Raw genomic sequence first — 71,500 nt, forward strand, 5'->3', positions numbered from 1 at the left:
GAGGAGGCGCATGCAGCAACCCCCGGCACCCACCATGGGGGAGGTGAGGGAGATTCCAGGACCTGAGAGGGGCCCTAGGAGCACATGCAGTGACAGTGGTGGGGGGTGAGTGTGCTGCTGGGGGGGCAGGAAAGGGGGGCTCCTCCCCCAGAGTTTGCTGCTGCTAGCAGGGAAAGGCCTGGGGGGAGTCCTCCTGTCTGGCCCCTGACCCAGAGCAGCCTGCCTGCACCCCAAACTCATCCCCAGCCCTGCCCCACCTCAGAGCCCACACCCCCAGTCAGAGCTTTCACCTCCCCACCACACCCTCAACCCTCTGCCCCAGCCCTGAGCCCCTCCAGCACCCCAAACACCTTATCCTCAGTCCTAGCCAGTGCCCTCACCCCCCACACTCCTACTTTCACCCTGAGGCTCTCCCACACCCCAAACCTCCCATTCCCAGACCCAGACAGAGCCCTCACCCCTACTCTCGCCCTGAGCCCCTCCAACACTCCAAACCCCTCAGCCTGCAGCCACAACCCACAGCCCTCACCCCTGCACCCCATCCCTCTGCACCCCTCCCATCCCCAAACTGCCTCCCAGAGCCTGCACCCCAATCTCCTGCCCCAGCCTAGGGCCTGCACCCCAGACCTCCTCCCTCATCCAAACTCCCTCCAAGAGCCTTGGGCAGGTGGGGGAGCAGAGTTTGGGTGGGGGCGGGTTCTGGGCACCACCAAAATTTCTACAAACCTGCCACCCCTGATCCTGCCCTGCAAACCTGAACTCCCAGCATTCTCAGGACACATGCTGATATCCAGCACCTCCTTCCTCTCTTAACCTGTGAGTCCCTCTCTGGATTGGAACTGGACTGGAACCAAAGACCATCTTGGAAGCAACATTACCAGCCCAAGCAGTCAAAAATCATGAGTTAGACCCCCCAAAATCACAGGCTGTACCGCCGCCACTTCATTCATTCTTCGGCAGCAATTCGGCGGCAGGCCCTTCCCTCCAAGAGGGACTGAGGGACCCGCGGCCAAATTGCCGCTGAAGAGCTGGCCCTGGGGGAGGGCGCAATTTTATATTCTTGCCTCGGGTGCAAAAATACCTAGTTATGGCTCTGCCCTGGCCCCTCAGCCTGGCCAAGCATCATGCAGCTCCCAGCTTCTCTATGTCTCTGTGGGGACTCGGGAGAGGTCCCTGTGATGCAGCAGGGAGTGGGAAGTATTGACCTAGGAAGGTTGCAGGGGAGTTTGGCTGGGAATGTCTGCATGGGGGACGGGAGACTTTCCTTGAGGGAAGATACCTGAGCATGTAACATGAGAGCCCAGGATGCGGGGGTTGGGGCCAGGTGACACCTTCTGCCTGGGAAACTGGACAAAGGCTGGAGGAGGAACCAGGGAGAGGGGGTGTGAGACAGCTGGAAGGGGTTTCAGTTTGGAGCTGGCTGGGGAAATGGAGGGAGTTCCAGGATTGATCCCAGCAAATACAGATCAGTAAGTCTAACGTCAGTACCGGGCAAGAATAAAATTGTCAGACACATAGAAGAACATAAATTGTTGGGAAAAGTCAACATGGTTTCTGTAAAGGGAAATTGTGTCTTACTAATCTATTACAGCTCTCTGAAGGGGTCAACAAACATGTGGACAAGGGGGATCCAGTGGACATAGTGTACTTAAGATTTCCAGAAAGCCTTTGACAAGGTCCCTCACCAAAGGCTCTTATGTAAATTAGGTTCTCATGGGATAAGAGGGAAGGTCCTTTCATGGATTGAGAACTGGTTATAAGACAGGGAACAAAGGGTAGGAATAAATGGTAAATTCTCAGAATGGTGAGGGGTAACTAGTGGTGTTCCCCAAGGGTCAGTCCTAGGACCAATCCTATTCAACTTATTCATAAATGATCTGGAAAAAGGGGTAAACAACAGTGAGGTGGCAAAGTTTGCAGATGATACTAAACTGCTCAAGATAGTTAAGACCAAAGCAGACTGTGAAAACTTCAAAAAAATCTCACAAAACTAAGTGATGGGGCAACAGAATGGCAAATGAAATTTAATGTGGATAAATGTAATGCTCATTGGAAAAAATAATCCCAACTATACATACAATATGATGGGGGCTAATTTAGGTACAACAAGTCAGGAAAAAGATCTTGGAGTCATCGTGGATAGTTCTCTGAAGATGTGCACGCAGTGTGTAGCGGCGGTCAAAAAGGTAAACAGGATGTTAGGAATCATTAAAAAGTGGATAGAGAATAAGATGGAGAGTATCTTATTTCCCTTATATAGATCCATGGTACGCCCACATCTTGAATACTGCATACAGATGTGGTCTTCTCATCTCAAAAAAGATATACTGGTATTAGAAAAGATTCAGAAAAGGGCAACTAAAATGATTAGGGGTTTGGAACGGGTCCTATATGAGGAGAGATTAAAGAGGCTAGGACTCTTCAGCTTCGAAAAGAGGAGACTAAGGGGGGATATGATAGAGGTATATAAAATCATGTGTGGTGTGGAGAAAGTAAATAAGGAAAAGTTATTTACTTATTCCCATAATACAAGAACTAGGGGCCACCAAATGAAATTAATGGGCAGCAGGTTTAAAACAAATAAAAGGAAGTTCTTCTTCACACAGCCCACAGTCAACCTGTGGAACTCCTTGCCTGAGGAGGTTGTGAAGGCTAGGACCATAACAGCGTTTAAAAGAGAACTGGATAAATTCATGGTGGTTAAGTCCATTAATGGCTATTAGCCAGGATAGGTAAGGAATGGTGTGTCGGAGAAAAACACAGTTTACATTCCATATTGTCTGCACATTATCTAGGCATTATCTACACAAGGTCCCAACAACTTCTCACACAGTCATGCATTACAATCCCCTTCCTGTCAGTTCTTTCTCTGCTTCCACACCTCCCCCGTTTTGTACTACTAGTACAAAAATCATTCTCAAATCTCTATTTGCATTAAGTCTTGGAATTCAGATTCTACATCAGATGCTTCAACCTTAGGGGTACTGATTGGATGTAATGACAATGCATGATGAGCATGGACATGAAAGGTATGACTATTAGTACGTCCTTTACAACAACAATAACATACTCCTAAGATAACTAATAGCAATACAAGCTAAGGGCTACTTGCAAGATTCTATCTGCAGGCCAGGAAATAATATAATTGCCTGCAGTAGTAGTGAGATTAAAATGTATGTCTTGCAATGTGGTGGCTTTAACATACACACAGCTATCATTAGCTTGAGAAAGTAAGTGTCCTGTCAGGGTAGTTCCGTGTCCCCTACCCTCCCAGCAAACGTAGTCATGAACAGTGACAACTTCTCCTGGCTTCGGTTTACATGTACACTGAAGCTGTGGGGGTTCTAACGGTCAAAATGTCCATTGACTCCCTACCCCATCCAAATGTCAGGTGTTATCCCAGGAGTACTGACAAAAATCGATTGGGCATACCAGGTAGTCTAATCTCCCAGATGTCTCGGTGAATCACCCAATCACACATGCATCCTTCCCATGGACCCGGCAGGATTTGGTATGTGGGAGCCCACACCCCCCTAACTGGTGATATGCTTGGGAGGAGCACTGAGAACATCCGCACTTCCACCCAGAAAGTCTTCAAGTATGTCTCCATGGCCACAGATCAGATGGTACTCCTGATGTGTCTGTAAGGGCAGTGGGCCAAGCCTGATGCTCTAGATCATTCCGAACGGCCATTAGCTGGTCATTCAGGAAATCCTGAATTTCTGAACATGCTAGATCCCACTGCAATGCCTTCCCAGCCTCAGACATATTCAATACCATCTCTGTCAGCAACTTCTGGGTCATAGAACTAAGGGTGGAAATAACATGTAACTCACCAACTCCAGCCTGTACCTGGGTTAGCTGTGCCCCAGAAGTAAGGCTAGTGGCCTTCTCTAGTTGCCCCAATTTCTCATTATGTTCTTGTTTCTTAAAAATATTCTAAACTGCTGCTGCACTATTGGCCCCATCCAATAGGCATCCGGTCAAGTCTCTCTTCTTTCTAGAAGAAATAACCCAAGCCCTCTATTATGCTAATCTAATGGCAGCCCCCTTTGAACGATTTGGGTATGTAGAGGTGATCTGGAAACTGGATAAGGGCAATGAAAATGTAACAGTCCCTAGTGTAGTGTTAATCACAGTCCATCGATATCCTAATACATCTCACTTTGGTGTAGTACTGTACCACATCTGTTGGTTGAACATCTTTATGTACTTCCGGGAGGCTTGCAATAAGGTACAGGTAACATTATTAGTCACTGGAATAATTTCTATGCAGGTAAAATTTCCAGTGGGAGAACAAACTCTTTGGGTATTCGTTTCATTATTCACTAATTGGGTGACCAAATAACAATAAGGGCCTCTCGCGTTTAACACAGTGCAAATTCCAGGAACAGCCATCGTATCTACTTTGCTATAGAACCCATCAATTGCAATTACAGATTCTTGGGGTCCACTAGTAGTGATATCATATATCTCTATTTCCACTGATCCATTTATTTTCCATTCAATTGTTCACTTCTATGGGATATCCTGAATCTTAAAATAATTTTTTCAAACAATATTTAAATAAATCATTGAAGTGTGAAGGCCTTGGCCATAGGTTTCATTGGAATATACAGTATTGTTTGTATCTGGGTAAGTTACAGGGGTAACAGTGTAATGGAGGAGATGGCAGGGGCCGTGGCAACAAGGTGCCTTTGGTACTTGTCATTTAAAATCCAATTAGGGAGGGCAATACATGCTGAAGGACTTATCCAAAACACAGGGCAGCCTGTAGAATAAACCCCAAAATCCAATCAATACCACATTCCTAAGCATGGGTCCCACAAGTTTCTTCTTGCCAGTGTATAATCCTTTGTTTCTTCACCAGGGTCAGTTCTTAATGTCTTTTGTAGTCAGGAATCCCTGAACTTTGTGGTTTCAATGGAGCGCGTGTTCCTTCTTCTCTTTTCCTGAAACAGTCATGGTTCCCCATCATACAGGGGAGAGGTTACCAGCACATCACCCTTCCAGTAAAATAACTTATTATTTAAAATAGCTATTTTTTTCCAGTGAATTCGTTCTGTTCTTTTTCCTTCTCCCCTTCTTGGTTTCTTTTAACCTACAAAGGAAACTTCCACTCTTCACTCATACACCTTTTCCCAACAATGAACACATACACATTGCCATAAACAGTACATTAGTCTTAGTATTCAATGTATGCCACATACACCCTTCCAGTAAAATAACTTTATTACAGAGCTTTGGAGCAACAAACCAGGACAAGCACACCCACTTTTGAGGAGTCCACTCGGTACAACCTCTGGTGGCCAATAGCTTTCCTCCCTCCCCAGCCCTCTGACTAGAAATCTGAGGTAGCCAGAAGGATCCCATGTACAATATGGGGAGTGGGTTAACCATCCATGTCCTTGCTTCCAAAGACTGTTGGTGTGCAAATTTTAACAACAATTTTTTTCAATTAAAAGATCTGGCCAATGAAGTTTCTTTTTCTCACTCAAGCAAATGTGTTAAACTTTAGTATATCACATTTTCCTGATTTATCCAAACACTTTGTATTCCAAGTTGAATAAAACACGTATTTGCTTTTTGATTTAACCTTCTATTTAATTTTGAACTAGACTGTCTTATGAAAACATTAAACACAACAATTCTGGCCACAAGACAAACACCACAAGACAGGACATAGAACACAAAAATAATTCCTATTGTGCCAGTAAATGCATGGTATGTTGAATGCTATTCAGCTGGTATCCGTTTTCTCTGATGATCTGAAAGACAAAAGAACAGAGGTCTACCCCTTCTGGGCAGTCAGTCGTTGCTTAAAATATTTCCTTTATATACAAATACTCTTGTTGATTTCAGGCAAAACAAAGGAATTACCCATATTTCCTTGTATTTGGTTCATAGGCAGCGCAGGTTTCAGTGGCTTCTACCTTATCAGTTAGATAATTTGCATTAGTACAGAGGCTTTCTGGCTTGCTTCCGGGTCCAAAGCTATTCACAGCTTAAAGATTCTTACTTTAAAAAAGGACACAATTAACTTTGCCAGACCTTTGATTGCCTTTTACTTCTAACTCCTGCTTTCAAACACACAGCAATCTGAAAAAGACAACACAACCTATATTGGTAGGTTTGCATTTCTTTTACCTCTGCTACAATATACACTGCACATGTTCTGGGGAAAATGCACATTTTCTCCACAATTCAATTTCCACTACACTAGCCACATCAATTTCTGCACAAGGTGTAACTGTTTCTTTTGTGCTTACAAAATCTCCATGCACCCACAGCAAAGTGACAGCTCGACCACACAGAGCCAGGGGCACTGTCCTTCTCTCTCTTTACCAAATCTTTTATCTGCTATTTTGTTACCCAAAACCAAATGCAAATCTTTTATTCTCCGGGCTTTGACTACCCTGCTGCAGCCACAACCTTTGGTCTTTATTCAAAACATTTTAAAGCTTGTAAAGCATTAAGTCACCTTAAGGATTAAATGCCTAAATACCATATTAAACAACACTAGTTTCCTGTGTCTGGCAAAAGTATTCTTAGGCTTGGTCTACACTACCCCCCCTAATTCGAACTAAGGTACGCAACTTCAGCTACGTGAATAACGTAGCTGAAGTTCGAAGTACCTTATTTCGAATTAGTTGAAACTTACCTTGGTCCACACTCGGCAGGCAGGCTCCCCCGTCGACTCCGCGGTACTCCTCTCGGCGAGCTGGAGTACCGCAGTCGACGGCGAGCACTTCCGGGTTCGACTTATCGCGTCCAGACTAGACGCGATAAGTCGAACCCAGAAGTTCGATTTCCAGCCGTCGAACTTGCCGGTAAGTGTAGCCAAGGCCTTAGTTTTGCAACTTTAAAAATACCACTTCATCTCAAACGTATAAAACACAGATTGTACACAACAGGAGAGTTCTTCAGCAAATTCGACTAACTTATCCCTAGTCGAATAATTCCACTTAAATAACCTCTTGCCTGGATTACTTGCAAACATTCCTACCAAGTTTCACTGCTTGATTCCCTCTAGCAACTACAGAGTTAACTTCTCACTCTCTTTTCTTAAATCACTTGCTTGTCTCCCAAAACGACACCCAATCAACTCAGATTTTACCATTCCAATTATTGTCCTGGGGATTTGAAGTCCCCATGCTTGTACTTACTTACTTCTTTCCTTCGACTATGCCCTCAAAGTTTCCAACTTGTTTTCCAAATACTCTATCTGTTGCCTGCCCGCTTGGGCCCGATCCTGCTTTTCTCACTGAACCGTCCCTTCCATGGGCACCGGCTTGTTCCACTACCAATTTAGCTAGGAGGGTGGGCTTCTCAACTAGCCCCCACCCTTCCTGGTCTCTTCTCTTAAACATTCTTACTCACAAGGCTACCCGAGTTCTCCCTCGTGAGGCTCGCAACCTGGGCAAAACGCATGGCCCATTGGCGTTTAACTATTCAATTTTCTCTTGTGGCAAACACACTACTGTTACGGTGTATGCTGAGCACAAATGGTTACATTTTGACAAGTCCCTGAAGGACCGGTACTTCTTTAGCCAGTGCTTCCTTTTCTGCCTGGAAGTCCTGTCTCAAGGCTTGCAACTTGCCCTGGGCGTAGGTTTGAGTTGCTGCCTGGTTCATGATCTATGCTTTTAATTGCTCAATTCTAGTTATCAAGTACACAACTCTTCCCTTTTCTCCAACTTCTCTATTGCCCAGTCCTGCTACGACTGGGGGTAGATCCACCTGACACCCTTCCCGGTCAACCGGAGTGGAGAGAGGAATGCTAAACCCCTCTCCGGTTCTCAGACTTACTGCGGCTGAGAGTGGACACACTTTCATACTCACACACGTACGTCCAGACTGGCCACGTCTGTGTATAACGTCCAGAGAAGGCGCTGTGCAATCTCCAACTTGCTTCCTCTCTTGGGAGGGCAGTTCTTTTACACCCTGGGGTCTCCTGGGGCGTCTTTTCAGTGATTCCAGTCCAGGCCGGCTGCCTGTGGCTTCTTCAGCGTCCCCAAACCACGCCGGCTCCAGGGTCGCAAGGACAGACTGTTGGATCTCACTGGACAGTTAAGCTTTGCAAATGTAATCTCAGCACTGTAACTTGTATTGCCTTTGGTTTGCCTCTGTCTATATTTTTTCCACAACCAGCTGGAGCCAAAAGCAGTTTTTCTTTGTACTTGGCCTGGTCTGCATTGGTTCTTGACCTTGAACGCAGAGCAACTTTCTCTTTATCTCTGGGCCAAGCTGAATTTCAAATTAACCCGTTCCTTTCCACAATAGACAAATTGCTCCCACTGTGTGTCAGAGGCTTTTTGGTGATTAAAAGCTCCTCTGAGATGTATGATCTTATCTAGATTGAAGGTACCTTCTAGTGGGCATTGTTTAGATGGATTTTCAAGCGTGTAATGATTCCAATTCTCTAAATAACTGCAGGTTTTAGGACCGTAATGTACGTACATGAAGTAAGCTGGGGTACCCTTAGGGGGTGAGAGGGAATGCTTAGACTGTCCCCCACCCATTTTCCAATCACACACACAGGGAGGATGCCCTGTCCGCTTTAGCGGCACATAAACTAAGGATCTCTCCCTACAGGGTACTCACACAGGAGAGGCTAACGAAGATGGCCACGACCCTCCTACACCTCCCTTCAGCAGAGACGGCACCGCTCACTCTCGTTGCATCCAGTGAGATGATCAGACTGTCAGTGGTTCACACAGAGAGGAAAAGGGGAGGGAAGATGGGTTCACACACTCCTAGACCTAGGTAGCTTCCTCGCCGGACGATGCCAGGCCGAGTCAGCCTACCATGGGTCGGATCTTCCATAGATCCTCTAGTTACCGAGCTTGTGTTAGAGTAGTTCTGGTCAGAAGCCAAACGACTTTGCAGAATACTCTGGGCGTCTTCCAGTAACTTTCATGCACACTGGTACACACACACACACACACACACACCAAGGCCTCTATTTCTAAATACCACAATGCATCTGTACCTTATGTCCGGACTCAATACACTGTGAGGCGGTAAAAACCCCTCCGCACCGGTGAATACCTAATGCATTTCCCTTATGCATTAACCTTATTGGGGGTGGCCAAACTATAGACCCAGTACCACTTCAACTAACCTTATTGGGGGCGGCAAAACAGTTCCCCAGTACTGCTCTGCATCTGATCTTGCTGCACAGTCAATAAGTTCAGATGCCGTAAGCCCAACAGGGACAGACGGTCTCCACGGACAGTCCTCCTCCGACACCCCAATAGAGATTTCAAAAGGTCTCCTACCTCTCTTGTGGCGCCATGGGGTTCGAAGGGGAACGATCCGTAGCAGCTGCCATTGTCTCAGTAGGCGTTGCCATCCCGGACGAGCCCCCAAATTGTCGGAGAAAAACACAGTTCTCACCCTTTTGGTTGGGTACAGTAAAGTCAGATACTTTATTCTCTCAAGCAATTGCATAAAGGCAGAGAGCTGAACAGGTCTCTCAACAGGTAAACAATTACAGCCAGCATTTGTGGCTTTTGTTACAGACAATGAAAAGCAACCGCAGAATTTTTTTTATACATAGGTCATTCTGATATCTTGTTTTTCTCACTAATGTAGACTCTCAGTCTACATTCCATATTGTCTGCACATTACCTACACAAGGTCGCAACAACTTCTCACCCAGTTCTTTCCCACTCGCCTCACACAATCCTCGCTTCTGCAAATCTCGCGTTATGAGGGTTACAGTTAGCCTGACTCTTGCTAACAAACTGTCATGCATTGCAATCCCCTTCCTGTCAGTTCTTTCTCTGCTTCCACAGGTGTCCCTAGCTTCTGTTTGTCAGAGGGTGGAGAGGGATGGCAGGAGAGAGATCACTTGACCATTACCTGTTGGGTTCACTCCCTCTGGGGCCCCTGGCATTGGCCACTGTGGGTAGACAGGATACTGGGCTGGATGGACCTTTGATCTGACCCAGTACAGCCATTCTCATGTTGCTATGTTCTTATGACTGGGGTGTAAGCTCCCTGCCCCCCACCAGAAGGACTTGACTGGGGGGTCCAAGCTCTGCTTCGGACTGTGTTCCTGTCATCCAATAAACCTTCCATTTTAATGGCTGGCTGAGAGTCACGGTGAACCACAGGAAGTGGGGGGTGCAGGGCCCTGACTCCCCCACACTCTGTGACATTCACCCGCAGTGCACCTTGCAGCATTGGGGAAGGTGCATCGGGCTGGGAGCCAGGAGACCACAGGGTCTTGTCTTCCATCTTCCACTGACCACTACAGTAGAACCTCAGAGTTACGAACTGACCAATCAACCACATCCCTCATTTGGAACAGGAAGTGAGCGATCAGATGGCAGCAGAGATCATTTTAAAAAAAAGCAAATACAGAACAGTTCTATGTTAAACATAAACTGCTAAAAACATAAGGGGGAAGTTTAAAAAGAAAGATTTGACAAGGGAAGGAAACTGTTTCTGTGCTTGTTACATTTCAATTAAGATGGTTAAAAGCAGCATTTTTCTTCGGCATAGTAACGTTTCGAAGCTGTACTAAGTCCATGTTCAGTTGTAAACTTTTGAAAGACCAGCAATAACCTTTTGTTCAGCCTAGTGAATATTTCAGTTATGAACAACTTCCAATCCCGAGGTGTTTGTAACTCTCAGGTTCTCCTGTATTTCCACACAGATTCACAAACAGACCCTGTCCGACTCCACACACACACACACACACACACCCCAGCCTGCTTTGTTGTGTGACGAATTGGGGGATTTTCTTATCTTTTCGTGGTTTTCCAATGGGTTGCATGCAGAGGGCCTGGGACTCAGTGTCCCTGGGTGTTGCTGGTTTAACGAGCTGAGGGGAGAGGGAGTTTGTTGTTGCAGAGGACCGGAGAGGGAACTTGGGACCCCAGCTGATGGCTTGGAGAATGGACACCCCAGCGACTGGTGACCTGACGACCCGGAGGCCCAGCTCAGGAGTCACAGCCGGTTCTGGCCAGTGGGAGGACAATGGGCTGCAATGAGAGGACCCCATGACCTAACCAGCCGGTTGCAGCCAGAGGAGGGCAGAGAGGAGAGGAGGCCCAGACGACCCTGTTTACCTGGAGAGAAGACAATGGACAGAGGCAGGGCTTGGGGCCGGTGATCTCAGATGCTCAGCTGGGAAGCAGGGGGGCTTGGGGCTGGAAAGGGGGAGCAGGCAGAGCCCACCTGGATGCAGGGGAGACTGGGATGTGCTGGGCTGAGGGAGGCCTGAGGCCCTGAGAGTTTCCTGTGCTGTGTTCAATGCTCAATAAACCCTCCTGTTTTACGCTGACTGAGAGTTGCTCCAGGCTAGAGAACAGGGTGGCATCATCCCCTTCGGGGGGGGAGGCCCGGGGGGTCCAGAGCGAGTGGACTCCCCAAGGGGGCCCATGGCAGAGACAGACGTCCTAAGGCTCCAAGAGGTGCAGCTCCCGGCAGGGCCGGCTTTAAGCTGATTCGGCCGATTCCCCGGAATGGGGCCCCGTGCCTAAGAAGGCCCTGCAATGTCCAGGGCTGCCGGTGGAGCAGGAAAAAAAAAAAAGCCACGTCATTCTTCTCCCCCTCCCTCCAGCACTTGCGCAACCATACAGCTGATCAGTGCAAGCCTGGGAGGGAGGGGTGAGGAGGAGGAATGCGTTGTGCTTGTGGAAGATGCGGGGCCAGGGCGGGGATTTGGGGAGGGATCCAGTGGGGCAGGGAGGGGGCGGAGTCAGGGCGGGGTGGAGTTGGGGTGGGGGGGTGCGAGACAATTCGCGGCCAGGCTTGGGGCCCCGCACCTGCTAAAGCTGTCCCTGGCTCCAGGAAGTGGAGGGGCCAAACCCAGGAGAGAGTGGACCCCCGAGAAGGGCTGTCTCACTGAAAGGGGCACCCCCCACAGATCACAAAGGGCCACCAGTGGGTACAATCTGTGAGTCCATAACATGTTGCATTCTGAGTTTAAAGCTGGCTGGTGACTCATGTAGGTAAAATTAATACGTGATCATGCAATGAAAGGGGGCAGAGTTAAGGAGAACTTAACTGTGGCATTTCCTGGTGCTGGAGGGTTTGACTCTGCAGCCTTCCCTCTCAGCCTGCAAACCTGCCAACTTGGGACACGAGCCGTGGCACTGTGTGAGGAGCAGGCACAATGGGGACACCTGGGTTTGCTGCCCCCTGAGCGGTGATGACGGGTTTACACTGTAACACCTGGTTCTAAGGGGCTTTTCTCAGCCTGTGAAATAAATAAACTAGGTTCAAAAGAAAATTGAAGAAAGAGAAATTCCATCCTGGGCCCCCCAGCGGGTCACCAGCCAGGAGAGACCCAGGGACCTTCTAATTCCCCAGCAGAGATCCTGCCCCCGAGCTGGAGGAGATACTGTCAGTGATTATGTGGCCAGGCCCCTAGAGAGGGATGTGACACAGGCTTGTTAATATAGACATCCCATCTCCCCTCAAATCCCCGTCCTCTCTGCCCCTGTCCTGTCTCCCCTCCAACCCCCGCATCCTGCACCAACTCCAGCCCATCTCCCCCACGTCCCTGTCCCTGCTCCAACCCTCACTGCCCTCTCCCATCTCCCATCCAACACCTGCCCCGTTTCTGTCTCCCCTTGAATTCCTGTCCCCACTCCCTCCCTGATCTCAGCCCATCTCCCCTCTTATGCCTTCCCCCCTGACCCTCGGCCTGTCCCCCAAAACTCCCATTCCCTGCTGTTCTTTGAAGAGGGTCTCACAGGCCCAGAGGGCTCAGGGGGTTTGGAAACGCTCTCCCTCACCAACGTAACACAGGCCGGGGGGGCGGGGTTCATTTCAAACCGATCCCCTGGTTTTACTTGGCTCCTGGGCACACCCCCAGTAGCAGCTGTTCAAAGGCAAAGCTTTCAGGTTAACCCCACAGACAAGGAATCAAACCCAGTCTGTCTATTGAAATGGGGGCTGAGCGACCGCGGCCAACAGCCGGAGTCAGACCGGCTCCAAGTCTCGCTCCATCAGGAGTCACCAGAGCAGAGACACTTGTTTCCGGACCAGCCGGGCTTTGAGGGGGAGGAACTGGTTCATTTCACTCTCCGGACGGACAGGCAGGGCAGCCGCTGACCCCGCTCCTAGTGTAAGCGAGGGAATGGTCCCGCTATTGTGGGGAACTTTCCTGGTTTATACACGCCCCGGTGGGATTGGCTAGCGGAAGGATCTGAGTCCTTGCTCCCACTCCCTTTACCCAGAGGCCTGCCTGACCTCGAGGGTTCCCCTTCCTCCCTACCATGTGGCAGAGTCCTCATAACCCCAGCAAGGCTGGGCCCCAGATCCCTGGGAGCTTGACCCCCAGTCTTGTTGTGGTCACTTAGGACAGGGGCGAGGGTGTCCCGACTCTGGGGCACTCTCTTTGCACCGGATCCTTCCCTGACCCACTGATCAGTACATAGAATTCAGAGCACGTACAATTTATTAAACAGGAACTCATAAACAAATAAGGAAAAGATGGGGAAGGTTAAAGGAAACAAGTCACCCGCCCTGTGGGCACAGGGACACCACAAACAGCAACCTCTGCAAGGGAAAGGAAGTTCACAGTCTCTTCCTCACAGGTTCTGGCCTCGTGCCCAGGCCCTGGCTGCACCATGGTGATACCACAGGATGACTAATCTGTACCTTAAAGTAGCTCTCTGGAGCCCCTGTGTTCCTCACTATGATAGAATTATGATAGGTTGGGTACAAAGTTGACTTGTGAGACATCATTTTAAAAGTCTTGATCTGTTGAACATTCATGCCCTGTTGGCCTGTATGTGCTCTCCTTGTATGGGAAGCTATGAAGCATTGCTGTGTGTGCTACTGAAATATGTTGTGAGGTTGGGAGATGCCCACAGCAACCTTTAAACTGCAAGAGAGGACCAGCCAGACAGTGTTAATGGCTCATCAACACTCATCAAGGAAAGAATCCACTATCCCAGAGACTGTGTACTATGGAGATTGCTTGACCAATGGGCACTGGCTGATCCCCGGTCACAGCAAAGATCTGGAAAAAAATATAAAAGAGAGGAAGGGACATAATCCCTGGGCTTCTCTTCCCCACAACTCAACACCTGGAGGAACATCTGGAGGACAAAGACTTTGAACTGGGGAAGGGTGGTCCCAAGCTGGGATGGAGTCCAGTCTGTGCATTAAGGATCTGTGACCTGCTTGTCCCATCTATCAGGGGGAGACACTGCCTGATTCAAACCCTGTTTCATTTGTGGAACCCCTGGCCGGCCCCAGTCCTGGGTCAGACCCAGCCAGCCAATCAACCTGAGCCCAGCCATGCCGGCCGACTGACCCCAGCCCTGTGCCAGCCGAAACAGCCCCAGGCCCAGCCAGCTGGTCAACCCCAGCCCCCGGCCGACTGACCAGCTCAAGCAGCCGCAGTCCACCGTCCCTCGGCAGCGGCTCTAGCCAAGGAAGGCAGAGCCATCCCTGGCCTATTATACCCGCCACCCATGCTGTCCCTGCTCCCTGGCCAGGTGTCCCCTCTGATGGGGCCAGGGCTCAGGGCAGAGCCTGGCTCTGAGCGTCCCATCACCATGGAGCCCCCCACGAGTGTCCTGCTGGGGCTGGGAGTGGGGACGTCGAGCCGGGCCCCTCACCGGCTACCACCATCTCCACCAGGAGATGAAGGGCTCTGATCCGGGCCAGTGGACCACCAGACAACCCCCAGAGGGTAAACTGGGATCCACCCCATCACCTGGAAGAATGAGAAACACAAACTTTGGACAGTGTGGAGCCACCAGGAATGTGCCATCTGCTGATTGAGTCAGCAAAAGCAGGATGCAACAGCTCCCATAGACTAACATAGGAATTAATTCCTATAAGAATGGACTCTAAAGACTGAGGACTTTGAGTCTCCGGTTCTGCTGCCAACCTCCAGGAGCATCAGGTGCATCTGACACAGACTCGGCTCCATCCTCATGACCAAGATACCTGGCCAGTAACTTGGCATGAGCAACTGCTAGGCTGGTAACTATAACACCTATACAGAACTTGAATGAATGATTGTGTGAATGAATATATATATATATCTGTGTGTATAAGGAATAAGTAATGATAGGAATAAGTAGTCAAACGACACTGTTTACTTTTAACTTTGCTTTATTATTATATTTACAATAAATGTGGCATCTTTGCCTCATCCCTCATAACCAGATCCTGCTGGTTTTTATTCTATTGGTATAACATTTTGGTGGAGAATTGCAAAAGGGGGATTATTGGTAGGAAAGCCACAGGTATTGTGAAAGATTGGTGTGCACACCACCAGCTATACTGAGCTTGGCATTTCTATTTTGTTAGCTAAACCTGCTGGCCTCCAGGGAGGAAGTAAGGAAAATAGCTAGAACCTGCTGGCCTCCAAGAAGGAAGCAAGGTAAAGATTTGAAATATATCCTGCTAGCCTCCAGGGATGTAGTAGGGTGATAGATTTAGAATATATCCTGCTAACCTCCAGGGAGGTAGTAAGGAGAGAAATTTAAATAAATCTGTTGGCCTCCAGGGAGGACTGTATTATACTACCCCAGACATGTTTAGAAAAAGACAGGATAGATCAGTGACAGAAGGAGGAATGGAACCAGAAGGAGCGCCTACCTCACCTTTATTAAAGAAATAACACCTTATAAACAAATCCTTCAAAAGTATGGACACAGTCCTTGGACTGAACAAGCCCTTGCAGATATTTATACTATTTCAGATCTAGAGGATAGATCGGCACAATACATCCTCATGTACAAACCTTCTAGCACTGCCAAATGCAACGCGGCAGCAATTTGGCTATTATGGGAGGCATGTAATGACAGTTACCTCCGCTTAGCTAACTGCAAAGAAAAGAAAAACTCTCTGCAGGAAAAGCTAAACCAATTGGAAAAAGGGATAGAGAATTGGAAAATCATGGCAATAAACTCACAGAATCAAATGGAAATGATAAAAGAGGTACTGCAGGAATGTAACGGTACAGAAAAATTCTTGACAGATCAAGTTACCGCACTTAGGGGACTAGAAAGCGAGAACCAAGCCCTGAAGTTTTTTTGCTGTAAGATGGCTACCTTTAAAGCAAAAACAGCAAAAAATCTTCAGGACCAGACTCCAAAGAGAAACTGCTGAGCTCCAGTTCATTTGCAAATTTGACACCGTCAGATCAGGATTAAACAAAGACTGTGAGTGGCTATCCAACTACAGAAGCAGTTTCTCCTCCCTTGGTGTTCACACCTCAACTGCTAGCAGAGCACCTCACCCTCCCTGATTGAACTAATCTCGTTATCTCCATACTGATTATACCTGCCTCTGGAAATTTCCATTACTTGCGTCTGATGAAGTGGGCATTCAACCACAAAAGCTTATGCTCCAATACTTCTGTTAGTCTTAAAGGTGCCACAGGACCCTCTGTTGCTTTTTAGTTGAGGATGGTATTCAACCCCAGAACAGAGGCGAAAAGCCTGGTCCAGATATGCGCAGAATGACTTGGAAATTACTAATGCAATTGGGAGGGGATCAGGACAAATGGAATGGGGCTCCCACGACTGATACCATGAAAGAAATCCTGAGAGTGCAAAACCTTCAGAGGAAGGTAGCCGGGGTCACTACCCCAAGCGCCCCTCCGATGAATGCACCTCCCTTCCCTGACGGGGAGCATGACTATTTCTAGGAAAGTCCGCTGAACATAGAATCTCCACCTGGCATAGATTCACAGATTCTAGGACTGGAAGAGACCTCGAGAGGTCATCGAGTCCAGTCCCCTGCCCCCATGTCTGGAGCAAATACTGTCTAGACCATCCCTGATAGACATTTATCTAACCTACTCTTAAATATCTCCAGAGATGGAGATTCCACAACCTCCCTAGGCAATTTATTCCAGTGTTTAACCACCCTGACAATTAGGAACTTTTTCCTAATGTCCAACCTAGACCTCCCTTGCTGCAGTTTAAGCCCATTGCTTCTTGTTCTATCCTTAGAGGCTAAGGTGAACAAGTTTTCTCTCTCCTCCTTATGACACCCTTTTAGATATCTGAAAACTGCTATCATGTCCCCTCTCAGTCTTCTCTTTTCCAAACTAAACAAACCCAATTCTTTCAGCCTTCCTTCATAGGTCATGTTCTCAGGACCTTTAATCATTCTTGTTGCTCTTCTCTGGACCCTCTCCAATTTCTCCACATCTTTCTTGAAATGCGGTGCCCAGAACTGATCACAATACTCCAGCTGAGGCCTAACCAGAGCAGAGTAGAGCGGAAGAATGACTTCTCGTGTCTTGCTTACAACACACCTATTAATACATCCTAGAACCATGTTTGTTTTTTTTGCAACAGTATCACACTGTTGACTCATATTTAGCTTGTGGTCCACTATAACCCCTGGATCCCTTTCTGCCGTACTCCTTCCTAGACAGTCTCTTCCCATTCTGTATGTGTGAAACTGATTTTTTCTTCCTAAGTGGAGCACTTTGCATTTTTCTTTGTTAAACTTCAATCAGTTTAACTCAGACCATTTCTCCAATTTGTCCAGATCATTTGAATTATGACCCTGTCCTCCAAAGCAGTTGCAATCCCTCCCAGTTTGGTATCATCCGCAAACTTAATAAGCGTGCTTTCTATGCCAATATCTAAGTCATTAATGAAGATATTGAACAGAGCTGGTCCCAAAACAGACCACTGCAGAACCCCACTTGTTATGCCTTTCCACTAGGATTGGGAACCACTAATAACAACTCTCTGAGTACGGTTATCCAGCCAGTTATGCACCCACCTTATAGTAGCCCCATCTAACTTGTATTTGCCTAGGTTATCGATATTAGCACAGCAGTGGAGATTCATGGGAAAATAGACCTTGGATCCTGGAGGCAGACCCCACATATATATTCACCAGGGTACTCAAACTCCTACCTTAACCCTAATAGATACCGGAGCCTCGGTATCCCTAATTAAAGCAAACCCCCGCACTGGCAGAAAAGGGCAGGAGGTGATCTTGCAATCATTTCAAGGGAAACCGAGCATAGGACAAGAATGGGTTTAAGTCCCCTTCATGGTACAGGGGTTTCCCTTCTCGGTACAATGCTTTAACACAACCGGGAATCTAGTTCAAACAAAATACATGATTAACGATGTCATTCTGGGGACGGACTGGTTATTTAAAAATAACATCAGAATTGATTTACCCCGGAGTGCCCTATGGAGACTGGAAGCCCTCCCCCTTTTCTACCAACAGAAAACCAAAATGACATTCTTGCCAAAAGAGGACACCATCCGATCGCAGCCCTCACCGCAGAGCAGCAGGAGGAATGGTGTTCAAAGTTCCCCACGGTCTGGACCCATAAGAAAACAGATTGAGGTGGAATTAACGCTTGTGTTAAAATTGTAGGTGAACTGGTGTCCCCACAGAAGCAATATCGGTATCCCAGGGAAGCAGACACACAGCTCGTCCAAATCATTCAGGACCTGGAAGAGCAGGGAGTGATTAGAAAAACTAACTCCCCTTTTAACTCCCCTGTCTGGCCAGTCATGAAGACAGACGGGCAATCCTGGAGACTAACCATTGATTATATGAGAATCAACAAAGGAAGTATACCCATGGCCCCCATCGTGGCAGATATGACACAAGTCATCCAAAAGGTGCAAGCCACCTCCAGGTATTTTTCAGTTCTAGATCTGGCTAACTGTTTCTTTGCCATCCCATTACATCCAGATTCATGGGACCGGTTTGCCTTCACCATCAGAGACCAGCAGTACACATTTCAGAACCTACCCCAAGGATTCCAAGACTCTCCAGCTATCGCCCACAGACATGTGGTAGATATTCTGGACCAGTTAAGTCCCTATGACCGACCACTCGTCTTTTCCTATGTGGATGATATTTTGGTTTCTGGCCAACTCGAGGCACAGGTGCAGAGACTTACAGAGGACGTCCTTGCATTGATCCAGGACACCGGCTTCAAGATAAGCCTGGAAACAGCACAATTGGAGCAAAACCAGGTCGTCTACCTAGGTATTATCATTGGCCAGGAGGGAAGGCAGGTAGATCAAAGAAAGATACGGGCTTCAATTGAAATGCCAGCCCCTACCGATGTGCACTCCTTAAGGGTTTTGCTGAGCAGATTTAACTTTCCACGACCCCATAGCTATAATTATGCAGAGATCACACTTCCTTTATGGAAACTGCTAAAATAGAAGACGCATTGGGAATGGGGTCCAGACCAGGAGAATGCTTTAAATATCCTAAAGCAAAAAGCCCTAACAGCCACTGCTTTATGCTTCCCAGATGAATCTCAACCATTTGTCATCCGGATAGCAGCTAATGAGGTGGCCATGGCGGCTACTCTCTTGCAACAAAATGAAAACCAAATATTGGTACCTGTGGCTTATGAAGCTAAAAAACAACAGGGAGCTGAACTAAATTTTGACACCTGTGAACGTGAATGCCTGACAGCCGTATGGGCAGTTCAGTCTTTTGAGCCACTTACCGGCAGTGCCCCAATTACTATACAAAGCACACATACGCCTCTGAAATACATCCTATCTGGAAAACTAATCGGAGGCAGGATGTCCAACACCTGAATGGCACAATGGACTCTAACGCTGGTAAACAGAGGAGTCCAGGCTGACACTGTATTCAGACCCGACATGCTGACACATGATCTTATTGAAAAGGGAACTAAGCATGTATGTTCAGCAGTCACACTAGAAAAGAGGTTTCAGAGGATAGCCCAAGCCCAAGCACACACACACACCCCAGAAGAATTGGATCCCATGGGTCAGAAGAGACATATTTGGTTCACCGATGGCAGTTCCATGGTGGTGCATGGTAAAAAGAGAATCAGATATGCAGCCATCAGTTTAGAAGAGGAGGTACTAAAGGGGTATTTGGATCATGGCTCAGCCCAACATGCTGAACTCCATGCCGTATACCAAGACCTTAAACAATATAAAACAGAGAACTGCCCCAAGACTGTATACATCTATGCTGACAGCAATTACTGTGTAAACAGGGTGCAATATTGGATGTTTGATTGGCAGAGGAACCATTGGAAAGCCACAGATGGGAAAGATATAGCATATATAGATGAATGGAGATGGATCTATGCCTGGGTTACCTCTCATCCCAACCAGCTTAAAATCAAACATGTCAAGGCACATGGAAAAGCCTCCGCAGCTGAAACAGTATGGAATAACCGTGCTGATGCCATAGTCAGAGATTATGAAGGGATAGCAGCAGTGACCCGAAGGCAGGAAAAGAAGGTATTAGAAGCAGTCCGCGTCCCGGGAAGAATTGAAAGACAGAAACTGGTGAACATAGCTCATCAGTTCATGCATGAAGGAGTGGAAGGGACGCTGGGAAGATTAAAGCAAGTGGCAGAATGGAAGGGGATGAGAGATGATGTGTATACATGGGTCAGGAATTGTATACAGTGTGCCAAAGATAAAGCTCGTCCTCCACACCAGCCTCAGATGCTACATCAAAGAAGGCTGGGACCCTGGCATAGAATCCAAATTGACTTCATTGATAAATTGCCAAGGAGTAGAGAAGGATTTCGATATCTACTTGTAATCATAGATTCCTTTTCAGGTTCGGTGGAAGCTTTCCCTACGAGGAACAATAGCGCCCGCACAACCGCTAAGAAACTATTCTCTGAAGTGCTTTACAGATATGGGTCTCCTGACATTATTGACTCAGACAACGGAGGATCCTTTGTGGGAGACATATTTACTCTAATGATTAAAGCATTAGGGGTTTCACACAAACTCCATATCCCATACAGACTGCAGTCTTCAGGACAACTAGAGAGGATGAACCGCACTATTAAAGAAGCCCTTAGGAAAGTTGCAGACAACACCGGTAAAAACTGGCCAGAGATACTGCCGCTAAAATTAGCAGCCATTCACAGCAGTAACAGGCTGAGAACTAAGATCCAGCCATACCAGATACTCTTCAGACAGGCAATAAAGTTGGTCATCAACCCAGAACAAGCGGCAGACACAGAGACGAACAATCCGAGTAGTATACCACTCGATAGTATCCATCACCGTGCAATTTTGACAGGTCTGTATGCCCAATTAGGGCCCATTTAGGGCTTATGTCCCGCCTTTCCACCCCGTTTCCAGTAGAGCCAAAGATTGGCGCTGTTGGCCATTTTGAAAAAATCTGTGTGTGTGTTTCAGTAGGGGTAGTGTTGTGGGTGCTTGTGCTTGGGTACATGGAAAGAAAAAGGTTGAAAGAAGAGAGTGGGAGAGTGTAAAGATGAAAAAAGAAAGTTTGAGTAAGATTTAGAGAAAAAAAGGAAAGAAAGGTTCTTTGGGGTGGTTGAGTTAGGAGAGAGGTTGGTAAAGACAGGTTATTCAAGAATAGAAAGATAGAACTTAAAGAAAAGAGGAAATATTTGTTTTTAATGGTTAGTTTAAGAAAAGAGTAAAACAATATTGAAAACTAGGTTTAAAAAGGAAATTTACTAAGGCAAACCCTGTTTTGTAAGCCCAGGATAAAAAGTAAATAAAAAACCATTAAGCTATTCCATATCCATTTAGGTTAAGAAAAAAACATTTAAAAACAATAAAACGAGGTTTAAAAAGTGAATTACTAAGGCAAAGACTGTTTCGTAAGCACAGAGTAAAAAAGTAAATAAAAAACCATTAAACTATTCAATACCATGGTAGGTTATGGAAAAATCCTTTAAAACATTAAATAATATTAAAAACTAGGTTTGAAAAAGGAATTTACTAAGGCAAAGCCTGTTTAGTAACCCCATGGTAAAAGGGTGGCTAAGAAAAAAGCCATTAAATTATTCAATACCCGGGTAGGTTAAGAAAAAAGCCTTTAAAACTTTAAATAATATTAAACTAGGTTTAAAAAGTGAATTACTAAGGCAAAGCCTGATTCATAAGTGTTGCGGATTGTGGGGGAGTTAGGGCCCTGCACCCCTCTTCCCGAGATTCACTGCGACTCTCAACCAGCCAGTAAAGCAGAAGGTTTATTTAAGGACAGGAACACAGTCTCAAGCAGAGCGTGTAGGTACGACCAGACCCCCTCAATTAGGTCCCTCTGGGAGGTTCAGGGAGCTTAGACCCCAGCTTGGGGTTCCCTGCGTTGCACCACCCAGCCCCAACCGAAACTAAACTCCCAGCCCCTCCCGCTGCTCCTCTCCTTTGTTCAGTCTCCCGGGCAGAAGGTGTTAATTCTCCCCACCCCCGTTCCTGGCTCAGGTTACAGCTCAGGTAGCTTCCTTCAAGGGAAGTCCCACATCCCCACTGCAACCCCCCTGCAACATTCCCAGGTCAAATCTGCCCTGCTCCCTGCTCCGTCACAATAAGCACAGGGTAAAGAGGTGAAGAAAGAAGCCATTAAACTATTCAATATCCATGTAGGTTAAAAAAAAGCCTTTAAAACATTAAATAATATTAAAACTAGGTTTAAAAAGTGAATTACTAAGGCAAAAGTAAATAAAAAACCATTAAACTATTCAAGACCAGGGTAGGTTAAGAAAAAAAGCCTTTAAAAACATTAGAAACTAGGTTTAAAAAGGATTTTACTAGGACAGGACCTGTTTGGTAAGCACAGGGTAAAAAAATGAATAAAAAAACGTTTAAACTATTCCATACCCATGTAGGTTAAAAACAAAGAAAGGTTAAAAGAAAGATCAGGGCAAGAAAAGGGAAAAGATAGCCCTCTTTGCAAAGGGCAAAAATAGAGAGCACATGGTAAAATCAGAATAAGAAAGAAAAATAAACAAAGAGAGAAGCAGGTAGAGCCTGTTTGGTAAGCACCGGGTAAAAAAGTAAAGAAAAAAGCTTCCAGTATCAGGGTAGGTTAAGAGAAAGAGAGAGGTTAAAAGAAAGAACAGGACAGGAAAAGAGAGCTCCCTTTGCAAAGGGCATAAATAGAGAGCACATGGTTGAATCAGAAAGAGACAGAGAGAGGGAGAATTCTTACCTTTCAAGTCTTTCTGTAGAATGAGGGTATTTTCCTGGTTCAGACCATCTCAGACGTATTACCACCACCTTTGGATCAGCCCAATTAGAGGTTGTTTTACAGCAGTGTGATAGAATTCATTTTTCTGATCCAATCCTAGAGTCCCAACAAAAGCTGCACCTTCATATTGTGCTTACTAAATAAATAACCCCTGTTAGTTTAAATTCTAGGAAAATTTTTTTTAAATTGTTCATTACTAAAAGCTCATGGTTTTATCTTTTATAAAAAAAAACCTCTGTGCAAGGGTTACATGGCAGGAGAAATGTTGGGGGTCTGTTTCTATAGATAAGAATAAAACAGTTAAAAGGGGGGAAGAGAGAGGAGGGGTGGGGGGAAAGGAGGGAGTTGGCTCTTGTTTAGTCTTGGGACTCTAGGATTGGATCAGAAAACAACCTCTTATTGGGCCGATCCAAAGGCGGTGATAAGAAGTCTGAGAGGGTCTGAACCAGGAAAGTTGCCTCATTCTACAGAAAGACTTGAAAGGTAAGAATTTAAACCTAGTTTTTAATATTATTTAATGTTTTAAAGGTTTTTTTTTTTGTAACCTACCATGGTATTGAATAGTTTAAATGGGCCCTAATTGGGCATACAGACCTGTCAAAATTGCATGGTGATGAATACTATCGAGCAGTATACTACTGAAGTGACCAAATTTTTAGAACAGATGACCAAGTGGGAAATCGAACTATTCATATTATACATGCCAATAGAGACATATTAGGAATTGCCACCGCAGAGAAACAAATTACAACCTACCACTGGTATGATATACTCTCTGGATGGTCCCTGACTACCACTGGCATTCTATCAGTAATGCTACACCCCTTGATAGTAGTCTTGATATTACATTGTATTTGTATAATTGGTATGTGTGGCATGTGTTTTCAGATAAAAAGAATGTATGCTAAATTGGAATCAGAAACACATGTTGCCACACAGTACCTTCTCTTAAACAGGCTAAAAAGAAAGTGCAACTAACGATTATATAAATATCATAGTGTCAAAAGGGGGATAATGTAGGGATATTAAAGAAGGTACTAACAGTGATTCCCCCAAGAAACAGTGATTCCCCAAAGTGACAGTGACCCCCCCCCCATAATTTGTCCCCCACACTTTAAAATCCAACGGTTTCACCAAGTACAAAAATCTCTTGCGTCTTCTGTTCGGAGGGTAAACTGGGATCCACCCCATCACCTGGAAGGATGAGAAACACAAACTTTGGATAGTGTGGTGCCACCAGGAATGTGCCATCTGCTGATTGAGTCAGCAACAGTAGGATGCAACAGCTCCCATAGACTAATATAGGAATTAATTCCTATAAGAATGGACTCTAAAGACTGAGGACTTTGAGTCTCTGGTTCTGCTGCCAACCTCCAGGAGCATCAGGTGCACCTGACACGGACTCGGCTCCATCCTCATGACCAAGATACCTGGCCAGTAACTTGGCATGAGCAGCTTCTAGGCTGGTAACTATAACACCTATACAGAATTTGAATGAATGATTGTGTGAATGAATATATATTGTGACAGACCCAGACCAGTATGGGATTCTGGTAGAGGGTAAATATACTGGTCACTGGATGAGTAGTTTTCTGTTCCCTTAGTGACTAGAGCAGGGGCTGCACTAGAGTAATCAGGAACCTGCTAGAACCAGTTAAGGCAGGCAGGCTAATTAGGACACCTGGAGCCAATTAAGAAGAAGCTGCTAGAATCCATTAAGGCAGGCTAATCAGGGCACCTGGGTTTTAAAAGGAGCTCACTTCAGTTTGTGGTGTGAGTATGAGGAGCTGGGAGCAAGAAGTGCAAGGAGCTGAGAGTGAGAGGGTGTGCTGCTGGAGGACTGAGGACCACAAGCGTTATCAGACACCAGGAGGAAGGTCCTGTGGTGAGAATAAGGAAGGTGTTTGGAGGAGGCCATGGGGAAGTAACCCAGGGAGTTGTAGCTGTCATGCAGCTGTTACTGGAGGCTCTATAGACAGCTGCAGTCCACAGGGCCCTGGGCTTGAACCCTGAGTAGAGGGCGGGCCCGGGTTTCCCCCAAACCTCACAATTGACCTGGACTGTGGGTTTTTCCAGCGGGGAAGGTCTCTGGGCTGTTCCCCAACCCACATGGTGAATCTCTGAGGCAAGAAAATCCGCCAATAAGCAAAGGACGTACCAGGATAGAGGAGGAACTTTGTCACATATATATATATATATATATATATATATATATATATATATATATATATATATATATATATATATATATATATATATATATATATATATATATAGTGTGTAAGGAATAAGTAGTGATAGGAATAAGTAGTCAAACAAGATTGTTTACTTTTAGCTTTGCTTTATTATTATATTTACAATAAATGTGGCATCTTTGCCTTATCCCTCTTAACCATATCCTTCTGGTTTTTATTCTATTGGTATAACAGTTGGGGGTTCCCTGGGGAGGGGAGACCCTAAGACTGAGGGGTTACTGCCAGGGGGCAGTGTCACGGACTCAGAGATCATGCCGACTCGTGGCCCCATACTGTCCATGGGGGGGTGCCCCTTTCAGTGAGACAGCCCTTCTCGGGAGTCCACTATCTCTCGGGGTGAGGCCCCTCCACTTCCTGGTGCCGCACCTCTCTGAGCCTTAGCACACCTGTTTCTTGCCGTGGGCCACCTCAGGGAGCCCACTTCCTCTAGACCCCCAGAGCCTCCACCACCCCCGAAGGGTGTGATGCAACCGGAGTGACTCTCAGCCAGCATAAAACAGGAGGATTTATTGAGAGTTGAACACAGCACAGGAAACTCTCAGGGCCTCAGGCCTGGCCTCCCTCAGCCCAGCACACCCCAGTTTCTCTGCATCCAGGCAGGCTCTGCCTTCTCCCCCTCTTCAGCCCAGAGCCCCCCTGCTTCCCAGCTGGGTATCTGATATACCCTGCCCATAGCCCTGCCTCTGTTCATTGTCTTCTCTCCAGATAAAAAGGGTCATAAACTGGGGCCTCCTCTACTCACTTCTGTCCTCTGGCTGGAACTGGCTGGTTAGGTCACTGGGTCCTCACTCTGCAGCCCATTGTTCTCCCACTGGCCAGAACCGGCTGCAACTCCTGACCTGGGTCTCCGGGTCGGGGTCTCAGGTCACCGGTTGCTGGGGTATCCATCCTCCAGGCCATTGCCTGGGGTCCCAAGTGCCCTCCCTGGTTCTCTGTAACAACAAACTTCCTCTCCCCTCACCTCGTTAAACCAGGGAAACTAAGTCTCACCCCCTCTGCATGCAAACCATTGAAACCCCATAGAAAACAAGAAAAACCCCCACTTCATCACAGGCAGCACCCCAGGTACAAGGGCACCAGGGTCCAGGGAGGGACACGGGGGGGCCAGAGCACAGGTGGATCACGGGCCTCCAGAGGGTGCTCCAAGGCTGTGAGAGCTGTGATGAACTGGGACTGTTCTTGCTGGGGTGTGGGAATGCTGACAGGGGAGTGTGACTAGGATGGTCTGCATCGGAGGATGGGAGTCTGCCCGAGGGAACATACCTGAGCTTGTAACATGAGAACCCAGGAGGGGGTTGGAGGTCAGGTGACTCCGGGGCCCGGGAAACTGAACAAAGGCTGTGGGAGGGGTCGCTGAAAGCAGAGTGCTGGAAGCAGGCTGGAGAGATGGCTGGGAGGCAGAGATGGCTCTGACCCCCAAAGGGGGGTGGGCTGGCATGCCCTGGGACTCCAAGCTGGACCTAACTGAGGGTGGCCCTGTTGTCTGTGCCTGCAAGACCTGTCTTGGACTGTATTCCTGTCATCCAAATAAACCTTCTGCTTTACTGGCTGGCTGAGAGTCATGGTGAATCGCAGGAAGCCGGGGGTGCAGGGCCCTGAGTCCCCCAATACTCCGTGACAACTGGTGGCAGCGGCGGGATCTACTGCACCCCGTGGATGGCGCTTCCTGCAGTAAGTGACTGGGGAGCAGTAAAACGAAGGGGGATTGACGGGGACCAGGCGTGCTGAAGAGTGAGAGAGAGACGGTTATTACCCCTGGGAGTGTGTGACCAGCGAGAAGGACTTTTGCAGTAACAGGGTCCCCCGGGGGGATCGCAGCGAGTGGTCCCAGGGGCGGAGGAGTCTGCAGCTCGACCCTGGCAGAGAGGCGGTGACCTCGAGAAGGGCTGGCACACTAGGGGTCCCCCTGGGAACTGTGGGGAGCTGTGAGCACACAGGCCGGTGAGTGGCCAGCAGGAAGATGTATGCCAAGCGGCTTAAGAGCGACCTGGTGGAGCTGTGCAAGCAGAGGGGGCTGTGCATTGGGAGGCTCACCAAAGCACAGCTCATTGCCCGGCTGGAGGAGGAAGATCGCGCGAATGAACTGATCCCTGTGTCTCAGGGAAGCAGCCTGGCAAATGCAGCGCAGGCACCAGTGTCTGTCCCAGCTGGGAGTGGTCAGCCGGCTGCTGAGGGCTTCCCGAGACCCCTCCTTCCTATGCCTAGGGGAAGGGTGGGGAGGAGCCCAGCAAATACCGAAGGCGCCGTGACCCTCCCGGCCAGCAGGGGATCCCCCCGGCGAAGCTCGCCGGCCAGCAGAGGATCCTCCCGGCGACGTTCGGCATCCGTGGAGCGGAATTGGCTGGAATGGGAGAAAGAGCTAAAACTGAGAGAGCTGGAGGATCGTGAACAACAGAGACAGCATGAACGGGAGGAGAAAGAGAGACAGAGACAGCATGAACGGGAGGAGAATGAGAGACAGAGACAGCATGAACTGGAACTGGCAAGACTGAGGGGCAGTGAACCCCCGGCTGCGGTGAGTGAGGGGGGACCCAGGACTGCACGGAGCTTTGATAAGTGCATCCTGGCCCCACGCAAGGAGGGGGAGGACATGGATGACTTCCTGGAGGCCTTTGAGACGGCCTGCGAGCTGCACCGGGTTGATCCCGCGGACAGACTCCGGGTCCTTACCCCCTTACTGGACCCCAAAGCCGTGGCATTGTACCGCCAACTGGGAGAGGCAGAGAAAGGGGACTACGAACTATTCAAAAAGGCCCTGCTACGTGAGTTTGGGCTGACTCCTGAGATGTACCGGGAAAGGTTCCGGAGTCAGGATAAAACCCCTGAGATCTCATATCTGCAACTAGCCGTCCGCATGGAAAGATACGCCAGCAAGTGGGCTGGTGGGGCCCAGACGAAGGAGGACCTGATTAAACTGCTGGTACTGGAGCAACTGTATGAGCGGTGCCCATCCGACCTGAGGCTGTGGTTGGTGGACCGAAAGCCAGAGAACCCGCGACACGCAGGGCAGCTGGCCGATGAGTTTGTAAAGAGCCGGTCAGGGGGTGGCAGGGAGGATCCCCAAAGGAACAGGCCGCCGCGATGCAGAGAGAGAGTCACCCTGGGACCTCCCAAAGGGGGAATATGGGGAATCCCCTCCCACGGGGAATGCCCAGCGTCAGGGACAACCGACCGGCTCGAGGGGACCCACAGGACATGAGCTGCTATTACTGCGGCCGAAGAGGCCACGTTCGGGCCCAGTGCCCCAAGCTCAAGGACAGACTGAGCAGACCGAACCCGCATAGGGTTAACTTGGTAGAGGCCCAGACGGACGAGGGGCAGGCTTCTCACGCAAGAGGGGCTGGCAGCTTATCAACTGCTCAAGAGAGAGAAGGGAACCAGGCCAGCTCCTCTAGGGGGCTGGATGCCCCAGACTCAGGGTTTTTGGTTTATACGGTGGGCGCGGGGCTGTCCCTCCGGAGAGAGTACCTTGTTCCCCTGGAGGTGGATGGGAGGAAGGTCAATGGATACTGGGATACGGGCGCAGAGGTGACGCTGGCCCGGCCCGAGGTGGTGGCCCCAGATCAGGTGGTGCCCAACTCCTACCTGACCCTGACGGGGGTGGGCGGAACACCAGTCAAAGTGCCCGTGGCAAGGGTACACCTGAAGTGGGGGGCCAAGGAGGGCCCCAAGGATGTGGGGGTATACCCGTATTTGCCCACTGAGGTATTGATGGGGGGGGACCTGGAGAACTGGCCCAGCAACCCCCAAAAGGCACTGGTTGTGACCCGCAGTCAGAGCCGGCGAGGGGCCCTGCGCCCTGGCCTTGGGGGGGGTGCCTTGCCTGAGGCGCAGGACCCTAACCTGGTGGGGAGGGAACGCCCAGGGACACGGCTCAGGGAGGCTGCAGCTTCAGACCCAGCGGGCGAGAAAGAGCAGGTGGCCATCCCTGTCCCAGCTGCTGAGTTCCAGGCCGAGTTGCAGAGAGATCCCTCCTTGCGGAAGATAAGGGACCTGGCCGACCTCAATGCGGTACAGACCATGGGACGAGGTGGCCGGAAAAGGTTCCTGTGGGAGAAGGGGTTCCTGTACCGAGAATGGGCTCCCCCAGGGAAAATGGAGTCAGGGGGGATCAGGAGGCAGCTGGTGGTACCCCAGAAGTATCGCCGCCAGCTGCTGTGCCGGGCCCATGACATTCCCCTCTCAGGGCACCAGGGAACCTGGCGTACCCAGCAGAGGCTGCTACGGAGCTTTTACTGGCCTGGGGTCTTTGTTACTGTCCGACAGTACTGCCGATCCTGTGACCCCTGTCAGAGGGGGAGGAAGGCCTGGGACAAGGGGAAAACAGCTTTAGGACCCTTGCCCAGCATAAAGGATCCTTTCCAGAGGGTGGCCAAGGTTAAAAGGGCGGCTCTAAACCAAGAGAGCCCAAAGCACAGACCTCCAGACTGGAGCGCTGGGAGAAGACCACAGCCCAGTTGGAACCCCAGAGGTATGGGGGTGGGAAAAGGGCACAGGCCGCATAAACCTTCCCACATGCGAACTGCGAGTGCCATCAAGCACCCCGACCTAAGGGGGGGCGTGAAACTGAAGGGGCCTGGTGTAATTCCCACCAAGGAACTGGAGGGATGCGGGGGCATCCATGGGAACGGGGGTAGGTTCGAACTTCCCCAGGTCACTGGCTAAAGTGACCCCGCTCAGTTCGGTCTCGAAGGGGGGAGAGATGTGACGAACTGGGTCTGTTCTTGCTGGGGTATGGGAATGCTGACAGGGGAGTGTGACTAGGATGGTCTGCATCGGAGGATGGGAGTCTGCCCGAGGGAACATACCTGAGCTTGTAACATGAGAACCCAGGAGGGGGTTGGAGGTCAGGTGACTCCGGGGCCCGGGAAACTGAACAAAGGCGGTGGGAGGGGTCGCTGAAAGCAGAGTGCTGGAAGCAGGCTGGAGAGATGGCTGGGAGGCAGAGATGGCTCTGACTCCCCAAAGGGGGGTGGGCTGGCATGCCCTGGGACCCCAAGCTGGACCTAACTGAGGGGGGCCCTGTTGTCTGTGCCTGCAAGACCTGTCTTGGACTGTATTCCTGTCATCCAAATAAACCTTCTGCTTTACTGGCTGGCTGAGAGTCATGGTGAATCGCAGGAAGCCGGGGGTGCAGGGCCCTGAGTCCCCCAATACTCCGTGACAAGAGCTAATTCCCGAAGATGACCAGCAGGAGGCACCGCAGGCATGAATCTGCACTCTACAAGAACACTTCAATCTCTCTGGTCACTCAATAACATACCTAAAAGTGACAATTCTTCAACAACAAAACTTCAAAAACAGACTCTAACGTGAAGCTGCAGAACTGGAATTAATTTGCAAACTGCACAACATCAGATTAGGCCTGAATAAAGACTGGGAATGGTTGGGTCATTGCAAAACCTAAATCTAATTTCCCCAATACTGATTTCTCCCTACTGTTACTCACACCTTCTTGTCAACTGTCTGTAATGGGCCACACTCTTACCACTTCAAAAGTTATTTTTCCTCCCTTAGTATCCTGCTGTTAATTGATTTGTCTGGTGCCGCTTGCTACCTCACTGGGTGCTGGTGTCTCTCTCCAGGGACTGGGCAGCCTCCCTCCAAACTCTACCAGCCCTTTCCACCAGGAGCACTCTGGGCTGTGGGGAGCTGTTGCCTGCTGTCCCATCTGTTTTCTTTCTCACCCTACTTCAGCTGCCCAGGAATCCTTGGGGTCATAGAATCATAGAATCATAGATTATAGGACTGGAAGGGACCTCGAGAGGTCATCGAGTCCAGTCCCCTGCCCGCATGGCAGGACCAAATACTGTCTAGACCATCCCTGATAGACATTTATCTAACCTACTCTTAAATATCTCCAGAGACGGAGATTCCACAACCTCCCTAGGCAATTTATTCCAGTGTTTAACCACCCTGACAGTTAGGAACTTTTTCCTAATGTCCAACCTAGACCTCCCTTGCTGCAGTTTAAACCCATTGTTTCTGGTTCTATCCTTAGAGGCTAAGGTGAACAAGTTCTCTCCCTCCTCCTCATGACACCCTTTTAGATACCTGTAAACTGCTATCATGTCCCCTCTCAGTCTTCTCTTTTCCAAACTAAACAAACCCAGTTCTTTCAGCCTTCCTTCATAGGTCATGTTCTCAAGACCTTTAATCATTCTTGTTGCTCTTCTTTGGACCCTTTCCAATTTCTCCACATCTTTTTTAAAATGCGGCGCCCAGAACTGGACACAATACTCCAGCTGAGGCCTAACCAGAGCAGAGTAGAGCGGAAGAATGACTTCTCGTGTCTTGCTCACAACACACCTGTTAAGGCATCCCAGAATCATGTTTGCTTTTTTTGCAACAGTTGACTCATATTTAGCTTGTGGTCCACTGTAACCCCTAGATCCCTTTCTGCCGTACTCCTTCCTAGACAGTCTTTTCCCATTCTGTATGTGTGAAATTGATTTTTCCTTCCTAAGTGGAGCACTTTGCATTTGTCTTTGTTAAACTTCATCCTGTTTAACTCAGACCATTTCTCCAATTTGTCCAGATCATTTTGAATTATGACCCTGTCCTCCAAAGTAGTTGCAATCCCTCCCAGTTTGGTATCATCCGCAAACTTAATAAGTGTACTTTCTATGCCAATATCTAAGTCGTTGATGAAGATATTGAACAGAGCCGGTCCCAAAACAGACCCCTGCGGAACCCCACTCGTTACGCCTTTCCAGCAGGATTGGGAACCATTAATAACAACTCTCTGAGTACGGTTATCCAGCCAGTTATGCACCCACCTTATAGTAGCCCCATCTAATTTGTATTTGCCTAGTTTATCGATAAGAATATCATGCGAGACCGTATCAAATGCCTTACTAAAGTCTAGGTATACCACATCCACCGCTTCACCCTTATCCACAAGGCTCGTTATTCTATCAAAGAAAGCTATCAGATTGGTTTGACATGATTTGTTCTTCACAAATCCATGCTGGCTGTTCCCTATCACCTTACCACCTTCCAAGTGTTTGCAGATGATTTCCTTAATTACTTGCTCCATTATCTTCCCTGGCACAGAAGTTAAACTAACTGGTCTGTAGTTACCTGGGTTGTTTTTATTTCCCTTTTTATAGATGGGCACTATATTTGCCCTTTTCCAGTCTTCTGGAATCTCTCCCGTCTCCCATGACTTTCCAAAGATAATAGCTAGAGGCTCAGATACCTCCTCTATTAGCTCCTTGAGTATTCTAGGATGCATTTCATCAGGCCCGGGTGACTTGCAGGCATCTAACTTTTCTAAGTGATTTTTAACTTGTTCTTTTTTTATTTTATCCGCTAAACCTACCCCCTTCCCATTAGCATTCACTATGTTAGGCATTGCTTCAGACTTCTCGGTGAAGACCGAAACAAAGAAGTCATTAAGCATCTCTGCCATTTCCAAGTTTCCTGTTACTGTTTCTCCCTCTTCACTAAGCAGTGGGCCTACCCTGTCTTTGGTCTTCCTCTTGCTTCTAATGTATTGATAAAAAGTCTTCTTGTTTCCTTTTATTCCCGTAGCTAGTTTGAGCTCATTTTGGGCCTTTGCCTTTCTAATCTTGCCCCTGCATTCCTGTGTTGTTTGCCTATATTCCTCCTTTGTAATCTGTCCTAGTTTCCATTTTTTATATGACTCCTTTTTATTTTTTAGATCGTGCAAGATCTCATGGTTAAGCCAAGGTGGTCTTTTGCCACATTTTCTATCTTTCCTAACCAGCGGAATAGCTTGCTTTTGGGCCCTTAATAGTGTCCCTTTGAAAAACTGCCAACTCTCCTCAGTTGTTTTTCCCCTCAGTCTTGATTCCCATGGGACCTTACCTATCAGCTCTCTGAGCTTCCCAAAATCTGCCTTCCTGAAATCCATTGTCTCTATTTTGCTGTTCTCCCTTCTACCCTTCGTTAGAATTGCAAACTCTATGATTTCATGATCACTTTCACCCAGGCTGCCTTCTACTTTCACATTCTCAACGAGTTCCTCCCTATTTGTTAAAATCAAGTCTAGAACAGCTTCCCCCCTAGTAGCTTTTTCAACCTTCTGAAATAAAAAGTTGTCTCCAATGCAGTCCAAGAATTTGTTGGATAGTCTGTGCCCCGCTGTGTTATTTTCCCAACATATATCCGGATAGTTGAAGTCCCCCATCACCACCAATTCTTGGGCTTTGGATGATTTTGTTAGTTGCTTGAAAAAAGCCTCATCCACCTCTTCCCCCTGGTTAGGTGGCCTGTAGTAGACTCCTAGCATGACATCTCCCTTGTTTTTTGCCCCTTTAAGCCTAACCCAGAGACTCTCAACACTTCCGTCTCCTATGTCCATCTCTACCTCAGTCCAAGTGTGTACATTTTTAATATATAAGGCAACACCTCCTCCCTTTTTCCCCTGTCTATCCTTCCTGAGCAAGCTGTACCCATCCACACCAACATTCCAATCATGTGTATTATCCCACCAAGTTTCAGTGATGCCAACAATGTCATAGTTGTATTTATTTATTAGCACTTCCAGTTCTTCCTGCTTATTCCCCATACTTCTCGCATTTGTATATAGGCATCTAAGATACTTGTTTGATCTTTCCTCCCAGTTTTGTCCTGACTCTCCTTTCTCACTGCCAATATAGCTCACACTCCCTCTTGTTTCCGACCCATCTCCCCGGTCTCCATATTCCCCACTTACCTGTGGGCTTTGCTCACCTTTCCCCATCAAACCTAGTTTAAAGCCCTCCTCACTAGGTTAGCCAGTCTGTGGCCGAATAGGGTCTTTCCTCTCCTCGAAAGGTGAACGCCATCTCTGCCTAGCAGTCCTTCCTCAAATAGCATCCCGTGGTCTAGGAAGCCAAAGCCCTCCTGGCGACACCATCTTCGCAGCCAGGCATTCACCTCCATGATGCATCTGTCTCTGCCCGGGCCCCTACCTTTGACAGGAAGAATTGAAGAGAATACCACCTGCGCTCCAAACTCCTTCACCCGTACTCCCAGAGCCCTGTAGTCACTCTTGATCCGCTCAGTGTCACACCGCGCAGTATCATTTGTGCCCACATGGATGAGTAGCATGGGGTAGTAGTCAGAGGGCTGGATAATCCTCGACAATGCCTCCGTAACGTCTCTGATACGGGCCCCCGGCAGGCAGCATACCTCCAGAGATGAAATGTCAGGGCGACAGAGGGGCGCCTCCGTCCCCCTCAGCAGAGAGTCTCCGTCCACCACTACCCTACGTTTCCTATTCGCAGTGGTGGCAGCAGACTCTCCAGCCTTAGGGGTACGAGGCTTCTCCTCCTTTACTGTAGGTCCTCCCCACCACAGCTGTTTTGTGACTGTTTTTGAGGAATCCCCCCCTCCCTCAGCCCCAATTCTCCAGCAGCTGCTCCATATCCCAGCTGGGAACCCCCCAATAACTCCATCCCCACTCCTCAGCAAGGTGTCACCTCTGCTGGGACCAGGGCTCAGGGCAGAGCCTGGCTCTGAGCGTCGAAATCCCCTGAGTGTCCGGCTGGGAGCAGGGATACTGAGCTGCGCCCTCACCTGCTACCACCAGCTCCATGGGGTCTCTGGGCTCTGACCAGACGGGCAAGTCTAATTTGGTGCTCTATCGGCAGCTGTAGCTCCCTGCGTCAGTTCAATGGCATTTCTTTGTCTGTCTGTAACACAATAATTTTTGAACAACATTAAATTGATTCCAAAATTTCTCGGCATCCGTGGGAAGAACCTTGATGGTCTTGGTGACAAGTGGAAAACTGCAGCACCAGAAAAGCCTGATTTTCTGCACCACGCTCATTAAATTGGTGCTGTAGGCGGAGGCGCTTTGTGACATCAGAGTTAACTCAGCCAGTCAGTGCTAACTCTCTCCAGGAGATTTGCATAATTCAACCCCATTGGTTAAAATGAGCTAACCTGCCGGTTTCAAAGGGAGAGATGACCCAGACAGGTGGCAGGGTGAGGATTTAAGATCAGGGTTAGTGGAGGGAGTGAGTGATGGGCGGGTTGCTGAGTTGTGGTCGATGTCATAATGGTACTTCTCAGGCTCCTCTGTCTGCAGCGCCACATGGGCACCGACTGCCGAGGGGAAGTTTTTGTTGGTCTCAAACTTCTGAAACCAGAAGCACAGACGAGGAATGGCTCAGACGATTTGACAATCAACTGTAGGGTTTGGGGCATTATCCCGTGCAATTGTTACTGGTTCAGGGATGGAAACTGGGCCTATATAAACAATCAAGTGTCCAACCCTCTACTTAGTCTCTTTTAAGATCGAGTAAATAATTTTCAATGAATTAGTGATATGATGAATTTTGCTGCTTTCTCTCCTATAACGAAATAGAGAGAGTTTGATTAACTTGAATGTGGAAGTTCTTCTAAAATCAGGGTGAATCAAAAGGATTTTTTCAAAAAAAAAAAAAAAAAAAACACAAAAGGGATTTAAGAAAAATGTCAATTGGATTATTTTCATTTAAATAAAAAACATGTTAGTTTGTTTGTTTAAAAACAAGACTATTGGGGATTAAATTTGAAATTGTAACAATCCATGTTAATGCCTAGACTTGCTGTAGTTTAGACCGTGTTTGCTGCCCAGTTTCAATGGACGTCAATCCACTGAATTCGTGGAAGTCGTTGGCTGAGCACCTGGAACCAGAGTTTGCTGCAAGGGTAAAACCAGCTTTTGACAGCAGTCGCCTCTTCTGCAGGCACAGAAAGAATCTTTTCTTCAGTTCAGTGTATTCAGCTCGTTCAGTTCAATGACACGTTCATTCAAATTTCCGATACTGACGGGGAGTTGAGAAAGCAGGAAAGCTTCTTTTCCTCTTCCAATCTATGAATAAATACTACACGTGGGGGGATCAGATCTACTAGTTCTAATATCTGAGAGATACGATGACTAGAAACAATCAGTTCATGTCACTAACTGCAGATACCTCCTTACATCAGTTAGGTTCAAATGAAAAATACGTTTCGATCCACTTTTTTTTTATTATGTATTCAGCACATTTAAGGTAGTTTTATTTAATTAATAAACATATTGAAAATGCTGTTTCTGTGCATTTTTGAGTGCATTTGAATTTCCATCCAAACAGAGATTGTACAAATCAGAAGTAAAAAAATCAGCATAATCTAGGAAATAAATGTATCATTTGCCATTTTCCAACATAATCAAAATGTAAAAATTAGACTGAAGAAATGTAAATGACTCCATATAACTGCTTCAATCAACGTGGATAGATATAGTTTACCATCATGGTTAGCAAAAGAAAAAGCACCAGATTTAGTGTAAAGACTATATTTAGTTGCAAATCAACATTTTTAATGGTTATCAACTAATGAGAATCAACCTATCACTAGGAAAATAACTAAAAAATACAACATTAAAACCTCCTCGCCCCCCTGGTGTAACCACTGGACAACACTTCCCATCCCGAGCCGGGGAGAGAACCCAGGAGTCCTGAATCCTAGGGCAGGTAGATTGGGATGGGAAGCAGAGCTGGGGTCTCATCTGCTCTGTCTCGGGGCTGGTCCTTACCCTGCAAAGACATGAAGCAGATTTGTCCATGAGTCGACCCTGATCCCCATGTATCAGCCCTGCCCCTCTGCCCTACAGGGCAGCTGGGACAGGGGAAGGCCCAGGACAGAATCCCTGCCCCCCACGCTCTGCCAGGGGGAGCCCCGACCCCTCCAGCTGCTGAGCCTGGATACCCTAGAGACAGGTTCCCGCCCCCGGCAGCACAGTGCCCCCTACCGAGCCCCCTTCCCCACCCCCTGCAGCCCAGCGCCCCCTAGTGCTGCCCAGGGGCTTTGGGGCCAGCTCTCACTGCCAGGGGAGAGCGCCCCCTGCTGGGCCCCTGCCCCACCCCATGGGTTTCCTTCCCTGTCTACCATCCAAGCCATGACCCCTTCCCAGCCCGGCTTAGCAGCGTCTTTAACCCTTCCCTTCCTGGGCAGGGCACTCACTTCCTCGGGTTTTCCTGTAACAGAGGAAGGCCAGGAGACGGTCCCTGCCCCAGCCAGGTGCCATTCATACCTGGAGTCACTGCGGAGCAGGTCTGGGTGTGGCGGTCCCTATTTGGGAGTAGGAATGTCCCTGTGTCTACAGAGTTACGGGGGAGCTTGTCTGCTAAACGGGGCTATATCAAACCTGGGGGCGCTAATTGCGACAGCCCAGACTCGCTCTACGACCCCCCCATGAGGGTGGATGTGGGGCTCGGAGCGGAGACGTAGAGCCTGGCCCCTCACCTGCTACCACCAGCTGCACGGGGTCGCTGGGCTCTGAGGAGATGAAGGACTCTGATCGGTTCCGGTAGCTGCAGCTGTAGTTCCCTCCGTGCTGCCGTCCCACGGTGGGGATGTGGAACTCGGCCCCGTCCCCAGCAGGGTCCATGTGTTGCTGCAGGTTCGGGTCTTCAGCCTTGTGCAGGAAGAACGTCACATTCTGGCGCTGCCCCTGACACCGGATGGTGACGTTTGCCCCTGGGGCGGTGACCCCAGTGGGGCTCAGAGAGATGGAGGGTCTGGGTAAGTTGGGATCTGCGGAGAGGAGACAGGCTGTGAGAGCCAGACCCAGACACCCACCCAGCCCCGGCCTCCCCGGCCGGCCGCAGCCACGGGCAGATCCTGGAGCCCCCAGGCAGAGATTCTCTCCCAGATTCCAGAGTTCCCCCCACCCACAATCCCGGACCTACGAGCTGGGCTCCCAACCCCACAGACGTGGAGCCTCGGCTCCCTAGTTCTTGGGATCCTCATATGCCCATGTGTGGCCCCTGCCTCATTCACTGCATCCAGCCTCCCGAGCACAGAGCAACTCACGGGCTGGTCTCTGGTGCCCGGCACCACCCAGCACCACAGGCCCCGAGCCGCACACAAAAAGGGAGTCAGCCTCCCATCTACATAGCAGGTAACTGAGGCACAGACATCCTCACTGTCCTCAGTGAGATCCCAGGGGCCGGGACTGTCTCTTCACTCTGTCTTTATGCAGCGCCTGGCACAAAAGGGCCCTGATTATGGCAGGGGCCCTACATGCACCCGCAATACAAGGGATCCAGCGCTATTGAGGCCAGCGTTTGCAGAAGTCTCCGCTAACTGTGGGCATCTCTGTTTCTGGGCGCTCGGCCTGAAAACCCTGAAGATTGAGGCCCCCCCACAATGAAGGACACTTTTGAAAACCGCGGTGTGCTCCCATCACAGTGTCTATGGCCGCAGCAGGAGCTGTGCCAGATCTCCTGGGTCCCAGCCCAGCGCTGTGTCCAACAAGCCACTGCTTCTCCTGCAGCCCCTGCCTCATTCAGCCCGGGCCGAGGCACTGCCTGGGCCGGGCGCTGGAGAACAGAGGGGAGGAGCTCATGGGATTAAATAGCGACTCACGGTTCATACAAACTGGGGACAATGTTAAAGTAGCCTCCAGGAGCTGCTGCTCCCCCCTGGCTGGGGAAGCCCCCAGTGACTCTGTCCCCACTTCCCAGCCGGGCGTCCTCTCTTTGGGGTCAGGGATCAGGATAGAGCCTGGCTCTGAGTGTCCCATTGGCACCGATCCCCCGTGAGGGTCTGGCTGGGGGTGGAGCTAGGAACAGGGACGCGAGCCGGGCCCCTCACCTCTCACCACCAGCTCCACGGGGTCGCTCCACCTGACGAACGGCTCCGACCTGCTGTGATGGGAGCAGCTATAGTTCCCGCCCTGCTCCCGGCGCACGTTGTTGATGGGAAACTCAAACTCTGACTTCTCCGTATCCACGTGTGCAACATGGCGTCCCCCTTTATTCAGCACGATCCGCACGCCCTGGCCCTGCCCCCGACACTGGACGGACACAACTCCCCCCAGGGAGACCTCCCCGCTGGGCCTGATGATGGGCTTGGGCAGAGAGGGCTCTGGGAGCAGAAGGAGACAAGCCGTGAGACGCAGACCCCGGGCGGGGAGGGGCCGACACGGCGACCCAGCCACCGGCCCCTCCCCTGCACAGCTCTCCATTGAGTGCTGGGCATCCAGGGGAGTGGGGAGGGGCCGGCTGAGCAGCCTCTAGGCCCCAAAAGCTCTGTGTGTCCCCGGAGATGGGGAGTATCCCCCTGGGAAAGGCCCCCTGCTCCGCAGCTTCCCCTGGAGCCAGGGATCCCCCCTCCCTCAGACTGAAATCTCCAGCGGCTGCGGCTCCCCCCAGTGACTCCATCCCCCATTGGGCAGTGCGTGGACCCCCATTTCCGGGAGGCTAGCCCTGCAACCTCAGCCCCCCACTGCACAAAGCCCCACTTCTAGTGGCAGGAGCCCTGAGTGCCCCTCGCCACCCCCCTCCCCCAGCCAGAGAACCCCTGGCTCGGACGGAACTCCAAGACTGCCCCCCCACCCCCGCCACCAGAGGACCCCTGGCACAGCCCCAGTCCCGGGTCAGCCGCAGCCAGCCAACGGACCGGAGCCCCAGCCATGCCGGCCGACTGACCCCAGCCCCAGCCTGGCCAGCCCGAGCAGCCCCAGTCACGCCCGCTGGCCCGAGCGACCACATCCCTGCGCCGGCCAGAGCAGCCCCAGACCCCAGCTGACAAATCCCAGCCTCCGGCTGGCTGGCTAGCCCGGCTGAGTCCTGGGTCAGCCACAGCCACCCAACCAACCTAAGCCCCAGTCATGTGATGCCAAGAACCCCACCAGCGCCAGCCAGCCCGGGTGACCCCAGGCCTGTGCTAGGCCAGAGCAGCCCCTAGCACCTAGCCAGCCAGCCCCAGGCCCCGACCAGCTGGCCAACCACAGCCCAGCATCCCTCAGCAGCGGCTCCAGCCAGGGAAGGCAGAGCTTTCTCTGGCCTATTATACCTGCCACCCACGTCATCCCCGCTCCCCGGACGGGCATCCCCTCTGCTGGGCCCAGGGCTTAGGGCAGAGCCTGGCTCTGAGCATCCAGCAGCATGGAGCCCCCCGTGAGGGACCGCCTGGGTGTGGGGCTGGGAGCGGGGATGCTGAGCCGGGCCCTTCACCTGCTACCACCAGCTGCACGGGGTCGCTGGGCTCTGAGGAGATGAAGGGCTCTGATCGGTTCTGGTAGCTGCAGCTGTAGTTCCCTCCATGCTGCCGTCCCACGGTGGGGATGCGGAACTCGGCCCCGTCCCCAGCAGGGTCCATGTGTCGCTGCGGGTTCAGGTCTCCAGCCTTGTGCAGGAAGAACCTCACGTCCCGGTGCTGCCCCTGACAGCGGATGGTGACGTCTGCCCCTGGGGCGGTGACCCCAGTGGGGCTCAGAGAGATGGAGGGTCTGGGTAAGCTGGGATCTGCGGAGAGGAGACAGGCTGTGAGAGCCAGACCCGGGCACCCACCCAGCCCCGGCCTCCCCGGCTGGCCGCAGTCATGGGCAGATCCTGGGGCCCCAGGGCAGAGATTCTCTCCCAGATCCCAGAGTTTCGCCGACCCAGAAACCCAGCCCTGCGAGCTGGGCTTCCAGCCCCACAGACACCGAGCCCCAGCTCCCTAGTTCTTGGGATCCTCATATGCCCATGTGTGGCCTCTGCCTCATTCACTGCATCCAGCCCCCCGAGCAGAGAGCGACTCACAGGCTGGTCTCTGGTGCCCGGCACTGCCCAGCACCAGGCCCCGAGCCACACACAAGAAGGGAGTCAGCCTATCATTCTACATAGCGGGAAACTGAGGCACAGACATATTCAATTTCCTCAGTGAGCTCCCAGGGGAAGGGACTGTCTCTTCACTCTGTCTTTATGCAGCGCCTGGTACAACAGGGCCCTGATCATGGCGAGGGCCCTACATGCACCCGCAACACAAGGGATCCAGCGCTATTGAGGCCAGCATTTGCAGAGATCTCCGCTAACTGTGGGCGTCTCGGTTTGTGGGTGCTCAGCCTGAGAACCCTGAAGATTGAGGCCCCCCCACAATGTAGGACACTTTTGAAAACCGCGACGTGCTCCCATCACACAGAGTCTGTGGCTGCACCAGGAGCTGGCCCAGATCTCCTGGGTCCCAGCCCAGCGCCGTGTTCACCAAGGCACCTCTTCTCCTGCAGCCCCTGCCTCATTCAGCCCGGGCCGGGGCACTGCCTGGGGCGGGTGCTGGAGAACAGAGGGGATGGGATCACAAAATTTAATAGAGATTCACGGTTCATACAAACTGGGGACAGCATTAAAGTCGCATCCAGGGGCTGCTGCTCCCCCCTGGCTGGGGAACCCCCCAGTGACTCCGTCCCCACTCCGGAGCGGGGCGTCCCCTCTGCGGGGTCAGGGCTCAGGACAGAGTCTGGCTCTGAGCGTCCCATTGGCACCGAGCCCCCGTGAGGGTCTTGCTGGGTGTGGGGCTGGGAACGGGGACGCCGAGCCGGTCCCCTTACCTCCCACCACCACCTCCATGGGGTCGTTGGGGTACGACACAGAGAATGGCTCCGATCTTCTGTGATAGGAGCAGCTGTATCTCCCGCCGGGCAGAGCCTGGCTCTGAGCATCCTAGCAGCATGGAGCCCCACGCGAGGGTCTGGCTGGATGTGGGGCTGGGAGCTGGGATTTCGAGATGGGCCCCTCACCTGCTACCACCAGCTCCACTGAGTCGCTGGGCTGCGAGGAGACGAAGGGCTCTGATTGAGGCCGGTAGCTGCAGTTGTATTTCCCTTTGTGCTGCAGACCCACGATGGGGATGAGGAACTCGGCCCAGTCCCCAGCAGGGTCCACAGGTCGCTGCGGTTTCGGGTCTCCAGGCTTGTGCAGGAAAAACGTCACATTCCGTCGCTGCCCCTGGCACCGGATGGTGACGTTTGCCCCTGGGGCGGTGACCCCAGTGGGGCTCAGAGAGATGGAGGGTCTGGGTAAGCTGGGATCTGGGCACAGGAGACAGGCTGTGAGAGCCAGACCCGGGCACCCACCCAGCCCCGGCCTCCCCGGCCGGCCGCAGCCCTGGGGAGATCCTGGGGCCCCCGGGCAGAGATTCTCTCTCAGATCCCAGAGTTCCCCCCACCCAGAATCCCGACCCTGCGAGCTGGGCTCCCAACCCCACAGACATGGAGCCACGGCTCCCTAGTTCTTGGGATCTTCATATGTCCATGTGTTGACCCTGCCCCATTCACTGCATCCAGCCCCCCGAGCACCAGAGCAACTCACGGGCTGGACTCTGGTGTCCGGCACCACCCAGCACCACAGGCCCCGAGCCGCACACAAGAAGGGAGTCAGCCTCCCATTCTACATAGCGGGAAACTGAGGCACAGACATCCTCACTGTCCTCAGTGAGCTCCCAGGGGTCGGAACTGTCTCTTCACTCTGTGTTTATGCTGCGCCTGGCACAACAGGGCCCTGATCATGGCGGGGGCTGTACATACTCCCACAACACAAGGGATCCAGCGCTATTGAGGCCAGCGTTTGCAGAGGTCTCCGCTAACTGTGGGCATTTCGGCTTGTGGGCGCTCGGTCTGAGAACCCTGAAGATTGAGCCCCGCACAATGAAGGACAGTTTTGAAAACCGCTACATCCTCCCATCACACAGAGTGTGTGCCCGCGCCAGTTGCTGGACCAGATCTCCTGGGTCCCAGCCCAGCGCTGTTTCCACCGAGCCACCGCTTCTCCTGCAGCCCCTGCCTCATTCAGCCCGGGCCGGGGCATTGCCTGGGGCAGGCGCTGGAGAATAGAGGGAATGGGATCACGGGTTTAAATAGCGACTCGTGGTTCCTACGCACAAGGGGCAACTTTAAAGTAGCCTCCCTGCCCCGAGTCTCCAGGGGCTGCTGCTCCTGGCTGGGGAACCCCCCCCAGTGACTCCGTCCCCACTCCCTGGCCGGACGTCCCCTTTGCGGGGTCAGGGCTCAGGGCAGAGCCTGGCTCTGAGTGTCCCATTGGCACCGAGCCCCCATGAGGGTCTGGCTGGGGGTGGGGCTGGGAACGGGGACACGGAGCCGGACCCCTCACCTCTCACCACCAGCTCCACGGGGTCGCTGGGGTACGACACGGCGAATGGCTCCAATCTGCTGTGAGAGGAGCAGCTGTAGTTCCCCCCATCCTCCCGGCGCACGTTGCTGATGGGAAACACAGCCTCAAAGTCGTCCGAATCCGCAGGTGGGAAATGGCGTCCCTCTTTATTCAGGACGAACCGCATGCCCTTGCGCTGCCCCCGACACCAGACGCTCCCGGCTCCCCCCAGGGAGACCCCCCCGCTGGGTTTGATGGACATGGAGGGCTTGGGCAGAGTGGGCTCTGGGAGCAGAAGGAGACAGGCCGTGAGACGCAGACCCTGGGCTGGGAGGGGCTGACACAACGACCCAGCCACCAGCCCCTCCCCAGCACAGCTCCCGACTGAGTACTGGGTTTCCAAGGGAGTGGGGAGGGGCCGGCTGAGCAGCCCCTGGGCCCCGAGCCCTCTGTGCATTACCCAAGATGGGGAGTATCCCCCTGGGAAAGGTCCTCTGCTCCGCAGCTCCCCCAGGGACAGGGATCCCCCCTCCCTCAATCTCCAGTGGCTGCTGCTTAGGGTTACCATACGTCCGGTTTTTCCCGGACATGTCCGGCTTTTTGGTAAACAAACCCCCATCCGGGGGGAATTTCCAAAAAGCCGAACATGTCCGGGAAAAATACTCCCTGGCTTACCTTAGAGCGGGCGCCGGGGGCTGCTGTGCTCCCTGACTCCTGGGCTCTGTAAGAGCCGAGCTGCCCGAGCGCTATGGGCTTCGGGCAGCCCCCATGCCTCTGGACCCTGCGCCCCCGGCCAGGCACTTCCCCTCCCGGGCTCCGGCGGCGCAGGGTCCAGAGGCGTGGGGGCTGCCCGAAGCCGGTAGCGCTCGGGCAGCTAGGCGCTTACAGAACCCAGGAGTTCAGGGAGCACAGCAGCCGCCGGAGCCCGGGAGCGGAAGTGCCCGGCCGGGGGCGCAGGGTCCGGAGGCAAGGGGGCTGCCCGAAGCCCAAGCACTATCGGCTTCACAGTATGCCGGGCAGCCTCCACACCCTGCGCCCCCGGCTGGGTGCTTCCCATCCCGGGCTCCAGCTGCACTGGGGAAGCGGCGGCCGAGGGCGCAGGGTCTGGGGGCTGCAAAGCAAACCGTGAAGCTGGTAGCGCTCGGGCAACCCTTTTCGTGTGGCTGGGAGGGAAGAGGGGGAATGCGGGCGCTCAGGGGAGGGGGTGGGGTTAGGGTGGGGACTTTGGGGAAGGGGAGGGAAGGGGCAGAGTTGGGGGGGCTGGGGTGGGAAAGGGGCGGGGCCAGGGCCCCGTGGAGTGTCCTATTTTTTTATTTTTTAAATATGGTAACGCTACTGCTGCTCCCTCCAGTGATTCCATCCCCCATGTGCGATGCGTGGACCTCCCTTTCCGGGAGACTATCCCTGCAGCCCCCCCCACCACCACTACACAAGGCCCCGCTTCTAGTGGCAGAAGCCCTGAGTACCCCTCGCCACCCCCTTCCCTGGCCGGAGAAACCCCGGCTGGCGAGAACCCCGAGCCCCCCATCCCCACCTCCAGAGACCCCCGGCACAGCCCCAGGCCCAGGTCAGCCCCAGCCAGCCAACTGACTCCAGTTCCAGCCGTGCGAGGCTGAGCAGCTCCAGCTGCGCTGGCCAGCCCGGGTGACCCCAGCCCTGTGCTAGGCCAGGGCAGCCCCATCCCCCAGTCCCAGCCCCTGGCCTTCCTCTGCCCCAAATCTCCAGTGGCTGCTTCTCCCCCATGGCTGGGGAACCCCCAGTGACTCTGTCCCTGCTCCCTGGCCAGGCGTCCCCTCTGCTGGGCCCAGGGATCAGGGCAGAGCCTGGCTGTGAGCGTCCCATCATGCAGAGACCCCCTGTGGGTCTGGCTGGGTGTGGGGCTGGGAGCCGGGCACTGAGCCGGGCCCCTCACCTCCTACAATGATCTCGACGGGGTCGCTGAGATTCGACCAGCGACTCTGATCCGTTATGGGGCGATAGTCGCAGGCGTAGCTCCCTCCATCTTCCCGGCTGACATTGGCGATGGGAAATTCAGCCACGGTCCCATCAGGCACCATCTGCCTCTGCGAGTTCCGTTGTCCAGCTTTACGCAGAAAGAACTCCATGTCCCGGTACAAACCCGCACAGCGGATGGTGACGTTTCCCCTGATTGCCACCACCCTGCTGGGGCTCACCGAGATGGTGGGTTTTAGAAATTCACGCCCTGCTTTCAACAAGAGACAGGAGTTAAACAGGGAAGACACAGCCCCCACCTCCCCTCCGCCCCAATTCAGTCCATCCGTCATTCGGCCTCTCTAGGAGTCTGTCCCCTACCAGGGTTAGCACTGCCTGCCCATGAGGCTACGGGGCAGGGGGTTCACCCAGACGTAGCTCAGGACCGGGCTCCATGAGAGATCCCCTGCCTTCTCCCCCCTCCTCCTGAGGCCAGCCAGGGAGCCTGAGCAGTGGGCCCCTGCAGCTCTGCCCCCCATCCCAGGGTTGGAAATAGAGTCTGTGACTGGCAGGAATCTCACAAGACCCACCTTTCCCCAGGCCTTGGGATCGGGGTGTGGGGCTGTGAGTGCAGGGGAGGGAGGTGTTGGGGTGGATCTCGGAGCAGGGGAGGTTCTGGGGGTTCTGCCTGCGGCTGCACTGACCATAAACGTTTCGGTTCCCCGAGGGGATCTAGAGCCCATGGATGGGCCCTGTTAGCATCTGTATGAGCTGAAATAAATCCACATGCTGCCCCCGCTCATTCCTCACAGCCTGGGGGCGGGGGGGTGGGGGCAGGACATTAAACTAGAGGATGGTTTCCATCTGCTTCGTCAGACCCCTCGAGCCAGATTCAGCTCCTAATTATTCCCTAGCGGGGCTGGGACTGGGGAGGTTCACAGAAGAATGGGGATGGGTCTGAGCTCACGGGGGGAGTTTGGGTTGAGTTTTGAGGAAGGTTCAGGGCTCAGTTCCTCTTTTCTCCACCCCACGTATCCCCTCCCCTCTCCTTGATGTTATCGTCCTCCCCACAAACTGATACTCACCTCCCCACACCCCGCTGTGCCCGGCCAGCCAGCAGCCTGGAGGGGAGACGGCTTGTTAATAACCAGATACCAGAGCAACTGGATCCTACACCCTGGTTTCAACCCCCCCACCGCCCCCATGGGCACACACCCTGGTCTCAGATCCCCCAATGGCCACACGCCCTGGTCTCAGGTCCCACCCCCCATGGGCATATGCCCTGGTCTCAGATTGCACCCCCCATGGGCACACGCCCTGGTCTCAGATGCACCCCCCATGGGCACACACCCTGGCTTTATTCGATACTCACTGAGGAAGAGGACAGTGAGAGCAGATGCCATGATGGGGGCAGCCAGGGGTCCCTCAGCGCTGCCACCAACACCCCGAAGCCCAACTCAACCAAGCCCCAAATGAGGAACTAAGCTGGTGGCTCCAGCTACAGGAAGTGGACAATGTGTCATCTCTTCCTGCGTCCATCATATGTTGGCTCTAATCTGCAGGCCAAATCTAGGGGAGCCAAAGCAAGCAGAAGTCCCTCCAAAACCCAGGAAACCCTGGGCCCCTCAGCCTGGCCAAGCATCCTGCAGCTCCCAGCTTCTCTATGTCTCTGTGGGGACTCGGGAGAGGTCGCTGTGATGCAGCAGGCAGTGGGGAGTATTGACCTGGGAAGGTTGCAGGGGAGTTTTACTGGGACTGTGTGGGGGATGGGAGACTTTCCTTGAGGGAAGATACCTGAGCATGTAACATGAGAACCCAAGATGGGGGGTTGGGGCCAGGTGACACCCTCTGCCTGGGAAACTGGACAAAGGCTGGAGGAGGAACCAGGGGGAGGGAGCAGGGCTGATGCTTCCATTTAGGCAACCTAGGCGGTCGCCTAGTGCACCAGGATTTGGGGGGGGCGGCAATTCAGCAATGGGGGGGCCTTCCGCTCTCCGGGTCTTCAGCGGCAATTCTGCAGTGGCTCCTTCACTCGCTCTGGGACCCGCTGCCGAAGTGCCCCGAAGACCGGGAGCGCGGAAAGACCCCCCCACCACAGAATTGCCGATGACGACCGGGAGCGCAGAAGGACCCCTGCCTAGTGCGCCAAAAACCCTGGCGCCGCTCCTGGGAGGAGGTGAGAGACAGCTAGAGGGGGCTTCAGTTTGGAGCTGGCTGAGGAAATGGAGGGAGCCCCATAATTGATCCCAGCAATTACAGACCGGTAAGTCTAACGTCAGTACCGGGCAAATTAGTTGAAACAATAGTAAAGAATAAAATTGTCAGACACTTAGAATAACATAAATTGTTGGGCAAAAGTCATCATGGTTTCTGTAAAGGGAAATCGTGTCTTACTAATCTATTAGAGTTCTTTGAAGGGGTCAACAAACACGTGGACAAGGGGGATCCAGTGGACATAGTGTACTTAGATTTCCAGAAAGCCTTTGACAAGGTCCCTCACCAAAGGCTCTTAGTTAATTTAAGCTGTCATGAGATAAAAGGGAAGGTCCTTTCATGGATTGAGAACTGGTTAAAAGACAGTGAACAAAGGACAGGAATAAATGGTAAATTCTCAGAATGGAGAGGGGTAACTAGTTGTGTTCCCCAAGGGTCAGTCCGAGGACCAATCCTATTCAACTTATTCATAAATGATCTGGAGAAAGGGGTAAACAGTGAGGGGGCAAAGTCTGCAGATGTTATTAAACTGTTCAAGATAGTTAAGACCAAAGCAGACTGTGAAGAACTTCAATAAGATCTCACAAAACTAAGTGATTGGGCAACAAAATGGCAAATGAAATTGAATGTGGATAAATATAAAGTAATGTACATTGGAAAAAATAACCCTATCTATACATACAATACGATGGGGGCTAATTTAGCTACAACGAATCAGGAAAAAGATCTCGGAGTCATCGTGGATAGTTCTCTGAAGACGTCAATGCAGTGTGCAGTGGCAATCAAAAAAGCAAACAGGATGTTAGGAATCATTAAAAAGGGATAGAGAATAAGACGAATTATATCTTATTGCCCTTAAATAAATCCATGGTACGCCCACATCTTGAATACTGCGTACAGATGTGGTCTCCTCATCTCAAAAAAATATACTGGCATTAGAAAAGATTCAGAGAAGGGCAACTAAAATGATTAGGGGTTTGGAAGGGGTCCCATATGAGGAGAGATTAAAGAAACTAGGACTTTTCAGCTTGGAAAAGAGGAGACTAAGGGGGGATATGATAGAGGTCTATAAAATCATGAGTGATGTGGAGAAAGTAAATAAGGAAAAGTTATTTAGTTGTTCACATAATACAAGAACTAGGGGCCACCAAATGAAATTAATGGTCAGCAGGTTGAAAACAAATAAAAGGAAGTTCTTCTTCACACAGCCCACAGTCAACTTGTGGAACTCCTTGCCTGAGGAGGTTGTGAAGGCTAGGACTATAACAGCTTTTAAAAGAGAACTGGATAAATTCATGGTGGTTTAGTCAGTTAATGGCTATTAGCCAGTATAGGTAAGGAATGGTGTCCCTAGCCTCTGTTTGTCAGAGGGTGGAGATGGATGGCAGGAGAGAGATCACTTGACCATTACCTGTTAGGTTCACTCCCTCTGGGGCACCCGGCATTGGCCACTGTCAGTAGACAGGACACTGGGCTGGATGGACCTTTGGTCTGACCCAGTACGGCCATTCTTATGTTCTTATGACTGGGGTCTAAGCTCCCGGCCCCCTGTCAGAAGGACTTGACTGAGGGGTCCTATTGTACCTACAAGCTCTGTTTGGGACTGTGTGCCTGTCGTCCAATAAACCTTCTGTTTTACTGGCTAGCTGAGAGTCCCAGTGAATCGCAGGAAGTGGGGGATGCAGGGCCCTGACTCCCCCACACTCCATGACAGTCACTCTCAGTGCACTCTGCAGCATTGGGGAAGGTGCATCGGGCTGGGAGCCAGGAGACCACAAGGTCTTGTCTTCAATTTTCCACTGACCATTACAGTAGAACCTCAGAGTTGACCAATCAACCACACCCCAGAACTGACCAATCAACCACACCCCTCATTTGGAACTGGAAGTGAGCAAACAGACAGCATCAGAGATAACTGAAAAAAATAAGTAAATACAGAGCAGCTCGGTGTTACACATAAACTACAAAAACAATAAAGGGGAAGTTTAAAAAGAAAGATTTGACAAGGGAAGGAAACTTTTTCTGTGATTGTAACTCTCAGGTTCTCCTGTATTTCCACACAGATTCACAACCCCCCCCCCCCACACACACACACACACACCCGCCTGCTTTGTTGCATTCTGATTTTAAAGCTGGCTGGTGACCCATGTAGGTAAAATTAATACGTGCTCATGCAATTAAAGGGGGCAGAGTTGAGGAAAACGTAACTGTGACACTTCCTGGTGCTGGAGGGTTTGACTCTGCAGCCTTCCTGCTCAGCCAGCCAAGCTACCCACCTGCGACACGAGCCGTGGCACTGTGTGTGTAGATCAATCTCTGATAATTTTCATATTGTTGTACTTAAAGTACTGCACAGGATCTTTTCAGGGGGAATAAGACAAAACGCCACATTTATTAGTAATACATGTATTCATTAACACTGTATTATATGCATATAATATATTACACTTACACTCACACACACACACAAACACACTCCGTCTTGTTGTTACCAATTAGTTGCTCCCCTTAACTTCACTGGCCAGGTGAGTTAGATGGGGGAGGGGGTGGAGCCGGGCTTCTGCCGATCCGGATCGATGCTCCCATGTTGACAAGACGAGACCCGGGGTCCTCTGCAAGACACCTCACTTTTATAGCAGCTTTTCTCTTATGCAAATCTAGACCAGATTCAAACTCTGTGTCTGTGTCCATTGGTCCTTTGTGCTGCTTTCTTTTGAGTGTTGTCCCAATGCTGCAAAGAGGGTGTTTCCAAAAGAAGGTGCTTGCTTCTAACCCCCGTTCAACAGGGCAATTGATTAAGAGTGGCGGGGGGAGAGCTCTTGTTCTACTGCTAGCAAAAAGAAACTGAGAAAAACATTAAGAACAGTCCCACTTCGTCACAGTCTCACAGGCCCAGAGGGCTCAGGGGGGTTACAAACTCTCTCCCTCACCAGTTTTACATGGGCCGGGGTCCGGGGCTCATTTCAAACTGAGCCCCTGGTTCTACTCAGCTCCTGGGCAAACCCCCAGCAGCAGCCGTTCAAAGGCAAAGCTTTTGGGTTAAACTAGGGTTACCATATTTCCACAATCAAAAAAGAGGACACTGGGAGGGGGAAGCCCTGCCCTAGCCCTGCCCCGCCCCCATCCACTCCCTCCCATTTCCCACCCCCTGAGTGCCCCCCTCAGAACCCAACCCCCCCTGCTTCTTGTCCCCTGACTGCCCCCTGCTGAGAACCCCCCACCCTAACTGCTCCCCCTAGGACCCTACCCTTCCCCTGACTGCCCCCAACCCTTATCCACTCACATGGGTGGCAGGGTTGTAGAAATTTTGGTGGTGCCCAGAACACCCCCCCCGACCGGCCTAAGGCTCGGGGAGGGGGGTTGGGTGGGGGGAGGAGGTCTGGGGTGCAGGTCCTGGGCTGGGGATTAAGGTGCAGGAGGGGTGCAGGGTGCAGGGTTCTGGGATAGAGTTTGGGTGCTGGGTGCAGGCTCCGGGCTGGGGCAGGGGGTGGGTGTGCAGGAGGGGGTGAGGGGTGCAGGCTCTGGGATGGAGTTTGGTGGTGAGAGGTGGTGCAGGCTTTGGGAGGGAGTTTGAGGGCAGAAGGGGGGGTGGGAAGGGGAGAGGGAGTTTAGGAGGGAGTTTGGGGATAGGAGGGGATGCAGGGGTGAGGGCTGTGGGTCTGAGGATGAGGGGTTCATGATGCAGGAGGGGGCTCAGGGCTGGGGCAGAGGATTAGGGTGCAGGGGGATGAGGGCTGGGGCTGGGGCTGAGGGGTTTGGGGCGTTGGAGAGGTTCGGGGCTAGGGTGGAAGGGCAGGGTAAGGGCAGCCTGTCTTCCCATTAGTGGATGGGGACGCTAGGACCCGGGGCCAGTGGACAGCAGTTGCCTCTGTCTCTGGTAGTACAAGCAGGCAAGGGAGAGGGGGGGTCAGGGCCAGCTCTAGGCTTTTTGCTGCCCCAAGCAAAAAATTTTGACTGCCCCCCCCCCCACACACACTGCACCCTCCTGCCGCCCCAGCCCTGGGTCACTGGTAACTCACTCCCAGGGCGGGTCATTCAGCAGGAATTTTGGATGTGCACAGAACACAGACAGGATTGGTTCCCATATGGTCACAGAACTGCAGTAAAGTGGAACAATTTTCAGCTTGTGTGATTGGAGGATATCTGGATGCATATTATAAGACTGTCCTACATAAATGAGGAAAAGTTGAGGTGCCTTTATTATTCTTTTGTTCCATTCTTTGTTTCTATGGGAAATGCACTATCACGGTCTTCCTTTTAAACAAATAAAACTAAAACTTAACAAAAAAAAAAAAACAAGCAATGGCTGTTGAAAATAGCAATTCCAGTCCTAATAACCACTGGGAAGCATTTCTTGCTCAATTTATTCTACTTTTTCTATAGCAAGTTACAGTGGATCAGTATATTTGATTTGGGAGAAATGAAGTAACAGCTGCCCAAATTGAGCTTGAGCACTCCTGAATTTTGAGGGTGTTCAAATCTGGAAGGCAGGTGCTAGATTCCCTTTCTGAATATTAGCTACATCTGGAAAAGAAAAGTCAATTTCTGCTTCCATGGCTCAGAAGTGTAAATCCTCCCACGTGCCTGGTACTGTATCTAAAGCTGCCCAGTCTAGTAGAGCCTCCCCTCCCTTACTTTTCATTTTAAATTCTAGTGGGATCCATGTACCTGCCTTGCTAGGCTTCAGATAGAGAGGTGCAATGTCCATTTAGTCCACCCAATCCCTTCTTTGGGGGAGAGCCCAGGGCTGGGGCGGCAGGAGGTGTGGGTGGGGGGAGAGCCCAGGGCTGGGGCGCCAGGGAGTGTGGGTGGGGGGAGAGCCCAGGGCTGGGGTGGCAGGAGGTGCGGGTGTGGGGAGAGCCCAGGGCTAGGGCGGCAGGGGGTGCGGGTGGGGGGAGAGCCCAGGGCTGGGGCGGCAGGGGGGTGCAGATGGGGGCAGAGCCCGGGACTGGGGTGGCAGGAGATGCGGATGCGTGGAGAGTCCAGGGCTGGGGCAACACAGGGGTGTGGGTGGAGCCCAGGGCTGGGGTGGGGGGTAGCAAAAAACCTAGAGCTGGCTCTGTCCTTACCATTCACAGCAAGCTGCAGCATGAGGTTTCAGTTCCACGCTCCTTCCCCCTCCCTTTCTTGTTAATTGAGGCCGAGGGAATGCTGGGAAATTTAGTTCTTTGCCTGCTCCAGGGCCAGCTCTATAGGCAGGGAGCTAACCAAGGAACTACAGCTCCCAGGGCACCCTGTTGGTTCTCAGCTCTCATGCTGGATTCTTGCATCCCTGCAAATGTGCCGCCCCAAGCGCCTGCTTGCTTTGCTGGTGCGTAGAGCCGGTCCGGGTGGAGTCCCCGGGGGGGGGATGCCTGGAGGGGGGGCAGGTGGAGGCCGGGGACCCATCCAACACTCCCCCGCTCCCTGACTGTCCCCCCAGACTCCCCTTACCATTCTGGCTCCACATGTTTGTAAAACACGCTGCCCAGTGGGTCGGTCTGTGTGTTACACAGGGCTGCAGACAGAGGGAGGGGGGAGCAGGGGAGGGCTCTGGCTGCTGGAGGCCAATGGGAGCGGGTCAATCGGCCAAGCCACCCAATCAGCAGCTGCACTCTGCATGGAAGGGAGGGAGGGAGGCGAGGGAGAAAAAAACGGGACATTTTAACCCTATTACCAATTCCTCCCGGACGGCTATTTAGAGACGCAAAAGCCAGACATGTCCGGGGAAATACGGATGGATGGTACCCCTAGTTAAACCCCCGGACAAGGAATCAAACCCGGCCTATCTATTGAAATGGGGGCTGAGCGACTGCGGCCAACAGCCGGAGACAGACCGGCTCCAAGTCTCGCTCCTTCGGGAGTCACTGGAGCAGAGCCGCTTTTTTCCAGAATAGCCAGGCTTTGGGGAGGAACTGGTTCATTTCACTCTCCGGACGGACGGGCAGGGCGGCCGCTGACCTCGCTCCTAGTGTAAGCGGGGGAATGGTCCCGCTATTGTGGGGAACTTTCCTGGCTTATACCCACCCAGTTGAGATTGGCTACTGAAAGGATCTGAGTCCTCGCTCCCACTCCCTTTACCCAGAGGCCTGCCTGACCTCAAGGGCTCCCCTTCCTCCCTCCCGTGTGGCAGAATCCTTGTAACCCCGGCAAGGCTGGGCCCCGGATCCCTGTGGGCTCGACCCCCAGTCTTGTCGTGGTCACTTAGGACAGGGGGACACCATAAACAGCCACCTCTGCAAGGGAAACAAAGTTCACAGTCTCTTCCTCACATGTCCCAGGCCTCCTGCCCAGGCCCTGGCCATGCCAGGGTGATACCACAGTGTGACAATTTGTATCTCAAAGCAGCACCGTAGAGCCCCCGTATTCACCACTATGATAGAATTATGATGAGTTGGGTACAAAGTTGCCTTGTGAGGCATCATTTTAAAAGTCTTGATCTGTTGAACATTCATGTCCTGTTGCATTGTATGTGCTGTTGCGAATTATACCTATAGGTCAATCGCAGTTCGAGTCTAGGCTGAGGCACATGAACAAAATCTACAACTGCAGAGTATTCAAAGATAACAGGTTTATTATGCTCGAGCGTGGTGCCCCCTTGCTAATCAGGAAGGGACCCAGAATGCAGGTTATACAAAGATTATATACCTTTTAGCAAAGCATGCTGTCCTCGTTGTGACGAAGTATGGTGTTTTCTTGTTTTCTGTGGAGTTTCAATGGTTTACATGCGGAGGGGGTGGGACTCAGTTTCCCTGGGTGTTACTGGTTTAACGAGGTGAGGGGAGAGGGACTTTTTTCTTGAAGAGGACCGGAGACAGGACTTGGGGCCCCAGCCGATGGCCAGGAGGATGGATACCCCAGCGACCGGTGACCCGGTGACCCGGAGGCCCAGCTGAGGAGACGCAGCCGGTTCTGGCCAGTGGGCAGAGTGAGGATCCAGTGACCTACCCAGCCGGTTCCAGCCAGAGCATAGAAGAGGGGAGAGGAGGCCCCGCTTTACAACCCCGTTTACCTGGAGAGAAGACAATGGACAGAGGCGGGGCCTGGGGCCGGTGATCTCAGATGCCCAGCTGGGAGCAGGGGGGCTCTGGGCTGGAGAGGGGGAGCAGGCAGAGCCCACCTGGAGGCAGAGAAACTGGGGTGTGCTGTGCTGAGGGAGGCCAGGCCTGAGGCCCTGGGAGTTTCCTGTGCTGTGTTCAACTCTCAATAAACCCTCCTGTTTTATGCAAGCTGAGAGTCACTCCAGTTTAGAGAACAGGGTTGCATCAACCCCTTTGGGGGGGTGGAGGCCCTGGGGGGTCCAGAGCGAGTGGACTCCCTGAGGGGGCTCACAGCGATAGACAGGCATGCTAAGGCTCCGAGAGGTGTGGCTCCAGGAGGTGGAGGGGCCTGACCCCAAGAGAGAGTGGACCCCCGAGAAGGGCTGTCTCACTAACAGGGGCACCCAGCATGGGGCCAAGAGTGCATCGTAAGCCTTAGCCATGACACTCGTGCATCGTAAGCCTTAGCCAATAAACAAGCCTTCCCCTTATCTACCATCTATCCCCTCTAGGCATGTTCCCCGTGCTGCCTAGTGTTGCAACTACCCAGGCATGCGGTTAGTTTTTTCAAAGGTTGCCCTTATCTCTGTGTGTCCAGATGTAACCCCTTCCCCCTTCCTGGTACGTGATGTGCTCGCCTCTAGCTAATGGCGGGCCCAAAATCCAAAATGGAGTTACATATGCTAACTTTCCTTAACAGTGCTGTCCTTGTATGGGAAGTTATGAAGCTTTACTGTGTGTGCTACTGAAATATGTTGTGAGGTTGAGAGACGCCCACAGCAACCTTTCGACTGCAAGAGAGGACCAGCCAGACACTGTTAATGGCTCATCAACACTCATCAAGGAAAGAATCCATTATCCCAGAGACTGTGTACAATGGAGATTGTTTCATCAATGGGGCCTCCCTGATCCCCAGGTCACAGCAAAGATCTTTCCATCAAGCTGGAAGAAAATATAAACGAGGACAAGGGACATAATCCCAGGACTTCTCTTCCCCACAACTCAACACCTGGAGGAACATCTGGAGAACAAAGACTTTGCACTGGGGAAGGGTGGCCCAGGCTGGGATGGAGTCTAGTCTGTGTACTGAGGATCTGTAACCTGCTTGTCCCATCTCTCAGGGGGAGACACTGCCTGATTCAAATCCTGTTTCATTTGAGGAACTTAGACTGCAAATATATTTTTATTTCTTAAGTAGCCAATTCTGATCTCTGCGCTTGCTCCTTATAGACACTTCAAATCTCTCCTTCTGCAGTTACTGTAGATGGCTGTGTGGGTGCGGAGCCTCTCCAAGGTTGGTAGCTTGACATCAGCATCACAGTGTCAGAGGCAGCCTAGGTTGGTGCCTTTGGAGGGCTCAGTGGCCCCACAGGCCGGGTTGCACCCTGGGGACCCCGTCACACACAGCTCAGAAACTTGCTCTGGCGGTGACCACACCCCCTCAGGTGCTAGCACTGGCATAGCCAGATTCTAACATCAGGGGGAGCAAGTTTCAATTTCCCCTGGTTCTTCAGGGCCTTGGCACAGCTGGGAACTTGCCCGTGGGTTTCACATGTGAGCTCACAGCCGGCCGCTTCACAGGCTCCACATCCAGAACAGTGCGAACGACCCCCAGGTGGCTCAGGCTGGTGGGACGATCCCATGTCCTCTCCGGTGTGGCTGTGTTGGAGCATGTCCCAGAGGCCACACGCTCAGGGGGTGCTGCCCACAAGCCATGGCCCCTAGGGCACCCCTGTGTCCTGACAGCCCCAGCTGCCTTGTGGGGCCCAGAGCTCTCCCCTGGGCGTCCCCTGGCGAGGACTCCCCATCCCACTGCCGTTAGCCATTGCAGACCCTGCTGCCCTTCCTTCACGCTGGGGCAGGGAGGCTGGAGTGGGTGGAGGCTTTGGGGGGTGTCACCTCACTTAGCGTCCGCCCTTCCTCCAGCCAAGGGCAGCCTCGGCCAGGATCAGCGCCAGGGCCAGCAGGACCCCAGCGCTCAGGACCAGATGGACGATGTTGACCCAGGTGTAATCTGGGGGTGACAAAAGGGATGGGGGGTTGGAACAGTGAGACCCACCGGGGCCCTCCACCTTTCTGTTCCCCCAGAATAGGAAGCCACAACAGATTCCTATCCCCATCCCCATCCTCCTACCCTGTCTGTGTCTGTGTCCCTGTGCGAAGAGCAGGGAGTGATTAGAAAAACTAACTCCCCTTTTAACTCCCCTGTCTGACCAGTCATGAAGGCAGATGGGCAATCCTGGAGACTAACCATTCATTATAGGAGAATCAACAAAGGAAGTATAACATGGCCCCCATCTTGGCAGATATGACACAAGTCATCCAAAAGGTGCAAGCCACCTCCAGGTATTTTTCAGTTCTAGATCTGGCTAACTGTTTCTTTGCCATCCCATTACATCCTGATTCAAAATACCGGTTTGCCTTCACCATCAGAGACCAGCAGTACACATTTCAGCGCCTACCCCAAGGATTCCAGCTACCGCTCACGGACATGTGGTAGATATGCTGGACCAGTTAAGTCCCTCTGACTGACCACTCGTCTTTTCCTATGTGGATGATATTTTTTGGGGGGGCCAACTCGAGGAACAGGTGCAGAGACTTACAGAGGACGTCCTTGCATTGATCCAGGACACCAGCTTCAAGGTAAGCCTGGAAAAAGCAAAATTGGTGCAAACCCAGGTCGTCTACCTAGGTATTATAATTGGCCAGGAGGGAAGGCAGGTAGATCAAAGGAAGGTATGGGCTTTAATTGAAATGCCACCCCCTACCAATGTGCACTCTTTAAGGATTTTGATGGGTGGATTTAACTTTCTACGACCCCATATCTATAAATATGCAGAGATCACACTTCCTTTATGGAAACTGCTAAAATAGAAGATGCATTGGGAATGGGTTGCAGACCAGGAGAACGCTTTAAATATCATGAAGCAAAAAGCCCTAATAGCCTCTGCTTTATGCTTCCCAGATGAATCTTAACCATTTGTCATCCTGTTAGCAACTAATAAGGTGGCCATGGCGGCTACTCTCTTGCAACAAAATGAAAACCAAACATTGGTACCTGTGGCTTATGAAGCTAAAAAACAACAGGGAGCTGAACTAAATTTTGACGCCTGTGAACATGAATGCCTGACAGCCATATGGGCAGTTCAGTCTTTTGAGCCACTTACCGGCAGTGCTCCAATTACTATACAAAGCACACATACGCCTCTGAAATATATCCTATCTGGAAAACTAATTGGAGGCAGGGTGTCCAACACCCGAATGGCACAATGGACTCTAACGCTGGTAAACAGAGGAGTCCAGGCTGACACTGTATCCGGACCTGACATCTGACACATGATCTAATTGAAAAGGGAACTAAGCATGTATGTCCAGCAGTCACACTAGAACAGAGGATAGCCCAAGCCCAAGCACCCCCGCTGGAAGAATTGGATCCCACGGGTCAGGAGAGACAAATTTGGTTCACCGATGGCAGTTCCATGGTGGTGCGTGGTAAAAAGAGAATCAGATATGCAGCCATCAGTTTAGAAGAGGAGGTACTAAAGGGGTATTTGGATCATGGCTCAGCCCAACATGCTGAACTCCATGCCATATACCAAGACCTAAAACAATATGAAACAGAGAACTGCCCCAAGACTGTATACATCTATGCTGACAGCAATTACTGTGTAAACAGGGTGCAATATTGGATGTTTGATTGGCAGAGGAACAATTGGAAAGCCACAGATGGGAAAGATATAGCATATATAGATGAATGGAGATGGATCTATGCCTGGGTTACCTCTCATCCCAACCAGCTTAAAATCAAACATGTCAAGGCAATGGAAAAGCCTCTGCAGCGGAAACAGTATGGAATAACCGTGCTGATGCCATAGTCAGAGATTATGAAGGGATAGCAGCAGTGATCCGAAGGCAAGAAAATAAGGTATTAGAAGCAATCCGCGTCCAGGGAAGAATTGAAAGACAGGAACGGGTGAACATAGCTCATCAGTTCATGCATGAAGGAGTGGAAGGGACGCTGGGAAGATTAAAGCAAGTGGCAGAATGGAAGGGGATGAGAGATGATGTGAATACATGGGTCAGGAATTGTATACAGTGTGCCAAAGATAAAGCTCGTCCTCCACACCAGCCTCAGATGCTACATCAAAGAAGGCTGGGACCCTGGCATAGAATCCAAACTGACTTCATTGATAAATTGCCAAGGAGTAAAGAAGGATTTCGATATCTACTTGTAATCATAGATTCCTTTTCAGGTTGGGTGGAAGCTTTCCCTACTAGGTACAATAGCGCCTGCACAGCTGCTAACAAACTATTCTCTGAAGTGTTTTGCAGATATGGGTCTCCCGAGATTATTGACTCAGACAACGGAGGATCCTTTGTGGGAGACATATTTACTCTAATGATTAAAGCATTAGGGGTTTCACACAAACTCCATATCCCATACAGACCGCGGTCTTCAGGACAAGTAGAGAGGATGAACCACACTATTAAAGAAGCCCTTAGGAAAGGTGTAGACAACACAGGTAAAAACTCGCCAGAGATACTGCCACTAAAATTAGCAGCCATTCGCAGCAGTAACAGGCTGAGAACTAAGATCCAGCCATACCAGATCCTCTTCAGACAGGCAATGAGGTTGGTCATCATCCCAGAACAAGCGGCAGACACAGAGACGAACACTCCGAGTAGTATACCACTCGATAGTATCCATCACCATGTAATTTTGACAGGTCTGTATGCCCAATTAGGACCCATTTAGGGCTTATGTCCTGCCTTCCCACCCCGTTTTCGGTGGAGCCAAAGTTTGGCGCCATCGGCCATTTTGAAAAAATGTGTGTGTTTGAGTAGGGGTAGTGTTGTGTGTGCTTGTGCTTGGGTACCTTGAAAGGAAAAGGTGGAAAGAAGAGAGTGAGAGAGTGTAAAGATTAAAAAAGAAAATTTGAGTAAGATTTAGAGAAAAAAAAGGAAAGAAAGGTTCTTTGGGGTGATTGAGTTAGGAGAGAGGTTGGTAAAGACAGGAAATATTTGTTTTTAAAGGGTTAGTTTAAGAAAAGAGTAAAACAATATTGAAAACTAGGTTTAAAAAGGAAATTTACTAAGGCAAACCCTGTTTTGTAAGCCCAGGGTAAAAAGTAAATAAAAAACCATTAAGCTATTCAATATCCATTTAGGTTAAGAAAAAAACATTTAAAAACAATAAAACTAGGTTTAAAAAGTGAATTACTAAGGCCAAGACTGTTTTGTAAGCAGAGAGTAAAAAAGTAAATAAAAAACCATTAAACTATTCAATACCATGGTAGATTACGAAAAATGCCTTTAAAACATTGAATAATATTAAAGACTAGGTTTAAAAAAGGAATTTACTAACGCAAAGCCTGTTTAGTAACCCCATGGTAAAAGGGTGGCTAAGAAAAAAGCCATTAAACTATTCAATACCAAGGTAGGTTAAGAAAAAAGCCTTTAAAACATTAAATAATATTAAAACTAGGTTTTAAAAGTGAATTACTAAGGAAAAAGTAAATAAAAAACCATTAAACTATTCAATACCAGGGTAGGTTAAGAAAAAAGCCTTTAAAAACATTAGAAACTAGGTTTAAAAAGGATTTTACTAAGACAGGACCTGTTTGGTAAGCACAGGGTAAAAAAAAATGAATAAAAAAACATTTAAACTATTCAATACCCATGTAGGTTAAAAAAAAAGAAAGGTTAAAAGAAAGAACAGGGCAAGAAAAGGGAAAAAAGAGCCCTCTTTGCAAAGGGCAAAAATAGAGAGCACATGGTAAAATCAGAATAAGAAAGAAAAATAAAAAAAGAGAGAAGCAGGAAGAGCCTGTTTGGTAAGCACCGGGTAAAAAAGTAAAGAAAAAAGCATTCAGTATCAGGGTAGGTTAAGAGAAAGCGAGAGGTTAAACTAAAGAACAGAACAAGAAAAGAGAGCTCCCTTTGCAAAGGGCAAAAATAGAGAGCACATGGTTGAATCAGAAAGAGAGAGAGAAAGAATGAGAGAGAGGGAGAATTCTTACCTTTCAAGTCTTTCTGTAGAATGAGGCTACTTTTCTGGTACAGACCCTCTCAGATGTGTTATCACCGCCTTTGGATCGGCCGAATTAGAGGTTGTTTTACTGCAGCTTCATAGAATTCATTTTTCTGATCCAATCCTAGAGTCCCAACAAAAGCTGCACCTTCATATTGTACTTACTAAATAAATAATCCCTGTTAGTTTAAAACCTAGGAAAAAACTTTTAAAATTGTTTGTTACTAAAAACTTATGGTTTTAACTTTTATAAAAAAAACCCTCTGTGCAAGGGTTACATGGCAGGAGAAATGCTGGGGGTCTGTTTCTATAGATAAGAATAAAACAGTTAAAAGGGGGGAAAGAGAGAGGAGGGGTGGGGGAAAAGGAGGGAGTTGGCTCTTGTTTAGTCTTGGGACTCTAGGATTGGATCAGAAAACAACCTCTTATTGGACCGATCCAAAGGCGGTGATAAGAAGTCTGAGAGGGTCTGAACCAGGAAAGTTGCCTCGTTCTACAGAAAGACTTGAAAGGTAAGAATTTAAACCTAGTTTTTAGTATTATTTAATGTTTTAAAGGCTTTTTTTCGTAACCTACCATGGTATTGAATAGTTTAAATGGGCCCTAATTGGGCATACAGACCTGTCAAAATTGCATGGTGATGAATACTATCGAGCTGTATACTACTGAAGTGACCAAATTTTTAGAACAGATGACCAAGTGGGAAATCGAATTATTCATATTCTACATACCAATGGAGAATTCCTATGAATTACCACCGCAGAGAAACAAATTACAACCTACCACTGGTATGATATATTCTCTGGATGGTCCCTGACTACCACTGGCATCCTATCAGTAGTGCTATACCCCTTGATAGTAGTCTTGATATTACATTGTATTTGTATAATTGGTATGTGTGGCATGTGTTTTCAGATTAAAAGAATGTACGCTAAATTGGAATCAGAAACACATGTTGCCTCACAGTACCTTCTCTTAAACAGGTTAAAAAGAAAGTGACACTAACGATTATATAAATATCGTAGTGTCAAAAGGGGGATAATGTAGGGATATTAAAGATGGTACTGTGATTCCCCCAGGCAACAGTGATTCCCCCAAATGACAGTGACACCCCCGCATAATTTGTCCCCCACACTTTAAAATCTAACAGTTTCACAAAGTACAAAAATCTCTTGGGTCTTCTGTTGAAACGTGTAAGCTACTGTCTGTAGAAACCATTGATTGTATCTGTCCTATGAAAGATACTTTATTACTATGTAAAACTTACAAACAAGTTAATTGATTTTGTTCTTGAAGTGAACAATATGTTACCACCCTTGCTGTGAGCCTTAAGCCATTAATTGACACTGTGCGCTTCAGGCAGTTTATTCTGTAATTGCTACAATATAAACAAACGCTATAAGCCGTTAAGTAACTTTCACTTCCTTGTAAGAACAACGGCTCCTAGGAACAGACTCCCACACTCTGTGATTAAAGGGCCAGGAGTCTCAAATGAATTAGCACACACCCCGAAAGTGGTGGAGACAGTAAATTAAAAATATGGTTAAGATATGGAATGTATATTGATGAATGCTTGATGTACATGAATGGTTAGGGAGGTGCCAGCCTAGAAAGGGAGTATCCATCGGCCGAAGAATGTGTCAAGTGGACCACCAACAACCCCCGGAGGGTAAACTGGGATCCACCCCATCATCTGGAAGGATGAGAAAAACAAACTTTGGACAGTGTGGAGCCACCAGGAATGTGCCATCTGCTGATTGAGTCAGCAACAGCAGGATGCAACAGCTCCCATAGACTAATATAGGAATTAATTCCTATAAGAATGGATTCTAAAGACTGAGGACTTTGAGTCTCCGGTTCTGCTGCCAACCTCCAGGAGCATCAGGTGCACCTGACACGGACTCGGCTCCATCCTCATGAACAAGATACCTGGCCAGTAACTTGGCATGAGCAGCTTCTAGGCTGGTAACTATAACACCTATACAGAACTTGAATGAATGATTGTGTGAATGAATATATATTGTGACAGACCCAGACCAGTGGGGTACGGGAGTCTGGTAGAGGGCAAATATACTCGTCACTGGATGAGTAGTTTTCTGTTCCCTGAGTGACCAGAGAAGGGGCTGCACTAGAGCAATCAGGAACCTGCTAGAACCAATTAAGGCAGGCAGGCTAATTAGGACACCTGAAGCCAATTAAGAAGAAGCTGCTAGAATCCATTAAGGCAGGCTAATCAGGGCACCTGGGTTTTAAAAGGAGCTCACTTCAGTTTGTGGTGCAAGTGTGAGGAGCTGGGAGCAAGAGGCGCAAGGAGCTGAGAGTGAGAGGGTGTGCTGCTGGAGGACTGAGGAGCACAAGCATTATCAGACACCAGGAGGAAGGTCCTGTGGTGAGACTAAGGAAGGTGTTTGAAGGAGGCCCTGGGGAAGTAACCCAGGGAGTTGTAGCTGTCATGCAGCTGTTACAAGAGGTACTATAGACAGCTGCAGTCCAGTAGTGATAGGAATAAGTAGTCAAACAATATTATTTACCTTTAGCTTTGCTTTATTATTATATTTACAATAAATGTGGCATCTTTGCCTTATCCCTCCTAACCAGATCCTGCTGAATTTTATTCTATTGGTATAACAGTTGGGGGTTCCCTGGGGAGGGGAGACCCTAAGACTGAGGGGTTACTACCAGGGGGCAGTGTCATGATCTCACAGACTCCTGGCCCCATGCGGTCTGTGGGGGGTGCCCCTTTCAGTGAGACAGCCCTTCTCGGGGGTCCACTCTCTCTCAGGGTCAGGCCCCTCCACCTTCTGTAGTCGCGCCTCTCTGAGTCTTAGCACACCTGTTTCTCACCGTGGGCCCCCTTAGGGAGTCCACTTGCTCTGGACCCCCGGAGCCTCCACCACCTCCAAAGGGGTTGATGCAACCCAGTTCTCTAGCCTGGAGTGACTCTCAGCCAGCATAAAACAGGAGGATTTATTGAGAGTTGAACACAGAACAGGAAACTCTCAGGGCCTCAGGCCTGGCCTCCCTCAGCCCAGCACATCCCAGTCTCTCTGCATCCAGGTGGGCTCTGCCTGCTCCCCCTCTCCAGCCCAGAGCCCCCCTGCTTCCCAGCTGGGCATCTTATATCCCCTACCCCAAGCCACGCCTCTGTCCATTGTCTTCTCTCCAGGTAAACAGAGTCATAAACTGGGGCCTCCTCTCCTTGCTTCTGTCCTCTGGCTGGAACTGGCTGGTTAGGTCAGTGTGCCCTCACTCTGCAGCCCATTGTTCTCCCACTGGCCACAACCTGCTGCAACTCCTGAGCTGGGTCTCTGGGTCGGGGTCACCAGGTCACCAGTCACTGGGGTCTCCATCCTCCAGGCCATTGGCTGGGGTCCCAAATTCCCTCTCCCGTTCTCTGTAACCACAAACTCCCTCTCCCCTCACCTCGTTAAACCAGTAACACCCAGGGAAACAGAGTCTCACCACTTCCGCATGCAAACCATTGAAACCCCACAGAAAACAAGAAAAAAAAAACCACGTCATCACAGGCAGCACCCCAGGTACAAGGGCACCGGGGTCCAGGGAGGGACATGGGGGGGCCAGAGGACAGGTGGATCACCGTCCTCCATAGGGCACTCCAAGGCTGTGAGAGCTAATTCCCGAAGATGACCAGCAGGAGACATCGCAGGGGTGAGTCCACACTCTACAAGAACACTTCAATCTCTCTGGTCACTCAATAACAGACCTAAACGTGGCAATTCTTCAACAACAAAACTTCAAAAACAGACTCCAACGTGAAGCTGCAGAAATGGAATTAATTTGCAAATTGCACAACTTCAGATTAGGCCTGAATAAAGACTGGGAGTGGTTGGGTCATTGCAAAACCTAAACCTAATTTCCCCAATACTGATTTCTCCCTACTGTTACTCACATCTTCTTGTCAACTCTCTGTAATGGGCCACATTCTTACCACTTCAAAAGTTATTTTTCCTCAGTTAGTATCCTGCTGTTAATTGATTTGTGTCGTTAGACTGACCTCACTCTTGATAAACCAACCCCCATCCTTTCATGTATTTATATCTGCTCCTGTATTTTCCACTCCAGAAATCCAATGAAGTGGGCTCTAGCCCAGGAAAGCTGATGCCCAAATAAATTTGTTAGTCTCTCAGGTACCACAAGGACTCCTCGGTTGTTTCTGCCCAAGTGCTGCAGTTCTGCCTTTTTCCCAACAGAGGCCGCTGTGGTGCCACAGCAGCCAGCAGCATGAACACAACCCGCTGTTCTGGTGCCACAGCGGCCCCTGCTGGGCAACAGTCAGAACTGCAGCACTTCTGAGGCAGAATGTATTTTCTGTGGGAAAAAAATTCTCTGCCTGCCCCGTGCTGCAGAATTCCCCCAGGAGCAGAGGTTCATCACAGCACCTGCCACAGAGCCAGGTTGGGGCAGAGAGGGGCACCCAGGGCTGCTGGGGGGTCACAGACTGGGGCTCAGGAGCTAGTGGGGTGACAGCATTGAGTCTGCGGATGCGGTAGGAGGCTGCAGGGACACATGGGGATGGGGGTTGCGGAGCAGGGGCTGATGTGCCTGACTGAATGGAAGAGGCTTGAGGTCAGCCAGAGTCTGCATCGGGGAGGCTCCCCAGCTCCCTAACCCCCCCCCCCAAAAAAAACTGCCCACGCCCAACCCCTTCCAGGTTCACTCCCAGGCTCCTTCCCTCTCCCTCAGCTCCTCCATTACCCCTGACTCTCCCAAGCCTTTGCACTGCTTCTAGGGTGACCAGATGACAGGAAGAAATTATCGGGACACATGCGGGGGGTTGCCGGCGGAGCAAAAAAAAAAACACACTCATTGCAGCTTGAGCCATCCTCTTCCACTGTCTTCCTTGGCTGTTCTGATGTGACCAGATGTCCTCTTTTTATAGGGACAGTGCCAATATTGTCTTATATACACATCTAAAACCCTTCACCCCCTGTCCCAGCTTCTCACCCTTGCTATGTGGTCACCCTAGTTCTGTGTTCCAGCTCAAATCATGACAGCTAGTCCTCCATGCCATCTCTGTCCCTTCTCAATGGGACTTTCTCCCTGCCAGCTCCTTGCCTGGCACCATTTCGACAACACAGCTCAGCCACCAGGGTCCCTTTCTACTGGCTCCCCACTCGCTAGGGCCCTTCATTTCTGGTGTCGGTTGCACCGGGACACACACACACACACACACACACAAACACACTGTTACTCCTGGGGGAATTCTGCGCATCTGCGGACATGCAGAATTCATCTGTCCCACGTGATTTTGTTTTTTCCCTGCATATAATCTATTCTGCCCATTTCATACATTTTTCTCTATGCAGAAGAATAAATGGACACAAATCTGACATCAGGAATCATAACATTCAAAAACCAGTCGGAGAACACTTCAATCTCCCTAGTCACTTAATAACAGATCTAAAAGTGGCAATTCTTCAACAAAAAAACTTTAAAAACAGACTCCAAAGTGAAGCTGCAGAACTGGAATTAATTTGCAAACTGGACACCATCAGATTAGGCCTGGATAAAGACTGGGAGTGGTTGGGTCATTAGAAAACCTAAGCCTAATTTCCCCAATATTAATTTCTCCTGCTGTTACTCAACCTTCTTGTCAACTGTCTGTAATGGGCCACTCTCTTACCACTTCAAAAATTATTTTTCCACCCTTGTTATCCTGCTGTTAATTGATTTGTCTCATTAGACTAACCTCACACTCAGTAAACCAACCCCCATCCTTTCATATATTTATACCTGCTCCTGCATTTTCCACTCCAGGCATCCCATGAAGTGGGCTCTAGCCCAGGAAAGCTGATGCCCAAATAAATTTGTTAGTCTCTAAGGGTATGTCTACACTACAAAATTAGTTCGAATTTATAGAAGCCGGTTTTATTGAAATCGGTTGTATACAGCCGATTGTGCGTGTCCACACAATAAAATGCTCTAGGTGCTCTAGTCGGCGGACCGCGTCCACAATACGAGGCTAGCGTTGACTTCCGGAGCATTGCACTATGGGTAGCTATCCCACAGCTATCCCACAGTTCCCGCAGTCTCTGCCGCCCCTTGGAATTCTGGGTTGAGATCCCAATGCCCGGACGATGCAAAACAGTGTCGCGGGCGGTTCTGGGTACATGTCGTTAGGCCCCTCCTTCCCCCGTCACAGCAACGGCAGACAATAGATTCGCGCCTTTTTACCTGGGTTACCTGGGTTACCTGTGCAGACAACATGGAGCCCGCTCAGCTCAGCTGAGCTCACCGTCACCATATGTCCTCTGGGTGCCGGCAGACATGGGACTGCATTGCTACACAGCAGCAGCTGCTAACTGCCTTTTGGCGGTAGACGGTGCAGTAGACTGGTAGCCTTCATCGGCGATCTGGGTGCTGGCAGCCGTGGGGCTTGCCTTTTGGCAGTAAATGGTGTATTACGACTGTTAGCCATCCTATTACAAGTCGGGTCATCGTACGTTAGCAGAGTCTTCCCTGAGCAGCCGATTGTGCAATAGGCCTGAAGACCATCGTCATACACCGCCCCGTATTTGCTGCCAAGCACCCAGAAAGATGCCGAGGGCTATCAGTCACGCTGCACCCTCGTCTTAAGATGTTTGCTCTGTATTCATTTGCTTCCCCCTCCCTCCGTCAAATCAACGGCCTGCTAAACCCAGGGTTTTCAGTTTAATCTTTGGGGGGGATCAGTCTGTGACAGTTGTTTGTGTCTCTCCCTGATGCACAGCCACCGTTCTTTATTTTAATTCCCTGTGCCTGTACGCCATGTCGTCACTCGGCCCCCCTACCTCCTTCCCCTAGTCCGTCAGATACTACGTTTGCGCCACAGCTCAGAGAGCCGAGAAGCGGTTCGCGCCTTTTCTTTGAATTCTGGGTTGAGATCCCAATGCCCGGATGATGCAAAACAGTGTCGCGGGCGGTTCTGGGTACATGTCGTCAGGCCCCTCCCCCCTCGTCACAGCAACGGCAGACAATACATTCACGCCTTTTTACCTGGGTTACCTGTGCAGACAACATACCACGGCAAGCATGGAGCCCGCTCAGCTCAGCTGAGCTCACCGTCACCATATGTCCTCTGGGTGCTGGCAGACGTGGGACTGCATTGCTACACAGCAGCAGCTGCTAACTGCCTTTTGGCGGTAGACGGTGTAGCATGAGTGATAGTCGTGGGGCTGGCAGCCGTAGGGCTGCATTGCACCAGCCCCTTGCCAGGCGATGGTATATTATGACTGGTACCCATCGTCGTCGTACTGGTGTGGCTGTCAATCATGGCCACCTGGGCAGACATGCTACTGTTTTGATGATGATGGCTACCAGTCGTAATATACTATTTTCTGCCAATTGCCCAGTATTGTCTGCTAAGCACCCAGAAGAGGCCGAGGGTGATGCTGGGTGCTGGCGGACGTGGGGCTGGCAGAAGTGGGGCTGCATTGCTACACAGCAGCAGCCCCTTGCCTTTTGGCAGATAATGGTATATTATGATTGGTACCCATCGTCGTCATACTGGTATGGCTGTCACTCATGCTGCACCGTCGGCTGCCACCTTAAGATGTAAAAAATAGATTTGTTCTGTGTTCATTTGCTTCCCCTTCCTCCGTGAAATCAACGGCCTGCTAAGCCCAGGGTTTCCAGTTTAATCTTTGGGGGGACCATTCTGTGTGACAGTTGTTTGTGTTTCTCCCTGTTCCTGTACCTGTACGCCATGTCGTCACTTGGCCCTCCCTCCCTCCCTCCCTCCCTCCCGCCCGCCTTCTCCTGGTCCATCAGATACTACTTTCGCGCCTTTTTTCTGACCAGGCGCCATAGCTAGCACTGGGATCATGGAGCCCGCTCAGATCACCGCGGCAATTATGAGCACTATGAACACCACGCGCATTGTCCTGGAGTATATGCAGAGCCAGAACATGCCAAGGCGAAACCCGGACCAGGCGAGGAGGCGATTGCAGCGCGGCGACGAGAGTGATGAGGAAATTGACATGGACATAGACCTCTCACAAGGCACAGGCCCCAGCAATGTGGAAATCATGGTGTCACTGGGGCAGGTTGATGCCGTGAAACGCCGATTCTGGGCCCGGGAAACAAGCACAGACTGGTGGGATGGCATCGTGCTGCAGGTATGGGACGATTCCCAGTGGCTGCGAAACTTTCGCATGCGTAAGGGCACTTTCATGGAACTTTGTGACTTGCTTTCCCCTGCCCTGAAACGCCAGGATACCAAGATGAGAGCAGCCCTCACAGTTGAGAAGCGAGTGGCGATAGCCCTGTGGAAGCTTGCAACGCCAGACAGCTACCGGTCAGTCGGGAATCAATTTGGAGTGGGCAAATCTACGGTGGGGGCTGCTGTGATCCAATTTGCCAGGGCAATGAAAGACCTGGTGATAGCAAGGGTAGTGACTCTGGGAAACGTGCAGTCAATAGTAGATGGTTTTGCTGAAATGGGATTCCCAAACTGTGGCGGGGCCATAGACGGAACCCATATCCCTATCTTGTCACCGGAGCACCAAACCACCGACTACGTAAACCGCAAGGGGTACTTTTCAATGCTGCTGCAAGCCCTGGTGGATCACAAGGGACGTTTCACCAACATCAACGTGGGATGGCCGGGAAAGGTACATGATGCTCGCGTCTTCAGGAACTCTGCTCTGTTTCGAAAGCTGGAGGAAGGGACTTTCTTCCCGGACCAGAAAGTGACCATTGGGGATGTTGAAATGCCTATCGTGATCCTTGGGGACCCAGCCTACCCCTTAATGCCATGGCTCATGAAGCCGTACACAGGCAGCCTGGACAGGAGTCAGGACCTGTTCAACTACAGGCTGAGCAAGTGCCGAATGGTGGTGGAATGTGCATTTGGACGTTTAAAAGCGCGCTGGCGCAGCTTACTGACTCGCTCAGACCTCAGCGAAAAGAATATCCCCATTGTTATTGCTGCTTGCTGTGCGCTCCACAATATCTGTGAGAGTAAGGGGGAGACCTTTATGGCGGGGTGGGAGGTTGAGGCAACTCGCCTGGCCGCTTATTACGCGCAGCCAGACACCAGGGCGGTTAGAGGAGCACAGCAGGGCGCAGTGCGCATCAGAGAAGCTTTGAAAACGAGTTTTGTGACTGGCCAGGCTACTGTGTGAAACTTCTGTTTGTTTCTCCTTGATGAACCCTCCAACTCCCCCCCCCCCCGACCCGGTTCACTCTACTTCCCTGTAAACCAACCACCCCACCCCACCCTCCCCTCCCACTTACAGAGGCAATAAAGTCATTGTTTTTTCACATTCATGCATTCTTTATTAGTTCCTTACAGAGGTAGGGGGATAATTGCCAAGGTAGCCTGGGATGGGTGAGGGAGGAGGGATGGAAAAGGACACACTGCATTTTAAAACTTTAACTCTTATTGAAGGCCAGCCTTCTGATGCTTGGGCGATCATCTGGGGTGGAGTGACTGGGTGGACGGAGGCCCCCCCACCGTTTTCTTGGGCGTCTTGGTGAGGAGGCTATGGAACTTGGGGAGGAGGGCTGTTGGTTACACAGGGGCTGTAGCGGCGGTCTCTGCTCCTGCTGCCTTTCCTGCAACTCAACCATACGCTCGAGCATATCAGTTTGATGCTCCAGCAGACGGAGCATTGCCTCTTGCCGTCTGTCTGCAAGCTGACGCCACCTATCGTCTTCAGCCTGCCACTTGCTCTGTTCTTCCCGCGATTCAGCCCGCCACCTCTCCTCTCGTTCATATTGGGCTTTTCTCATCTCCGACATTGACTGCCTCCACGCATTCTGCTGTGCTCTATCAGCCTGGGCGGACATCTGCAGCTCCGTGAACATCTCGTCCCTCGTCTTACGTTTTCTCTTTCTAATGTTCACGAGCCTCTGCGAAGGAGAAACATTTGCAGCTGGCGGAGGAGAAGGGAGAGGTGGTTAAAAAAGACACATTTTAGGGAACAATGGGTACACTCTTTCATTACAAGGTCGCATAATTCGGCTTGCAGGCAGCCATCGTAGGCCACAGTGTTTTGGCTTTTTTAACCTTCTTAACATGCGGGAAAGGTTGCAAACAGCAGCGCATTTCCCATATCAAGGATGAATTGGGTTGTCCATTTAAAATGGGGTTTCAATGTAAAAGGAGGGGGCTGCGGTTTCCCGGTTAACATGCGGCACAAACACAAGTAAACCATCCCCCCCCACACACACACACACACGATTCTCTGGGATGATCACTTCACCCCTCCCCCCACCGCGTGGTTAACAGCGGGGAACATTTCTGGTCAGAAGAGCAGGAACAGGCGCCTCTGAATGTCCCCCTTAATAAAATCACCCCATTTCAACCAGGAGAGCTTTCTGGAGATGTCCCTGGAGGATTTCCGCTCCATCCCCATACACGTTAACAGACTTGCTTGCTTTTTTTTTGTAATGTTTACAAATATTTACAAAGTTACACTCACCAGAGGTCTCCTGTATGCCCTGAGGGTCTTGCGTGAGTTCGGGGGTTACTGGTTCCAGGTCCAGGGTCACAAACATATCCTGGCTGTTGGGAAAACCGGTTTCTCCGCTTCCTTGCTGCTGTAAGCTACCTACAGTACCTCCATCGTCATCTTCCTCGTTCCCCGAACCGTCTTCCCTGTGTGTTTCTCCAGTGAGAGAGTCATAGCACACGGTTGGGGTAGTGGTGGCTGCACCCCCTAGGATCGCATGCAGCTCCGCGTAGTAGCGGCAAGTTTGCGGCTCTGCCACGGACCTTCCGTTTGCTTCTCTGGCTTTGTGGTAAGCTTGCCGTAGCTCCTTAATTTTCACGCGGCACTGCTGTGTGTCCCTGTTATGGCCTCGGTCCTTCATGGCCTTGGAGATCTTTTCTAATACTTTTCCATTTCTTTTACTGCTATGGAGTTCAGCTATCACTGCTTCATCTCCCCATATGGCGAGCAGATCTCGTACCTCCCGTTCGGTCCATGCTGGAGCTCTTTTGCGATCCTGGGAGGACTCCATCACGGTTACCTGTGCTGATGAGCTCTGCGTGGTCACCTGTGCTCTCCACGCTGGGCAAACAGGAAATGAAATTCAAACCTTCGCGGGTCTTTTCCTGTCTACCTGGTCAGTGCATCTGAGTTGAGAGCGCTGTCCAGAGCGGTCACAATGAAGCACTGTGGGATAGCTCCCGGAGGCCAATAACATCGAATTCCATCCACACTACCCCAATTCTGACCCGCAAAGGCCGGTTTTATCGCTAATCCCCTCGTCGGAGGTGGTGTAAAGAAACCGGTTTAAAGGGCC

At 50.7% G+C, this 71,500-nt stretch overlaps 1 protein-coding gene across 1 annotated transcript; it reads right to left on the reverse strand.

Moving 5' to 3' along the window:
* Positions 1 to 35,159: 35,159 nt before the first annotated feature.
* On the reverse strand, positions 35,160 to 50,152 carry LOC101943474 (immunoglobulin superfamily member 1-like). The gene is made up of 8 exons (XM_065571730.1): positions 46,356 to 50,152; positions 44,964 to 46,104; positions 43,052 to 43,336; positions 41,683 to 41,973; positions 40,139 to 40,429; positions 38,775 to 39,047; positions 37,422 to 37,712; positions 35,160 to 36,712 (listed from the first exon to the last, which is right to left on the reverse strand). The coding sequence occupies exons 2-8, from the start codon at positions 45,334 to 45,336 to the stop codon at positions 36,708 to 36,710; spliced, it is 1,809 nt and encodes a 602-aa protein (XP_065427802.1). The 5' UTR covers positions 45,337 to 46,104; positions 46,356 to 50,152; the 3' UTR covers positions 35,160 to 36,707.
* Between the last annotated feature and the right edge of the window lie 21,348 nt (positions 50,153 to 71,500).

The sequence above is a fragment of the Chrysemys picta genome, chromosome 17 (genome assembly GCF_011386835.1).
Source record: "Chrysemys picta bellii isolate R12L10 chromosome 17, ASM1138683v2, whole genome shotgun sequence".
In the NCBI taxonomy this organism is placed as follows: Eukaryota; Metazoa; Chordata; order Testudines; family Emydidae; genus Chrysemys; species Chrysemys picta.

What these genes read in the sequence shown, in the direction of transcription:
- LOC101943474 (XM_065571730.1), bottom strand. Translation starts at nt 45,336, where the DNA reads ATGACGGATGGACTGAATTGGGGCGGAGGGGAGGTGGGGGCTGTGTCT. An exon ending in CGTGGAGCTGGTGGTGAGAG is followed by an intron (nt 41,974 to 43,051) that starts GTGAGGGGTCCG and finishes TCCTGTGCCCAG; the next exon opens with ATCCCAGCTTACCCAGACCC. An exon ending in CGTGCAGCTGGTGGTAGCAG is followed by an intron (nt 39,048 to 40,138) that starts GTGAAGGGCCCG and finishes TTCTGCTCCCAG; the next exon opens with AGCCCTCTCTGCCCAAGCCC.